General features: G+C 43.4%; 1 protein-coding gene across 4 annotated transcripts; it reads left to right on the forward strand.

The window, feature by feature from the left end:
* The first annotated feature begins 17,190 nt into the window (after nt 1–17,190).
* LOC133773629 (ankyrin repeat domain-containing protein 26-like) lies at nt 17,191–56,491 on the forward strand. 4 transcript variants are annotated; one of them, XR_009867945.1, is made up of 5 exons: nt 17,191–17,334; nt 41,127–41,256; nt 41,897–41,955; nt 52,959–53,088; nt 55,315–56,491. XR_009867945.1 is itself a non-coding variant. In XM_062211109.1 (5 exons), exons 2-5 carry the CDS (start codon nt 41,133–41,135, stop codon nt 53,047–53,049), a joined length of 375 nt encoding a protein of 124 aa, XP_062067093.1. In that variant the 5' UTR covers nt 17,192–17,334; nt 41,127–41,132; the 3' UTR covers nt 53,050–53,088. The 4 variants fall into 4 exon arrangements, 2 of the variants coding, with proteins under 2 accessions (XP_062067093.1, XP_062067092.1); XM_062211109.1 differs by lacking the exon at nt 55,315–56,491 and adding an exon at nt 51,479–51,591 and having other exon boundaries at nt 17,192–17,334; nt 41,127–41,244; XM_062211108.1 differs by lacking the exon at nt 55,315–56,491 and adding an exon at nt 51,479–51,591 and having other exon boundaries at nt 17,194–17,334.
* Nucleotides 56,492–72,089: the final 15,598 nt, after the last annotated feature.

Here is a 72,089-nt window from a genome sequence, read left to right on the forward strand (position 1 = left end):
GGAGAGGCCGAGGGGCGTGTCGGCTGGCGGCGTACTGCGGTGGAGCAATGGGCTGCGACGCGGGAAGACTGAGAGAGCGTGGCTGCGGGTCGTCTCAGTTGCGGGAAGGCGCCGTGGAGAGGGCGGTTGGTGAACCGGGACACCTGGATTGAACTCTAGGCCCCTGGCTTTGACCTGGCCCAGACTGAGCTATCGAAGGCTTTTCCAGCGTGAACCAGTGGATGGAAACTCGTTCACTCACTTGCCCTCTCTCTCTCTCTCTGTCAGCTTTTCAAACGAAATGGAAGTAAGTGCATATTTTAAAAAGCAGGGGTGATGAATGAAGTTGTTCTCAGTGAGCAGAGCCCAGATGTGAGGAAGGAACCTTCCCCTTGGGGACAGGAGGGCCTGGCAATGCTCCTCTCCAGGTGACATTTCCAAACGGCCACAGGCTTTCCTCTTCCCCTTTTTCTAAGAGAAATGTTTGTTGTGTTCTCTTCTCCTTGTATGGTTTCTTCCTTTATTATTTGAAAGGCAGAGCAATAAAGAGAAATCTCCCATCCACTGGTTCACTCCCCAAATGGCCACAAGTGCTGAAGCCAGGGGCCTGAACCCCAAGGGCGGCAGGAACTCAAGTTCCTGGGCCAACACCTGCTGCTTCCCCAGGTGCGTTTGTGGGGAACTGGAGTGGAAGTGGAGCAGCCAAGTCTCAGACGGGATGCAGGAGTGGCCAGCGGCAGCTTACCCCTCTGTGCCATGATGCCCATCCCTGTCCTGAGTGTCTTCTTCCTGCATCCCGCACTCTATGTCGGGCGCATGCAGGGACCCTAACCCGTCTATTAGCATAGGTCTCTGAGTTTACACGGAGACACTTTGAAACCTTGGTTTTCAACCCAGTGCTGTGATCTATTGAGTGAGGCTGGGGTCAAGTGTTGCGTCTGGGAAGCATGGGATAATTGGGGTCAGGGGACGACTATTGTCATCTGAATGACTAGCCTGGAATCCTCACCCCTGCTATATCCACACCACTTCCACAGCTGTTTCATGGAAGGCGTGCATTTCCTGTCTCCAGACTTTGGACATGGTCGTGTGACCTCCCTGGGCCAGTGGAAACCAATGGGACAGGCGATGGACCCACTCTGAGCCCCGTCGGTGGAGGCTGCACGGGCTTGAACTTGCCCTCTCGCCCATCTGCCCGGCGGGAGGAGGGCCAGAAGCAACATCGATCCTTCCGGGCTGGAGATGTTCAACCAGAAGCACGGGTCTTCCTGCTGCCCAGGCCTGAAACAGGGTCACGTGGCTGAGGCCAGCCTGCATCAGCCAGCCACAAGCAACATTGCGATCCACAAGAACCCGGCGCTGCTGTTTTCCGACACTGGGTTTCCAGGGGCTCGCTCATTCCCACTGCCACCTGTGAAGTGCCCCTTGCAATTGGCTCCTCACTTCCTAGCTGGGTCTCCCAAGTCCCTCCTCTCTTCTTGTTTTACTCCGTCTGCCTTTGTGCCATCTCTCGCCTGGCTAACCCCACACCCTGCGTACTGCACTCCCCTAGTGGTTCCTCCTCAGAGCAATTTTCCTGCCATGCAAAACTATCATCAGTTGTCAGTGTCAATCCGCTGTTGGAGGCTCACGGCTCCGGTTTCATCTACAGGGTCTCTCCCTTTGCAACATTTGACCGTGAAAGAGAGAGCAAGGTCTCTAGGTCGGAGCAATTGCCGGCACCCCTGATTGTTGTCCACTCGGTCTACTTCCTCCCAGGATTATATAAGAATCTTTGGTCCCTACAAGTACGTATGTAAGCACACAACCAAGTGTGATACATGAGGTGGCTTTAAACAGCAACAACTTTATGCCTGGAATATTTGGCTGGAAGCCCAAAATCAAGCTGTCGCCAGGACCAGGCTTTTCTGAGACTCTTGGTGGAATCCTGCCTCGCTCTTCCCAGCTTTGTCCTCAATGGCCTTCTCCTCTCCCCACAGGGACACCAGCCCTACTGGAGCAGGGTGCACTCTGAGGATACCATCTGCACTTGCTCCTGTCTGCAAAGACAAAGCAGTGTCCCCCACAGGAGCCGAGACTCAACGTATCTTTCTGGGAGACACCGTTGAGCTGCTGGCTTGCAGGATGATGTACGAAGTCCTTGGTGCAGCATGTACAGACCTGCTCAGTCTGTTCTCCAGCCGGGTCTCCACCCTGATCTCCATCATGCAACCCTTCTCCTTACTTGTCTTGGAAGGAGAGAGCCACTGCCTGTCTCGGTGGCTTTCCTGGTGCCTCCCTTTTCACACTGAAACCTTTCCTTCCGCCTGTCAGTTCAAAGCTGCCTGGAAGACGTATTCACCTCTTCCTGGACTAGCAAAGCAATCGGGTTTCTCTTAGTCCTTTGGAGAATGAGTTACAAATTCTCCTGTTCCTCCAAGTCCAGAAGAGAGCTCTGCATGCCTTAGCACAACCTCCTAACAGTATCCAGAATCTTCCATCAAGTCCCTTGTCTTCACAGTTCCAAGGACATAGAGCTGGACCAGGATGAGTTCCATCCAATTTCTTTGGGAGAAAATTTACCATGAACATGTCAAAGGTTTATTTTTGAAAAAGATTTATTTATTTACCTGAAAAGCAGTGACAGAGAAGAGAGAGAAATTGAGAAAGAGAGAGAGTCTTCTATCCACTGGTTCAATCCCCAAACAGCCACAACAGTCAGGGTTGAGCCAGGCCAAAACTAGGAGCCTGGGACTGCATCCAGGTCTCCCAGTGGGTGGCAGGGGCCCAAGGACTTGGGCCATCTTCCACTACTTTCCCAGGCACATTAGCAGAGTCTATTTCTGAATGATGCCGTTGTCAGCTGCTCAACCACATTTCAGAGTCCTGGGTCCTCTACTGTATACTCTGGGTTCTTTGTACTTGGAAAACATAAGGTCTGCCTTCCAGGGAGAGTCATCTAATTAAAGAAATTACACGGAGCGATTGCAGCATTTAGCTAAAACTTCCTGTTTACCCTGTGACGTGATCATGAGAAGATCCAAGGTAAAGGTAGTTAATGTCAGGTACCTCTGCAGTTCCTGACCTGTTTAATAAATTCCTGTTGCTAAGTATCTAAATCAGTTTTGAAAATTCCAGCAGGAAGCAGGCATTTGGCATAGCAGTTACGATGCTGTTTGGACCGCCTGCATCCCACCAGCAGAGCACCTGGGGTTGAAACCCAGCTCTGCTTCCAACCCAGCTTCCTGCTGATTTGCTTCGGGGGGGGGGGCAGCAGATGATGGCCCAAGTGCTTGGGGCCCTGCCACCCATGTGGGAGACCCAGATGGAGTTCCTGGTTCCTGGTTGCAGCCTGGTCCAGCCCCAGCTATTTGGGCATTTGGGAACTAAATCAGCTAATGGAAGATTACCTCTCTCTCTTTCTCTCTCTCTCTCTCTCTCTCTCTCTCTCTCTCTCTCTCTCTGCCTCTCAAATAAAATAAATGTAAATCTACAAATTAAAACAAAAGTTCCGGCTGGAAATTCTCAGAATCACTCTGGCCAAATGTCTAAACACTTGGCCCAAAGGGACAAGGGTGAGAGAGAATGCGCATGCGGGTCCTCTTTGCAAAGATTCCAGCAGGAAGAAGAGGTGACGCACCCACAAGCAGGTGTCAAGATCCGGAAGCCACTGTTGGCACTGGACCGAAGAAGAGCAAGGGTGAGTCCCAGGGCCAGAGCCGGGATTGGGCCCCTGACCGGAAGTGTGCAAAGGGCAGCCCCACCCTCTGGCGGCCCGAGAGGACATGATGGCCATAGGATGGCGATGGCCAGGGAGTAGAAACTTGGACCTCTCCCTCCCTCCTCCCACCGTCTGATCTCCTGCCAGTGCCTCCCAGGGTTAAACTCAAGCAAAACCAGAGGCAATGGAGCCCAGCACACAGCCCTCTGAAAGCTCAGCTCTGGGATAAAGAAGATGAAAAAAAAAAAAAAAAAAGAGGTGGAATCAGATCTGAGGGCCTTGCAGAGAAACCCAGGACACGTATTTTAATCCCAAAGCCTTGCTTCTCATTAGACGGTTGGGCTCAACAGCCCCGTCCCTGCCCCTGAAGATGAAATGAGCAAGGCAGCAAGGTTAGAGATTTACAGATTGTGAGAGCTGTAAGAGGCTTTGGGTGCTCCATCTCACTTTACAGCTGATGAGATCAAGGTCCTTGGAGATTGAATGACAGGCTTAAGATGGCCTTCAAGTTAATAACTGCACTGGAAGAGCCACATGCTTGTTGTCCTCTCCAGGGCCAGCTGCCCTCCAAATCTTTCTATAGCTTCTGGGAGTTTCTCCTAATAGATTTCTTCCACAGGCACCCCTGGGAGCACCTAGCCAAAGGTGACGTTTTTAGGAATTGTAGAGGAAAATTCTCAAAGACTCTCAAAAGACTTGAGCCACAGACTATATTCTAAAAGCACACATTATTTCCTACTGTGTGTGGCCAGACCAACTGGTCAGAAAAAATTGCTAGTGTTTCATTTTTTTTCACAATGAGAATGTGAAGCCTATGAATTCAAGAAGAAAATAATATGTCTTTCTCGTGATTTCTACAGTCAGTCTCTGAAGAAAGGAAGCATTTGCTTTCTCACTTGTCCCCAGTATATGTAACAATGACCCTGTTTTATTTGCTAAGAAACTGAGATACCTGATAACAAAAGAATAATTTATTCCAGAAGATTCTACAAGATTCCAGAAAACCATAGCATCTATAATTTTATGGCCATTCTTTTTTTTTTTTTTAATCTAACTTTACTGAGATGTTGGTAGGCTTCATGGTAGGTGCTAGGGATACAAAATTCAATGAAAACACAGATGTCTGTTTTCAAAGACTTCTGAGAACACAGTGTGAGGAAGTTCTGGGTACCGGGAATCACTGACTTGGCTGGCGGAGGTTTGATTCCAGTGATTTGATGGTGCAGCTCTGGGGAAGATGTGGCCATGGCCACCAGTGACACAACTCCGCCAAATCAAGCTTCCATCACCGTCCATGTGCCATAGACGAGCAAAGCCAACACACTGGCTTACCCACACAGTCAAAATGTGCACACCACGACTGGGGAGTTCATGAACTTCCACTGACAAATAAATCCTTGCTCCGAGCTCCCGGAAAAGACACAGGCGACTGGGCTCTGTGCTGGTTTGTTTGCTTTTCCTACACTCCCTCTAATTAGGTACAAGATAATGGTTCCAGAATCGGATTGCCTAACTACAGAATTTTATTTTGAGGGCATGGAACATAATCTCTTGTTATTTTCAGATCATACTGATAGGAAAATGAGTCAGGGTGTTGTCAGTCGGGCATCTAACTTTCTGGAACGCCCTGTTTTCCTGGATACTGCCAGGTCTTCATTGGCCAACTAAAACCAAACCCACATCTAGATAAGGCAGTAGCTCCTCCTTCATCCACTATCAGGAAGGGAGGTGCAGTACATGAATCCTTTCAGCAAACATTCATTGAGAACCTCTTATGTGCAGCCACCGTGCTAAGCACTAGTGGGGTCGTGAAAAAAACACAACAGCCCTTTCCATTCCAGAAAGGGTCCGAAGACCCAGAGCCTGAGTGCTCAGGTTGGATGAGTGCATGTAGCGAGACTACGTAGAAGGAGAGAGAAGCATCCAGCAGGATGTGGGTTTCCACCGAGATCCACTGCTTTCTCCAAGTGTGAGAAATTTCACATTGAGTTAAATCTTGAAATGTTAACCTGCAGTTAGGTTATTTTTGGGGCAAACAGAATTTCATGGTGGTAAAGAAAAAGAAACGGTTCTGAAACAGGGCTTTCCACTCCACCGTGTGTGGCCCTGTAAAAGACCCTTAACCAGTTTCCTTATCTGGAAAGTGAGGATGATAATAAAAGTGCTTGGCATATCCCAGTGGAAGTGGAACGTTTGTTCAGCTACCCAACAGTGGTGGGTGTGGTTGCTGCAGACCAAAGATCCAGAGAGTTCTCTGGGATGTTTTGTTCCCATCCAAGGTTAGCTCTGCATCCTTGGCTTTTGTCCAATTGCAAAGTCAAGGATCATTTTGTAATGTGATAGACTAAAGATTCCCCTTTGAAAAGCACATCTATTTCTGGGCTTCCTGACCCCCACAGCTCAAGTGAGAACCTGTTTTCAAATGAGGTTCTCTTATCACTGTGACCTTCTGAATATCATCTTTGGAACAGTTTGCTTGGTTGAGTTGTCACCGTAACTGTACTATTCTAATTACTTCTTGTTCTAGGTGATTGGCATTCTTTACCTAGCACCCAATAAATTACAGGAACATCATGACTTAAAAATAAAAATGGATAGCCCCGGAACATATTGGTGAAGGTAGAGACAGCTTTGAAATGTTATCCCTGTGGAAGCTGCCAAACGTTATACCACAGCAGGAACTGCTGAATACTCCACAAGAAAGCTCGATTTTCAAAAATATTCCTACGCAACTTCCCAAATACTATTTTTTTTTAAAAAAAAGCTACATTTTTTTTCTCCACAAATTTGGTTTTTCAGTGGTGTGCTCAGATTACATAGAGCTGGGTAGGTAATAGTTGATCATTTCAAGATGGTGCTAACTTTTTACATCAACTTGACAGACCAAAAACAACTTAATCGGAGTCGCCAGAGAAATTGATGCAATGCCTTCTTAATATATAAGGAATGGCAGCAAAGCCTTGCGCTATATAATGGACCCTGCTGACATGCATCACAGTTTGATAAGATACAGATGATTCCTGATGAATCCACTAATGAAAGCTTTGATAAGAGGAGTTTGAGAAAGGGTCAGTTTTATCATTGATATTTTGAAAACTTTGACCCTAGCATCCTTCACATCCTTTGAGGTCTAAAAATGACAAGTGTGACTCAGGTTACAGATCAGAGACTATTCCTGTGCCATTTAGATGTGTGTGCACGCACTTCTGCAAGCTACAGATCTCACATACATGTCCATATCTCATGAGTAAAGGGCTTAAAACATGTAATGATAACAGCACTGTCACATTCTGCAAAACAAACAGCAACCCCTTCGTGTTTTTAAAACTGTAAAGCGGTTATTTGTTTGTTTAATAAACAGAGAGGAAAAAAATGGGTAAGGGGGAAAGAACATGAGAGAGAGAGAAAGAGAGAGAGAGAGAGAGAGAGAGAGAGAGAGAGAGAGAGAGAGAAGGAGGGAGAGAGAGAGAGGGAGAGGGAGAAGGAGAGAGAAAGAGAGACATGAAAAGAGAGAGATTGGTTTCACTGGTTTACTCTCAAAATGCCTGCAACAGCCAGGACTGGACCGGGGTCAAAGCCGAAAGCCAGGAACTCAATCCAGGTCTCCTTTGTGGATGGCAGGGAAACAATTACTTGAGCCACTGTTTGCTGCCTCCCATGGTGCGTATTAGCAGGAAGCTAGAATCAGGAGCCAGGATTTGAACCCAGGCACTCTGAGATGGGACATGGCTGCCACAAACTCCAGCCCAAATGCCTGCCCCTAGAAACATTTATCACTGCTTTTTTGCAGGTTGGAAAGCAAACCGCGATGTCCACACGTCATACCTAAGTGCCTTGCAAACCTGTCCTCAGTTCTACCCGTCTTTTCTCCCATCTTTTTCTTTTCTTTTTTTTAAAATTTTTTGAGTGAGAGAGACAGTGAGAGAGAGACAGAGAGGAAGATCTTCCTTCTGTTGGTTCACTCCCACAGCCAGCACTGCACCAATCCGAAGCCAGGAGCAAGGTGCTTCCTCCTGGTCTCCCATGCGGGTGCATGGCCCAAGCACTTGGGCCATCCTCCACTGCTCTCCTGGGCCACAGCAGAGAGCTGGACTGGAAGAGGAGCAACCGGGACAGAATCCGGCGCCCTGACCAGGACCAGAACCCAGTGTGCCGGTGTCGCAGGTGGAGGATTAGCCAGGTGAGCCACGGCACCGGTGATCCCCAATCCTTTTCAAAGTGGTGCCACCTTTGATGAATTGGGTGAATTCCCCCTGCTCAGACAAGAAGGGAATGATGGGAGTTCGTATTCAACGTCTGGGCCTCATCTGGAATTTTCCTTCTGAAAACTGGTGCAACCCGAGCTGCTTTCAATTGCAGGTTCCAGGCCCCCAGTCCTGATGGTGCTGATTTGAGCTGAGTTTCAAGATTCGTTTTAGATGGGGTGATTCTCTTAAAGGGAGAGGCCACCATTCGTTACCTGAAGCAAAGACCCAGAATCTAGGACTTGCTCACAAAGCGCCATCCCACCGAACAGAGCAAGCGGGTGTCGCAAGCTAGGGTCCTGAGATGCACAGAGTTCAGAAATGGGGCAACTCTGGGACACGGCAGGGTAGGGGAACGGCTGATCTGCAGTTGCGAAAGCCTTTTTTTTTTTTTTTTTTTTTTTTTGATGGACGGAGGCTATTCCCATGAGTTGATTTTAGAAGTTTGGATACTGAAAGGAAGTTGTTATGGATGACTGGCAAGAGCTTGAAATCAATTTTGGAGGTGACTCGTTCACAGCTTGGGACTACGGCCAGAGAAGGATGTTTTCCTTTCTGGAATTCGGAGGGTATGTACCCTTTAGTCTCACTTTGTAGGTTTTGCTAAACCTGCTGCCTGGTGTTTTCACTGTTTATCACTGCTTTTTTGCAGGTTGGAAAGCAAACCACGATGTCCACACGTCATACCTAAGTGCCTTGCAAACCTGTCCTCAGTTCTACCCGTCTTTTCTCCCATCTTTTTCTTTTCTTTTTTTTTTTTAATTTTTTGAGTGAGAGAGACAGTGAGAGAGAGACAGAGAGAAAGATCTTCCTTCTGTTGGTTCACTTCCCTAATGGTCACCACGGCCAGCACTGAACCAATCTGAAGCCAGGAGCAAGGTGCTTCCTCCTGGTCTCCCATGCGGAGACCTTTATGTACATAAAGGCCCTTTATGTACATAAATATGCAAACACTGTAGAGAAAGCGTAATGAAGGGAACAGCCTACTGAATCCCCCTGTACCTCCCACGTGGATCCACCAATGCATCTCTCCCAAATGGTGGGGCAGCTCTAAAGGGAGTCCCAGCTACTCTGTCATTCTCTTAATATTTATGTATGTGCCTCTCACCGATAAGGACTGAAAACACACAATTATAACACCGTTGTCACACTCCACTGAATTAACAATAGTTCTTTTTTAAGAAATGTATTTGAAAGACAGAGTTACAGAGAGAAAGAGAGAGAGAGAGAGAGAGAGAGAGAGACAGAGAAAAGAGAGAGAGAGAGAGATCCTTCATTTGCTGGTTCACTCCCCCAAAGTTACAACAGCTAGGGTGGGCCAGGCCAAAACCAGGAGTCTGAAAGATGCTTTGGGTGTGGCAGAGGCCAAGAACGTGGGCTATCTTCCCTGAGGGAGATGGATTGGAAGTGGAGCTGCCGGGACTGGCGCTTACATGGGGATGCTGGCTTCATAGGTGGCAGCTTAAACCTCTGTGCCACAACACCAGCCCTACCAATAATGCTTTAACAATCAGTCCTACTCAACTTTTCCTGGTTTCTAAAACAAAATATTTGTTCATAGATGTATTGTTCAAATGAGAATCCAAATAAAAATATCCATTATATGCAATGTTACATCTCATTAGTCATTTTAAATCTTTAAAAGTCTCTCCTTTTGTTTTCATACCAATTATTTGTGGAAGAAGTTGGATCAGTTGTCCAATAGGGGTTTCCTTTATCCTCATGGTATTCATGACCATGCTGTTGTATCTTCTAGAATTTTGCAAACTGGTAATTAGATTTAAAGACTTGATATGCCCAGGGTCAAAGCCTTAGGAAACTTAGTCCATAAGTGATGCTTGGCACATTCTAACACACTGCATTACTGGGCTCTCCCAAGTTCAGTGGTGTCAAGATGCGTCAGTGAGTTCTGGTTTCAGCTCATCCACCGGTAATGAAATCTGTCCACTGATTTTTCAACTGAGAGTTTTAGCTGTCGTTGCTGATTGTTGGTTAGATGCCTTATTTCACTAGAGCTGAACTCCAGCTTGGGATGACGGCACGACGAGCAGCCTCTGAACAGCCCCAAATGCTTATTCCTATTTCTTTCAACATCCTTACCACATTCAGTTTTAAAAATCTGTCACAGTTGATTCAAGTCCTCTATCGATGGACATTGGATATTTTCAGTCCTTGTGTACTGTAAATTTTATACCACAATGTATATAAAGGCCATTTCATATTTCATGAGCATAACTTCCAGACAAATGTCCAGAAATGAGTTGTCGGATCAAGTGGCAAGTGCATGATTTTGATGGATATTACCAATTTCTCTCTGTAAGGGTACAAGCAATTGTAGAGAGCATTTCCCTATTCTTGCCACTGGAATATACTGTCAGGCTTTTGGAATTTTGCCAATCAGAGGTAAAAAATGCTATCTGTGTGTATTATAAATTCTGATTCTTCTTATTATGGGCAAGACTGTGCATCTTTTGCATTTTTAACAGAAATTTTCATTTATTTTTTAGTGAACCATCTGTCTTTACCTTTTGTCACTTCTCTGTTGGGTTTTTGACTTCCTTCTCATCAATTGTTAGCAACTCTTTATGTATAGGGATGCCGCCCATCTCTGTAGCATAAGTTGCGGGCACTTTTTCTAGTTGGTCTTTGGCTTTTTTACTGTACTTCTTGCTCTTGTTCTGTTTGCCTCTTGGCACACACTGTTTTGCTTTAATTTGAATGTGGTGAACCTTATTTATCTTTTGCTTATTGTGCGTGGCCTGGAGCAAAGTTAGGAACATTTCCTTCCCTGAAGGATTATAAAGGAATTCACTCTGATTTATTCCACAACTCAAATGGCTTTTTGTATTTAGACCTGTGAGTCACGTGGAATTTTTCCTCGTGTATGGTGTGAGGAAAAGATCTTGGTTTTATATTTTCCTGTATGGCTACCTAGTTGTTTATATACTAAAAGGCCCTTCCTTTTCTCTCACTGCTTTGAGATTCTATCTTTATCATATACCATGTGTCCATATGCCCATTTATCTATTCCTAGATTTTCTATCTGGTTCCATGTGCCTATTCATGCATTACAAGCAACTGGACATATTTTAATATCTTAATATCATATGTTTTCCACGTATGTATCCTCCTTCTAAATGGGCTTCATCAAATTGTGTATAAACTAACCTGGGGCGAATTCATACTGCTAGATTGACATCAGCCACATCTTGCCATACAAGGACATGGTGTGCGTCATTTCATTCAATGTCACTTGTGTAGCTCATAAGAGTATTTTATATAGTTTTCCACGTATGATTTGTAGATTTTCCACTCAGATAACCATTTTGTACTTTTGCTACCTCGGTGTGTTTCTTTCAGTTGTGTGTGTGTGTGTGTGTAATTTTGACTTCAGGAAATGATTTTAGTATCCTGCTTTCCTCTAAAGTCTTTAGTCAACTTCTCATTGATTCTTTTGGGTTTTCCAGATACATAATCATATCATTTGAAAATGGGAATAATTTTACCTCTTCCTGTCCAATCCTTATTCTCCTAATTGCTTTCTCTTGTCCGATTGTTTTAGAAAATTCCTCCAGTACAGGGTTGAATGGAGGGAGTAGCCACTCTTGTCTTCTCCCTGGCTTAGGGCAAAAGCCCCAAATGTTTCCCCCACTAAGATAGATGCAGGCTTTGGGATGATGTATGTGTGTGTTATCATGCTCATTAAGGTCCCTTCATCCCTGTGTTTTATCCTGGATGGTGGGTCCATTTTGCCCTGTGTGTCGGTTGAATGTTATTGAATGGAGATAATCACACACCCGTTCTTCCTCGCTCCGTCCTCAGGATGAATTACGCTAATTCACACTAAGATTTTAGAATCTGCCAGAGAGAGTCACCACTGCCTGTAAATTTTGTCCTTCTCAGGCAGACAGAGAAAGTCAGAGGGAGGAGGCATTTTTTGAGCTGTTCGGCATCAGTAACCACTGCGATTCTCTGCTGAGTTTCTGGCTTATTTCCTAGATATGTAAGCAAAGAGAAAATTGTCTGGCTCAGTGTAACTCCATTTTTATGACTCTTTGTAAAACACCGTCTCCCCTGCTGCCTCCACACACCCCTTGGCACAAGCACAATCAGACTCCACTTTTGAAAAGCAACATCTTGCAATCCATGTGTCTTAGGAGAGCTGTAACCAGTTAAGTCAGGGCTGCAGAGTATCTGTTAAGCCACATTTCTCACTGCCTGGCCTAGACCCGGAATGCACGAGCGGGTCCAAATTCAAGGCAGACGTGTGTCAGCTGGAAACACAATCCAATTCCAGAAGTGAGAGATCAGCTCTATTAACCAAGCCACCCACTGGCCCGGGAAGATGACAGGAATCAAAACCAGACCTTCCCCGTGTTGTGCAATTGATTCCTGTCAGTAGGGAAGACTTCACTCCAACAAAACCCAAACTCATCATGATTTGCCCACTCCTGAATGCCACAGTCAAGGCGAACTGAGTCCTATAAGAAGTCTCAAGTTGCTTTTCAGGTGAGAAAATCAAAATACAAGGCCAACAGTTGTGATGTAGAGAGGATTTCATTTCTTCAAGGTCGGAGGGGAGAGCCTGTGCGAGAATTCCAGGAGAAGGAAACATTCTCCCCATGTGGAGACGCCATCCCCAGTTGCTCACTGAGAAAACCTGCTGGGCGGGTCCCACTGGGAGTAAGCCCCTGCCTTTGTCACCACAGGGTCAGCAATGGAGACTCTCAGGCCAGACACAGGCTAGCTGCCTCCTGGCTGGCACTAATACATGTTCAGAGGCTGGGAAACGGGCAGTCCGCTTTGCACACACCCACGAGCACCCACATGCACATGTCGTTCTAAGGCATGAAGGAACGGGTGCTCCATCAACCCTAGCCATACGCTTGTCCTTGTGCAAACAGCAGCCATTCCCTTTAAGTGCCTCTTGCTATATTTAGGCATGAGAAAGCTCCTAAGATATTTAGGTTTAACCATCCTTGTACCCAACACTACAGTGCTGTGGAGGGAGACTATGGAAGAAAAAATGTTTAAAGTTTTGTGATGTTCCATGGCTCTAATGAGATTCCCCAGGCTGGAAGTCTTCACAGTCAGCATCTAACCTCCATCAGCCAATCCCATGTCCACCATCGTCACCAGTACTTCCTTATGTTCATCAGACTTCAGCATCGGCACGAATGTCACCACTGCCAACACTATCTCCACCAAACTTCCATCATCTGCATCTACCACATCCTGCAATATCTCCACATTCTCTACCACTATCTCCACCATCTCCACCACTGCCTATACCATCTCCATCACTATCTACACCATCTTTACCACTGCCTACACCATCTCCACCACTGCCTACACCATCTTCATCACTAACTACATCATCTCTATCACTGCCTACACCACCTTCACCACTGCCTAAACCATCTCCATCACTACCTACACCATCTTCACCACTAACTACATCATCTCCATCACTGCCTATACCATCTCCACCACTACCTACACCATCCCCATCACTACCTACACCATCTCCACCACTACCTAGCCCATTTTTCACCACTAACTACATCATCTCCATCACTATCTACACCATCTTCACCACTGCCTAAACCATCTCCATCACTACCTACACCATCTCTACCACTAACTACACTAACCATCTCCACCACTAACTACATCATCTTCATCACTACCTACAGCATCTCCACCACTGCCTACACCATCTCCATCACTACCTCCACCACCTCCACCACTGCCTACACCATCCCCATCACTACCTACATCATCTCCATCACTACCTCACCATCTCCACCACTGCCTACACCATCTCCATCACTACCTACACCATCTCCACCACTAACTACATCATCTTCATCACTACCTACAGCATCTCCATCACTGCCTACACCATCTCCATCACTCTCTACACCACCTCCATCACTACCTACACCATCTCCATCACTACCTCCACCACTGCCTACACTATCTCCATCACTACCTACACCATCTCCACCACCGCCTACAACTGCTGTCCTTGGAGGCTGTCGGTCTGCCCTTGAAGCCTCCAGCCCTTGAACACTGTCTGCTGACTGTGATCCATGTGGTTTCTCCTCATTGTCTTAGGCATGATTGCTTTTCTGCCTTCAGACATGGGAATTTCTACCTCACACTCCTTGTTGGGTTGGAGCTCGAGGGATCAGGAGAGAAATGCCAGCACCAAAAGATGTCCCTCCCCTCTACCTCATAAGGGGCCTCTGTGGTGCTGTGGTGATTTGACGGGAGGTAAACCACAGCAAGGCTGCTGCCTGTGGACAGACGATGGTTCTAGTCTCCTGACGTCACACTGGCATGTCCATGCATCTGACTGATTAGCATGCGCTCTCCCCTTCCCACCCCACCCCCACCAGTCTCCTCCTTGTTTACTTTTCAAGGAGGCCACAGGCCAGGAGCAGGACCAGGCAGGGTTATGTCCATTCACTAGAGAAACGGATCACGGCTCAGACACTGAACTTCAGCAGAGTCTCCAAAGAACCCCATCCAAATGATCTTGCCTCTGGCAATGCCTCCATCTCTAGCATTAACATAATCCCTGATTTGAAACATCTCCACCAATGTAAAGCCCATTTCAAACACAGACCAGATGGGAAGTTTCTCAAAGCCTGGCCAGCACGAATCTCAGGTTCAATCATGGATCATAAACTTCACCCTCCAAGGGATCAGCCAAGGATGTGATGGAGCTGAGGATCCTCCCCTGCCTGCATCCCTGCTCTCGGGTCCTGGTACTATTTGTGCACATCGGCTTTCTTCTCCATGATCAGCTGTGGCTACAGGAGCACAAGCGAGGACTGTGGCAGGATAGGTTTGCAGGCTCCCCTGGGGATCTTATTCTGGCAGAGCTGGGTGCTGGGTTGTACCTGTGTAGAGGGAAGTTTTGAGAGCAGGGGTCCTGCAGAGACAAGGACAAAAGAGGGCGCCCACTTGTCTTCAGTTCTGTGCCATTCATTAGCTGTGCAGCTCTCTGCAGGTTGCTTGACTTCTGTGTGCCTCAGTTTTCTTGCCTATTAAATGGGGATAATACTAGTACTTAGAAGTGGTTTGAAAATGAATATTAAGAGAGTTTATATAAACAAAATAGCTGCGATGGTGCTTGGTCAACGGTAACTAAAGCAGCACTTCAATTTTGGATCATGGGGGAAAGAAGGAAACTTTTGAGGGGCACATTTATAACTCCTTAACATTTCATTTTTCAATCATCCTTGGCACAGGTGGGGAGATATGAATGATACTAAGTCCTTAGACCATATTCTAGAAGGCAGGGGCCTGGGAGAACTCAGGAAGGGAAACACTGAATAAAGGAGACGTAGAGATGTTGGGAAGCTTACATTAGAGCTCCTTGTCATACACATAAATCTGGGCCAGAGATGCATTGGAGGTTAGGGACCCCAGGGTCTTCTGGGTCACTTCTATCCAATCAGCAGTTGGCCAGAGGCTCTAGACTTTCTATTTTGTTAGCTACCATACTCCAAGTGCTCTAAGCAGCGCCTGGTGTGGTACACAGCAGACGGCCACAGAGGTCAAGGGCAGGTGGCAGCCAGCAGGAAGCTGGGGAGTGTGGGGGCGAGAAGGGGATGGGGAAGGGTTGATGGACATGGTAGATGGAAATAATAAGTTCTGGTGTCCTATTAGCGAATAGAGTGACTGTACATCACAACAGTGCAGTGTAGACACACAGTTGGTTTTTTTTTTTAAAGATTTGTTTATTTATTTGAAAGGCAGAGTTACAGAGAGGCAGAGGCAGAGAGAGAGTGAAAGAGAGAGAGTGAGAGAGAGAGAGGTCTTCCATCCGCTGATTCACTCTCCAAATGACTGCGATGGCCAGAGCTGGGCCAGACTGAAGCCAGGAGCCAGGAGCTTCTTCCAGGTCTCCCACCCAGATGCAGGGGCCCAAGGACTTGGGCCATCTTCAGCTGCTTTCCCAGGCCATAGAAGAGAGCTGGATCAGAAGTAGAGCAGCCAGGACTCGAACCAGTGACCATATGGGATGCCGGCACTGCAGGAGGTGGCTTTACTTGTTGTACCACAGTGCCAGCCCCTACATATAGCTTTTTTTCAAGCAGAGGAAATTTATTAAAGAAAATTGGCTACTCCAGTGGCCAGAGAATTGAACTATCAAACATGGTGGTACTAATACGAAGCATCTCATATGGGTGCTGATTTCAGTCCCAGCTGTTCCACTTCTGATCAACCTGGGAAAGCAGCCACCTGCAGGGAACCACGGAGGAAGCTCCTGGCTCCTGGCTTTGGCCTGGCCCAGTACTGGCTGTGCACCCATCTGGGGAGTGAACCTGTGGATGGAAGATCTCTCCATCTCTCTGTCTCATGCTCTCTGTACCTCTGTCTTCCAAAATAAATAAATAAATCTGTTGAAAAAAAGAAAGCTGGAAGAGAAGATTTTGAATGCATTCACCATAAAGAAGCAGTAAAGGAAACAGCTGTGTTTACCTGGACTCGAACACTGCACAGCGTGCACCCCCACATGGTACCCTACAAACACGTAAAACTTCTACTATCTGTTAAACTTAAGAAAATAAATGAATAAACATGAATAGAACGCCTGGGCTTTTGACAATTTCCCTTCCCCGCCCTTTGACTGACGTCCCTCCAAAGATGGCCATATGGAGTGCATTCTGGGAGGAAAAGGAGTGGAGCCACCGTGAGCCCCTGCCTCTTCCTAACCCCCAGCCTTGGGCAAAACCAGCCGCCGCTCTATCCTGGACTCAGCCGTCACCCCCTAACACCCCCCCCCCTCCATTTCAAATAAATAAACAAACATTTTAAAACGCCCCTACTGGTCCCCCGCCTTTTAAGTGTTCTGTAGGCCCTTGGTGAGCTCTGTCTGCATTTCCCACTCCCTGACCTCCCAAGCTTCCCCTTGGCTCCTGCAGAGCTCCGGGCTGCATTTAACCCTTGGGAGGCCCCCCTGTGGTCCCATCCCTCCCTCCACACTAGCTCCTATTGTCTGAAATAACGCCCCCTCCACCAGGAGACTCGCTATCCTGTTCACCTCCTGGATGAGTCTCCTGTGGCAGTCTCTCCCAGGCCCTTGCACTTTCTCCATTCCTGCCACATGGTGATTGACAGATGCAGCGCAGTCATCTTTGATTAGCTGGGGAGCTTGGTTCCAGGACCCCCCCACTCCCAACAGACACCCGAAAATCGCATTCGATGCTGCCCCGCCCACGACGTTTCACGCGACCTGACGTTGCGTCAGCGGCATAACGGCATAACGGTTGTGTGGAACGTGGTGGGCGGGCGGCTCAGTTGATCGGCGGGCAGCGGCGAGGAAGGATGCGGCGGCGGCGGTAGCGACTCTTCTTCCAGGCCGAGAAGTCGGCGGTCAGCGAGGAAGCAGAGGTAGGTGGGGCGGTGTTGGTGTCGGCCTGGGCAGCGGCAGTGAAGGAGGCGGCGGTAGCGAGGGTGAGGGGTGGCGCGGATAGAGGCGGAGGTGGGGCTCCGTGTCAGGAATCCAGGGCGGGGAAGGGCGGCTCTGCCCCGGCCTCACTGAAGCCTGGCGCTTCTTAGGAGGGAAGCCTCAGTGTTCGCTGGCGGCAGTAACAGCTGAGAACCAGGAGAACCAGGAAGCAGTGGGTGTCAGCATGGGCGTCCCGTGGGGACAGTTTAGGAACAGTTTTAAAAGGAAATTAAGAATTTACAACGTGTTTTAATTTCATTTCCTTCATATATTTATTTCCCTGCAAATATTTCCTTCATACATTTATTTCTCTGCAAATAATCTTCATCTTTTTCATGTGTACACACATCTTATGTAAATGCTTTGGTACTATGTGAAGTTTTGTGATGTTATATGTAGTTTTTTTTAACATATCCTGTTTATAGTTAATACATTTCAATATTTGTTATTTATTGAATGTACCTTATTTTCTTGGTTCTATATTGAGTTTTTGCAGTTTGGCAAATGGGTAAGTGGTGATGTGGGGAACAAATTAATGTGCATTGGTTTTCTTTGTATTTCTTTTCTTTTAATTAGTGTTTAGCAGACTCAGTGTGCTTTGTAGACACAACTGTAAGAACACAATGGTATTGCCTTTCTCCTTTCCACTGTGTTTCCTTCTTCTTTTTCTTTCTGTCTTTGGTTTAGATTTTGAGCCAATTTTCAAATTACAGTGCAGTAAAAAGGTTTAATACTTTACTAGATAAGTTAAACGAGTAAAAAACAAAATTATACCAGTTTAGTGAGACTATAGACAATGACTGTAAACAGTAATTGAATAGAAAAATGATTGTTTCATCCCTATGTGTTAAATCTCTAAGTAATTACAGATCATTAAAATTGTGGTAGGATAACATTCTTAACCATCGGTTTCACAAAGGCATAAAACAAAGTTTTACAAACTGTATTTGCAGCAATACTGATACACACAAACGTTTCTTTCTGTTTGATTCCCTGAGATTCCTCCCAGCGGTGTCTGAGTGTTTTCCCCCACATCCTTTGCAGCATTTGTTACTCTGTTGTTTGGATTTTAGCCATTCTAATAGGGGTGAGGAGATATCTCATTGTGGTTTTGATTTGCATTTCCCTGAAGCCTGGAGATGTTGAGCATTTTGCCATATGTTCGTTTGCCACTTGTATTTCTTCTTTCTGAGAAATGTCTATTGAAGTCCTTTTCCATTCCTGAACTGGATTGATTTTGTTGTTGTTGACTTTTTTAAGTTGCATATATATTTGGGATATTATTCCTTTGCAGATACATGGTTTGCAACTATTTTTCCCATTCTGCTGGATGTCTCTCCACTTGAATTGTCACGTCCTTTGTTTCTGAGTTTGATGTAGTCCTATTTCCTTACTTTTGCTTTTGTTGCCTGTGCTTCGGGGTTCCCATCTAAGAAGTTGTTCCTACAGCAGTGTCTTTGAATGTTTCCCCTATGTTTTCTTCTTTTCTTTTTTTTTTTCTTTCTTTCTTTTTTTTTTTTTTTGATAGGCAGAGTGGACAGTGAGAGAGAGAGAGAGAGAGAGAGAGAGACAGAGAGAAAGGTCTTCTTTGCTGTTGGTTCACCCTCCAATGGCCGCCGCGGCCGGTGCACTGTGGCTGGCGCACTGCGCTGATCCGAAGCCAGGAGCCAGGTGCTTCTCCTGGTCTCCCATGGGGTGCAGGGCCCAAACTCTTGGGCCATCCTCCACTGCACTCCCTGGCCACAGCAGAGAGCTGGCCTGAAAGAGGGACAACCAGGACAGAATCCGGCGCCCGGACCGGGACTAGAACCTGGTGTGCCGGCACTGCAGGCGGAGGATTAGCCTTTTGAACTGCGGGGCCGGCCCTCCCCTACGTTTTCTTCCAGCAACCTCATAATGTCATAATGTCAGGTCTTAAATTGGGTCTTGGATGTATCTTCAGTTGATTTTTGTATGTGAAGAGAGATACGGATCTACTTTTGTTATTCTATGTATATGCATCCAGTTTTGCCAGCGCCATTTTGAAAATATCATCCTTAACTCTACAGTGTGGTCTGAGCACTTTTGTCAGAAGTCAACTGGCTGTCAGTATGTGGATTAAGTTCTGGGCTCTCTCTTCTGTTCCACTGAGCTACACGTTGGATTTTATGCCATTACTAAGCAGTTTGAATTACTATAACTTTGTAGAATGCTTTGAAATCGAGTATTATGATTCATCCGGTTGGGTTTTCTTGTTCCAGTTCGCTCCAACTATTTGTGGCCTTTTGTGATTCCATATGAATTTTATTTAAAGATTTTATTTATTTGAGAGTTAGAGTTACAGATAGTGAGAGGGAGAGACTGAGAGAAAGGTCTTCCCTTTCCCTGGTTCACTCCCCAAATGGCCGTGATGTGTTATTGTTGCTATACCATATTCAGCCATGTTGGATCTGTTGTATATTTTCTTGGAAATGAGATTACTTTTTCAAAGTGAATGAGTATTTGTATACTTTTAGTATTAATGCCTATATGTAACTTACAGTTCCCTTTGTCTATACCTTAGTGCTTGACAGTGAAAAATGGGAGAGAAATACAGAGGATATACAAACAGCATTTGTAAAAAAAAAAAATCTGACTTACCATTAGCTGTTCTTCATTTTTTTATCCACCTTGTGTTCTTGTTGTCTAGAATTGTCATGACCCCTTGTAGCATTTTAATAAATAGGTAAATTGAAAAAAAGTGACATTGTCACGCGTAGGGAAAATACAGGTTTTCTTTAACAGTGCTTCTTAGTATTCAATGTGTATATTGAACAAACGGGGGTCTTGTTAAAATGCATATTCTGCTTAGCACTTCGGGGCTGGGGCCCAAAGATCTGCCTTTGAACAGGATCCCAAGTGATGGCCATGCTGATGGCTTTACTTGAATAATTTTGTCCTAGAGCAGCATTTTACAGTGAAAATATGAATTAGTGCAAACTGTGTGTTCACTTCTAGTATCCTCATTTGAAAATGATGTGAAATCAACTTCAGTGGTTTTTTAGCCTAACATACCCAAAGTACTATCATTTCAACATTTAATTGATATGCTGAAAACTATTAAGGGGTTTCTTTGCTTTTTTTTGGACCAAAGTGTTTAAAATCCAATGCATATGTTGCATTTACGGCCCATTTCAGCTTGGACTCGTCACATGTAGTGTGTCCAGCATGTCACCCATGATTGGTAGTGGCCACTGGCTGGGACAGTACAGTTCTGGAGTGTACTATCTATATTCGCCACTCCCTTGTAGTTCTATAAAGAAAGTTTGATGTGCCTGATTTCTGCTGTACTCTATTTATGCAAAGCAAGGTCGGGATTGATGGGACCTTGAGCTATGGAATGCAGCTCATTTTAATTTTATTCTTTGTACGTGCACATTCACTATAGAAGACTTAGACAATACAGGGGATGGAGGAAAAATAAAATCACATCAAATCCGGTTATTGAGCCAGTTGCTACTTTCCACAGGAGGAAGTTTTTATGCCATAAAGTACTAGGGTTGTATAAAACATTTACAGATCACTTTATAAAACATGTTTTATACACCTGTATTTAGTATTTACATAGTGGATCAGCAGAAAGTTGATGTTGACAGTGTTAGTCTGAGAGGACTGACCAGGCGTACTTTTAGTGTTCAGGGAATAGTAATACTACCTTTACCTTTAACTAATATATGAAATAGTCTTTTAGTTAGGTTTAAGTTCGAGTACCTGTACTTTGATGACACTGGGCACACTCCTGAGTTTTTGTATATATTTTCTTGTGAGTGTTACAAATTTGACTGAAATCCTGTATATGTAATACTTTTAAAGCAGTTAATTAAATGCTTGGTCATTAATGTCATAAATTATTAGATTTACTCTTAGTCAACTGGATGTACAGTGTCAAGGAACAGTCCTTTGTCATTACTTGGGACACTGGCATCCAATATTGGAATGCCTGTTTTGCAAGTTCTGGTTCCACTCCCATATCCTGAGTGAGATTGGATCACTGCCACATATGTGGTATACCAGGCTTGAATTCCTATCTTAGTTTTCTTCACCATCATCTCCCTAGACCCACAAACAGTGTGTTCTTCATATACATAAAGTAGTCAAGTTAATATCCTGGGGCCAAGTCATCTAATGCCCAGCAGTAGAACTAATGCTTGGCAGCAGAGACGATTCTACCTGCTGTTAGCAAGACATTCAGTGTGGGTATATTTGACATAGGTAGGTAGTGATGGAACAAGGATGGAAGCCTCAGCCATTTTAGGTATCTGTTATCCTTACCTTCTTTCAAGGGACCAATTTAGTCTCACAACATGGTATTCTCCACCTCACCCCCTGCATTCTGCCCCATGTTTGGAAACTAGGGGGGGCAAACTTGAAAAACTTGTATGGAGAAGCTCATCTCTGTTTACTGCCCCCCCCCCCCACACCCCTAGTGCACCTAAGATATAAGAAGGCCCAGCCCACTGGGGTCTGGGCACTCTGCTGTGTATTTGTGTGTGTGTGTGCACGCACACGCTTGTGTGCTAGCTGTTGGTCACCCATCTCTGCGGATTTATTTTCTTTGGATAAGCTTTGTCTGGCTGTGAGTTCGTATTCTGTCTTTTCTCTAATCTGCACCCTTTTGCTTATATTTGGTGCCCCATGTGAGAAGTAGAGGGAGGGGCTGGCATCTTGGCCCAGTCTGCCACTCTTGTATTCTCTGGGTGAGAGCTGTGACCCCCCACCCTTCATCTGGACAAATTCTTCCCCTTTTTAGTGTCTCCACCCGCCCCTAAACTTCTCTTTCCTACAATCTCCTTTTTCCCTTCTGACCTGGAAGGCCCTATTCCAGACATTTTCTCACTCAACGCTTGCACTTCTCATTTTGAGCGAATTCACAGCCAGAGCCTTTGCCTGATCTCATCATCACATGCCCACATCGGACCTAGTTCTCAGCCCATCAGATTGGCAAGAGAGGTCACTCTCACCGCATGCCTGCTGGGGCGATGCTCCTGACCAGTTCATCCCCCCTTGTAGGGCCTGAGTGTTTAGTTGGCTTCTATCGCTGTCTCCTCTTAGAGGACTCAGGACTTAAGTTCTCGGTTGAGGTGATTCTTTCCCAGGGAAGCCCTGCTTCTTCCCTCAGACCATAGTTTGTTTAATCCATGGGCTCCAAATTTCAACTCCCTTCTGGCCTGCCTCTGAACAGACTTGCACAGGCTGGGCCTGAAGGGGGAGACAAAACCAAAGCGATTATTCCACCTCAGCATGAATTTGGTGTTTTTTTTGTCTCAAAATTCTCCAAGATTTTAATAACTTCACACAGAGAAAAGGCATATGGTTAGAAGCCCCTATTCCAAGCCTTTTTCCTCCACTGGGGTCAACTTTCCTCACTCTGATTTCTCATGGAGGAAGAAGGCCTGGAGCCGCCCCTTAAATCGTCAGCCTCCCCACCCCTCCTTTCTCCCGCACCTGATAAGCTGGCCTCTCAGGAACACAGGCCTTTGCTCACTCCATTCCCCCTCTTTCTCTAGCGCCTCCTTTTCCCTCTCCACTGGCAACAGGAAAGTTACCACCCTTCCAGCCTCTTCTCCTCTGAATTCTCTTTCTCCTGCTCTTCCTGAGGGAACTAAAACTCTCTGTAAGCTCTCCGCCCCTCCCTCATGTCATCCTCTCTGAGATCCTGGCCAGGAGTGTGACCTTCCTCCCTGCCCACCCCAGGGTCCTCCCAAGCGTCCATCTGGTGATTCCTGTCTCACCGACCCCCCTTCATTAAGCCTCCTCTGACATCAGCTTTTCTTATTCCAAGCCCACAAACCAGAGAAACACTTGGAATCTCCCCTCGCACCCTCGACTTTCCCTTCCACTGTTCTCTTGGGGATGCTGCAGCCTCTGGACCATGACCCTCTCCTTACCCTTGTCCCCTGTCTGGCTCTTCCCCACTCCTGACACTGGCAGCCAAAACTGCCTCTTTCCTCTCTTCCTGACCTCTCCCCTCCAGTCTCCTCTGCCAGTCCAGTCCCTCCCCCTGGATGTAGATAGTGTACGCGGCTCACTAGGCTAATCCTCTACCTTGCGGCACCGGCACACCGGGTCCTAGTCCCGGTCGGGGCGCCGGATTCTATCCCGGTTGCCCCTCTTCTAGGCCAGCTCTTTGCTGTGGCCAGGGAGTGCAGTGGAGGATGGCCCAAGTGCTTGGGCCCTGCACCCGCATGGGAGACCAGGATAAGCACCTGGCTCCTGCCATCAGATCAGCGTGGTGCGCCGGTCGCAGCGTGCTGGCCGCAGCGGCCATTGGAGGGTGAACCAACGGCAAAGGAAGACCTTTCTCTCTGTCTCTCTCTCTCACTGTCCACTCTGCCTGTTAAAAAAAAATTGAAAGGACTCTGCCTGCTGCTCAGATGCAATGAAGCCTGACTTCAGCACCACCACCCACACTCCCACTCTGCCCTCTGTCCCACAAGCTCAGCCCCTGCTCTCTTTACAGTCCCCCCCCTTTCTGTCCTAACTAAAATAGTCTTCTCTACCTGTCACTTCCCCCCTACATTGAACCCGAAAATGCTAAAACGTAATGTAATGGAGCTGCATCTCACACTGCTCCTCTCACATCCAAGTTCTCTTTTGCACAAAGACAGAACCTATGCTCCAGCCATCTCTAATAATGTATTTTGCAAAGCTGTCAAAAAAAAAAAAAAAACCACAAAAAACAAAAAAACTGAGGAGCAGGGGTAAGTTCTGAGCAACTTTGTTCCGAAGAATGCTCCAGGCCTAGTTGTCTTCCATCTTTTCCCTTCCCTTTTCTAGAGGCAGACAAAACTCTCTGCTACTAACAAACTGTTTTGTTGTTCTCTCCTGTACTGTGTCATATGTGTGCATGTATTGTATGTCTTCATGGGAAAATTTATTAACAGCTCTCTGTTTTGTTTGGGTTACGCTTGTGTTAGATATTTGAGAAGTATTTCCAACTCTATGCACTGTTTTCTTTCTTTCTTTCTTTTTTTTTTTTTTTTTTGGACAGGTAGAGTGGACAGTGATAGAGACAGAGAGAAAGGTCTTCTTTTACTGTTGGTTCACCCTCCAATGGCTGCTGCGGCCAGCGCACCCCGCTGATCCGAAGCCAGAAGCCAGGTGCTTCTCCTGGTCTCCCATGCGGGTGCAGGGCCCAAGGACTTGGGCCATCCTCTACTGCACTCCCAGGTCACAGCTATATTTGCACTCTTAAAACTGGTTGAAGGCATTGGACCTTTCGGTAAATGTTTTCATAAGTTATTTGACAGCTAAAATTGTTTGCTAAGTTGTCACTGGATTTTACGTTATTGACAGTAAGCAATCTGGAAAGCCTGACTTGTTCCCTCATTTCTCTAGTCTTTTCAAGATGGGAAACTGATTGTATTCTGCAGAACTCCCCATCAGGGTGTACAGTTTGATCTTTAGACCTTGTATTAGACAGTTTGGATAGGGTAGTCTTACTGTTTTGATCTTACATAGAAGAACCTAGCTCTCCTCATTGGCATCATCTTCCCTCATAGGAAGAATACTGTCATAACATGCCTGTGACTGTAGACTTCTAGCTCAGGCCACCAAAGATTAGGGATGGGGTTGAGCACCCCCTTGGCTGACATTCCTAAAGGCTTCTTCTGTGTTCTACTTCAACAGAGACCAGGAGAAAGAGGAGCGAGTGAGGCAGCAGGAGCAATGTAAGGATAGGTGGCAGGCCAATTAATGGCCGCTTTACACCATGATCTGCCATCAAGGAGACCCAACAAGGCCAGTCCATCCCTGAATGGCATGTGTTTAGGAAATGAGGAGTCAGGGCATTGGGCGGGTAGCTGTCATGAAGAGCCCCGTCGGCTCTGACAAGAGCCAGGCACTGGAAACGGAACTGCCCTCGGGGTTGAAGGACTCCTGGGTAAGAACCGCAGACCCAATTGGCCCCAGGCTAAGAAGCATTTCCCTCTGCCCAACTCCCAGAGTAACCACCACCTTCAGGAGAACAGCCTAGGGTCAGTACCAATCAAGGCAGATGCCAACTATTCGATACTAACTTCCTATTCAGGCCAGCCCTCCTCCCCGGCCAGCAAGGTGGTGGAAGTCAGCGGGGTGTCTTCCCCAGGGAGGTTCACACCTCCCTTACTGTGTCTCATCCAGGGCTCCATGTGAAGAGAGACACAGGTCTGGACCTCACAGATTCCTTGGCCATGCCTGAAAACACACCTGATTATTACTGAACCCCTTCTGTCAGTTTCCGTTTGCGTCTCAAGGGGAAAACTCCCTCCTTTCTTAGATCCTGTAACAATGACTCTGTCCTGTGGTTTACACCCTGTGTATCTAATCTGCTTGTTAGACACCCTACACAAAACGGAGCAGTCAGGCATAAACCTGTCTTCCCATGAACTGGACAGGACTCTTGCTTTCCTATATCCCCCATTGTCCTCATTTCGGCATCGTTCCCACCGTGGGCAATGTTTCTGATTTGTCTTTTTATCCTCGTAATCATTTGCTGCCATTCCTAGCATGTACAACTAACACGTTTCAAAACCCCTTACAGGAGGGTTTGACTGCAGGAGCCACACAAGGCTGCTTGCTCTCTCCTTCTCCAATCAATCCGATCCAGTGTATAGATACCCTGCCCCACGTCTATGCCCCATATCAGCAGGAAGTAGCCAGAAGGAAACCTGCACCCCACCTCTGTATCTGTACTCAAAATCAGGATTGATGGAACAAGGACAGATGCCTCACCCATTTTAAAAAAGTTCTGGTTGCTCATGCCTTCTTTCAAGAGACCAGTTTCGTCTCACACCTGTTGTTCTTCCCTCCACAGCCTACATTCTTCCCCAGGTTTGGAAGCCAGGAGGCCAAACTTGAAGAAGTTGTATAGAGACACTGATCTCCACCCACTGCCACCCACGCCCACCCTGAGCCCACCTAAGATATAAAAAGGCCCTTCCTACTGGGGTCTGGGCCCTCTGCCACGTGTTCAGTCTGTGCTTGCTGGCAGTTTGTCCACCTCTGGGAGTTTCTTTTTTGTGGCTAAATTCAGTCTGTCTGTGAGTTTTTTTATTCTGACTGCTGTTGATCTGCACTCTTTTCCCTACATTTGGTGCCCTGTGTGAGGAGGCACTGCTCTGCTCCTCTTTTCCTTACAGTTAGCACGAGACTTTCTGTTCAGTCTTTACTTCAAAGTTTGTATGACAATATGTCAGAAACAACCTGACACTTGGCAGCTTCTGCAAGGTTCTGGCCTGTTCTGTATTCTGTGTGTGTGTGTGTGTGTGTGTGGCTGAAGTCAAAAAGTAGACTAATACTAGTAAAATTATGTTTCTCTGGTGTGTTTTGGATAGGATGCAAAGTGATGAAAAAAATTTTTGCACTTAATGGTTGACTTTTGAAAACTGGTTTTTTGCTTTTATTTATTTAAAAGACATAAAGGCACAGTACAGATAGTGACAGAGTGATGGGGGTCTGGGATCTTCCATCCACTGGTTCACTCCCTAAATGATTGCCATTGCCTGGGCTCGCCAGAGCAAAAGCTATGAGCCTGGAACTCCATTGAGGTCTTCCGTGTTGGTGGGAGGGCTCGACTATTGAGACATCTGCCGCCTTGCTGGGCGCATTAGCTGAAGGCTGGATCAACAGTGGAACAGCTGGAACTTGAACCAGTGCCCTTCTGGGATGCTGGCATCACAGGCTGTGGTTAATCTGCTGTGCCTCAGTGCTAGCCCAAGTGAGGAGCAGTTTTGCAGACAGTTTCCAGGTTCATAGAAGTATCTACCTGTTGATTGTGGAGAGGTGCGTTCTGGTTTGGGATGGCTAGGGAAGTAGGAATGTAGAGTGAGATAAGTTGAAGGGAGTAGGGTTCTCTGTGACCGTCTGCCTTCTCTAGGTTTTGTGCTGGTTTCTGTTCCTGCTGTTTCTTGCTCCTTGGAATTAATCATGAGACACTGATGATAAAGGCTACTAAGTGTTCATTCACGAAATTTCCCTTTTTAAAACTCTAGGATTCATGATTTAGGTTTTGCATGGTTTGTAAATACAAAGTATATGAATTAACTTAATATTTTAGCCCTCCAAATGTCCCATTTAATTTGATCTGGACTAGTTTTATATATGCCAACATATAAATTTTTGAGCTTTGATATTTTGTTCATACTGCATAGATGCTCATAAAGAGTTGTTTCTGTTCTAAGTGTAAACCCAGCAGCAAGCTTGTAATAAAGGCTCAACACATTTCTACAGAAGTGAAGATTTTTTAAAAAGTTTTAATACTAGGAGGCTTTTGCATTTAAATATTCTTTCAATCATGGCTAAAAGAATTACTGGTTAGTTTCACTTGAAAGCATTCAATTTTTTTAAAAAAATATTTGTTTGAGAGGCAGAGTTACACAGAGAGAATGAGATCTTCCATCACTGGTTCACTGGTTCACTCCCCAAATGGCCACAAAGGCTGGGGCTGGGCCAGGCTGAAGCCAGGAGTCAGGAACTGCATTCAAGTCTCCCATGAGGCTGGCGGGGACCCAGGCACTGGGCCATCTTCCACTGCTTTTCCAGGCAAATTATCAGAGAGCTGGATAGGAAGTGGAGAAGCTGAGACTCCAGATGGCAGCTTAGCTCACTGCACCACAATTTGGGCCCCTCTTAAAAAAAAAAAAAAACAAAAAAAACCAAACCAAACAAAAAACAATTATTTATTTGAAAGACAGAGTTGCAGAGAGACAGAGGCAGCAGTGGAGTGGGGTGGGGTGGGTGGGTGCAGGTCTTCCGTCCGCTGGTTCACTTTCCACATGGCTGTGCCGATCTGAAGCCAGGAGCCAGGACCTTCTTCAGGGTCTCCCACATGGATGCAGTGGCCCAAGCACTTGAGCCATCTGCTGCTGCTTTCCCACCTTATAACAGAGAACTGGGAGTGGCAGTGGAGCAGCTGGGACTCGAACCAAGGCCCAAATGGGATGCTGGCACTGCAGGCGGCAGCTTTACCCGCTATGCCACAGCACCAGCCCCTCTCTTATTTTGATTTCTTAAAACAATGAATTTCAGGGGCCGGTGTTGTGGCACAGCGACTTGAGCATGAGCTGTGGCCTGCGGCACCAGCGTCCCCAAAGAGCACAGGTTCAAGTCCTGGCTGCTCCCGCTCTGATCCAGCTCCCTGCTAACATGCCTGGGAAAGCAGCAGAAGATGGCTCAAGTACTTGGGTCCCTGCCACCTTCACAGGAGACCCAGAAGTAGTTCTGGGCTCCTGGCTTTGGCCTGGCCCAGCCCCAGTCATTGTGGCTCTTTGGGGAATGAACCAGAAGACGGGAGATCTCTTTGTCTCTGTCTCTTCCTCTCTGTGTAACTCTATCAGATTAGTAAAAAAAAAAAAAAAAAAGTTTAAAAAATTAATTTGGGCTAGTATTTGGCATAGCAGGTTAAGTTGCAGGCTGCAATGCCAGCATCCCATAACGGGCTGCAGTTCAGATCCCAGTGCTCCACTTGGGATCCAACTCCCTGCTGCTGGCCTGGGAAAAGCAGTGCAAGATGGCCCAATGCTTGCACCCTTGTACTCACGTGGGAGACTTGAATGAAACTCCTGGCTCCTGTGGGCCTTGCAGCCTTCTGGGGAGTGAACCTGGAAGATCCTCCCCCCCCCCCCAAACTCTGCCTTTTTAACAAATAAATCTTTGAAAGATAAATTAATTTAAAAAATGAATTGCGATTTAGCTGGGATATGATCTACAATCCCGTGGCCAATGTGGATTGCCCTGAACAGAGCGCAGTAACGTTCTCCTGGTCACTCAGGGAGACAACAGCACAAAGCTCTTGAGCGTTTAGACTGTTTTCCTTCACACCGGGCAGTCTGAATCACTTTGAAAAGGGGAAGGGGTTGGGTTCCCTGAGAGAGCTGAAGTGCTCAGGGAGAAGTCCCAGGACGCTTCTTGGCAGCAGATGTGTGGACCAGGGGAGGGGGCCAGCCAGATGCTCCTGGAAGAGTCACGACTGAGGAGCATGGATAGACTTTCTTGACCCGTATTTTCATTTTATTCCTGGAGAGGGCAAGGCTGAGGCACAAGGGACAGTTGCCTCGGGTGCGGAATTTAGGGGCTCACAAAACAGAAGCTTGGAGAATCAGATAAATACTTTAGTGTACTATTGTTTAAAATCAGAATTGGTGCAAAAAATCCAAACAGAATCTTAAGATGTCCTGTGCTATCTATGAACTACATGGAATCTGCTCTCTATATTAAAGAGAAAAGAGGTCATGGGTGCCCTGGCCTCCTTAATGTGACAGTGAGGCCCAGTGACGCTGAGTGCGTGGAGTGCAAATCCTGGTTTTCCCTTACCACCTGTAACCCTGGACTGGTGCATGACTCAGTTTTCTCATCTGAAATAGGGGTCCCACACCAGTGTCTCTCTCAGAGGGTGGCTCTAAGGCTTAAACGAGTCAGTGTCTGAGGTGCATCGGCAGTGTTTGGCACAACCTCAAACCGCAGCTCATATTTTCTACGTACAAAGGGATTTCCCAGAAGTTTGTAGAAGGGGCAGACATGGAGGTTAAGACACTGCTTGGGATGCCTGCATCTCCTCCCAGAGTGCCCGTGTTAGAATCCAGCTTCTGGTTAAGACACACCCGGGTAGGTAGCAGGTGACGACTCCAGTAACTGTGTCTCTGTCTCTCATATGAGACACCCACATTGAGTTCTAGCTTCTGGTTTTGGCCTAGGCCTGTCCTGGCCATTGAGAACATTTGAGGAGTGAGTCAGTGGTTGAGAGATTGTGTGCGTGTTGCTCTCCCTCTCTGTCCCTCTGATTTTCAGATAAATAAAATAGACTGTTTTGAAGATTTTGTAAGTATTTGAAAGGCAGAGTTAGAGAGAGAGAGATCTTTTATCCACTGGTTAACTCTGCAAATGGTAGCAACAGTGACAGAGGTGGGCAGATCAGAAGCCAGAGCCAGGAGCCAGGAGCCAGGAGCCAGGAGCCAGGAATTTTTCTGGGTCTTACATGTGGTTGCAGGGGCCCAAGGACTTGGGCCATCCTGCACTGCTTTCCCAGGCACATTAGCTGGGAGCTGGATCAGAATTGGAGCAGGTAGAACTTGAATCGGTGCCTATGTGGGGATGCTGGCCCTATAGGTAGTGGCTTTACCTGCTATGCCACAGTGCTGGCCCCAATAAAATAGATTAAAAAAAATCCAATGCAGGATCCAATCCTGAATTTGTAGCAATCCTGCTTGCCTCTCTCTTCTAGCTCTAATACCAGCCCTGGAAACTTTGTTTACAAAAACCAGCAGTTAGCAGCTGACTCGTGGTCCCTAATCTGATTTTTGAAAGCAGAGTGCCTTACAGTACGTTTTGTGTTACTGATCCTGATTCTTGAGACATTTTATCACCTCCTTAAGTATTGCCACCAGGACACTGCCTGACATTCCTGGTCCTGATTGAGGCCCTGCTAGGGTGTAGAGGATCCAGATATCACGTGGGGTTAAATGCGGCCTTAAATGATCTGGGAAGTGAGCAGCTTGCACTTCAGAATCCAACCTCTAGAACCCCAGGTGACATGGAGTACCCTCAGCCTGACCACAATTTGGAGTAGCCTTTCACTGGTGCAGAAATTCTAGAGGTCAGAATTTATTTATATTTATTTGAAAGTCAGAGTTACACAGAGAGAAGAGAGGCAGAGAGAGAGAGAGAGGGAGAGGTCTTCCATCCTCTGGTTCACTCCCCAGTTGGCTGCATCAGCCAGAACTGCACTGATTCAAAGCCAGGAGCCAGGAGCTGCTTCTACCAGGAGCTTCACCCACATGGGTGCAGAGGCCCAAGGACTTTCTTCTGCTTTCCCAGGCCATAGCAGAGAGCTGGATCGGAAGTAGAGTGGCCAGGACTCGAGCTGCTGGCACTGCAGGCGGTTGCTTTTCCCTCTACGCCACAGTGCTGGCCCCCAGAATTCAGGATTTAGCATGACATTTATCCCACTGATTTTCTGGTAGGCCTGCTTCTTTTGGGGTAGATTCTGTGAAGTGCATGCTACCTACTACCTCCCCGTTGAGCCCAGCTGCAGCAGCCAAAGAATGTACTCCTCCCAGTTGTGATGGAGATAATGGGTTTCCCTCCAAGTCTACGCTTCCCTTTGCTTGTTCTTTCCCACTTTCTAGAAAACACTTGCTAGTATGAGAAAACAGGCAATACCAGTCTTCCTGCCTTTCCCAATATGCAGTCTGCTCAGCTTTTCCACATAGCACTCTCTATGGCCTGCAGTCAATAAAAAAATAAGTGTTGTAGATTAAAAAAGAAACTCTTTGTGTTTACATTTCTAAGATTCAGGAAAATAATCTGAAAATAGTGATCTCCAAGAAAAATGTCAGGCTTAAAATAAATGCCACCTGGGGCCAGCGCTGTGGCACAGCGTAGTTAAAGCCTTGGCCTAAAGTGCAGGCATCCTATATAGGTGCTGGTTCTAGTCCCGGCTGCTCCTCTTCTGATCCAGCTCTATGCTATGGCCTGGGAAAGCAGTGGAAGATGGCCCAACTCCTTGGGCCCCTGCACCCATGTGGGAGACCTGGAAGAAGCTCCTGTCTCCTGGCTCAGATTGGCGCAGCTCCGGCTGTTGTGGCCATCAGGGGAGTGAACCAGTGGATGGGAGATCTCTTTCTCTCTCTCTCTCTCTCTGCCTGTCCTTCTCTCTATGTGTCACTCTTTCAAATAAATAAATAAATCTTTTAAAAAAAATCAAGGCATGGATTTCAAAATGGTTTGCAGGACCTGGAGTGTGGCACAGTGAGCTTGGGTGCTGCTTGCGATACCGTTATCCCACATGAGTGCCAATTTGAGTGCTGGCTTCTCTGCTTCCAATCCAGCTCCCTGCTAATGTGTCTTGGAAGGCAGTAGAGAATGGCCCAAGTCCTTAGTTCCCTGCCACCTTCATGGGAAAACCAAGATGGAGCTCCTGGCTTTGGCCTGGCCCAGCCCTGGCCACTGTGGCCATTTGGGGATTGAACCAGCAGATGAAATTCATTCTCTCTCTCTCTCTCTCTCTCTCTCTCTCTCTCTCTCACTGTCTCCTATGCACACATGCTCTCACTATTGCTGTGTCACTCTCTCTTTCAAATACATAAAGAAATCTTCAAAAACAAATTTTGCAAAAACATAATCTTTTAATTCCATTTTCCAAGAACTTTTTGAAGCACCCTATTGTTAAACACATACAGAACAATTACTAAAATAAGTCCAAAAAAGTTCAAAGAACTGAAATAATACAAATCCAGTTTCTGACCACAAATCAATTAAAGCAAAAATCAGTAACAAATAAAATTTTAGGTCCTTATTTGGATATTTTAAAACATTCTAAATATTCAATTACTAATTATGAAACAAAACAAATATTGAATGAAATTAGAAAATATTTTAAAATTATAGCATGACATAATCTTAGAAATATTTAAATGTGAATATTAATAAAAGGAAAGAAGACTGTGTATTTATGAAAAGCAGTATTTCAAAGAATTAGAGAATGATAAAAATTAACAAAACCAAATGCACAGTAGGGAAAATTGATAAGGCCAAAAGCTGTACATGCAAAAAGACTAATAAACAACAAACTCTAATAAAATTAAGCCGAGAGAAGAAGAGAGGGTAAAAATTACCAAGGTCAGCACCAAATTAAAAGCATCAGTGCGGGAACTACAGACATAAACTATTATAAGTGATTATTTCACAACAAATTCAAAACTTTGGATGGAATGGATTGAGTCTTAGAAAAACAAAATCACCAAAACCGACTCAGGCATAGAATGGCTGTTCTCCAGAGTGTTTACAATAAGTGAGCCAGCTGCCAAAACTGTCAGAAGGACAGTTTCCAGTCCCAGCAAGCCTAACAGGTAAGCTAACAAACTTCTCCACAAAAGAAAGATCCCTTCCTCCCCAGCATACGGTGAGAGGTTAGCATGACTCTGCAAAAATGTAGGCACGAGAAAGGGACATAAAGGCTAAAGATCCCTCCTGGACACGGATTGCAAAATCCTAAACAAAGGATGAGCAAACCGGACCCTGCGCTCTACGAAAAGAATAGTACACTACAACTACCACCAAATGGCAAAGTGCATGTTGGTTTAACGTTCCAACATCAACACAATTTGCTAAAGGTCAGGGGACTAAGAGGAAGCCATTCAGATGACCCCTGGAAGAGTCAAATGCACTTGATAAAATTTAAAGTCGAAAGGCAAGTCACTAAAAAGGGGAAAAAAAAAAAGGAAAGGAAAAGGGGGAAGAAAAGCAGCCACCATACCAGGAAGCGTCCTTGATCTAATAATGAGCATGCAGGGGGGAAAGAATAAAAAGAACCAAAAGGAAAAGAAGTAATGTTGGAACAATGTCTTTGCCATCTGGAACGCACCCAAGGCTGCTCAGTCCCTCCTCTCGCACTCAACCTTTTGATGAAGGCTGCAAGCCACAGGGAAGCGCCAGCCTGCAGCCTAGGACATGGTAGAACAACTGGGCATTCACACGGGAAAACATTAACTTGGGAGAACCCTGGCCCACTTCTCACACAGCATCAATTGAGAGCACTGGAAAAGGCAAAAGCAAGTTAAGGGAACAGTTGGGAACAAACAGCCGAAGTCTTCAATCACACAGCAAAATGGTGTTGGAGGACTTGAGTGCCGCTGGGCACATGAGCAAGCAGCACAGCAGGGTGGGGGCGCTCTGAGAACAAGCGCTGGCCGGTGGCCGCCCAGGGGAACCTAATTACAGATGGGTTGCTTTCAAGATAAATTTGATCTGGGTTTAGTGGGAAGGTAATTACACAGCGGGCTTAGTTACAGAGTTGCTTAGCCCTGTATATGTTTAAATTACTGTCGGCCATCAAGTGGAAAAAGATTTCTCAAGTTCACGGTGGCAGCCCACCGTGTAGACTGCGCTGGCTGGGACGGGGAGAGGCAGGAGGGCCCCGGTCTGTGCTGCAGGAGCCAGGAGGGCGCGCTGGAGCCAGCAGTGAGTTTCTGCTCCGAACCTGTAGGCCGGGGACTCCCGATTCTCAGCTCGACCTGGTCAAAAAGCTAACGCTCTTCCCGCGGGGATAGATGCAAAGCCACACAGTGAGCATTTTTCTTTTTACTGGGAACCAGGCAAAGGGAAATTTTCCAGAATTTCAGTGCAAAGATGTGTGCTGTTCTCTTTCAATTGGCCAGTAATCTTTAAAAAAAATAAGTGATTAGTACAATAAGAGCTGCACTGCCTTTCTTTTCTCTTAAAATAACATGTAAGAGGGGCCGGCGCTGTGGCGTAGTGGGTAAAGTCACTGCCTGCAATGCCAGCATCCCATATGGGTGCTGGTTCAAGTCCCGGCTGTTCCACTTCCAATCCAGCTCTCGGCTGTGGCCTGGGAAAGCAGTGGAAGATGACCCAAGTCCTTTGGCCCCTGCACCTGTGTGGGAGACCAGGAGGAAGCTCCTGGCTCCAGATCAGTGAAACAGGTGATGGCTCAAGTACTTGGTCCCTGCCACCCACATGGGAGATGCACATGGAGTTCCTAGCTCTCAGCTTCAGCTTGGGCCAACCCTGGTTGTTGGGGGCATTTGGAGAACAAACCAGCAAATGGAAGATTCTCTGCTCGCTTACTCCCTTTCAAATAAATAAAAATAAATTAAAATTGTAAAAGTAAATGTTCATTTTAAACCTAAAATAAAAAGGTGGCATAATTCCATTTATTTATAAGGCTCAACAACAAGCAAAGTCTGAGTATACTGCCCAGGAATGCTTACAAAATCATTACTAACGTATGCTGTGAGGTAGGAATCTTATTTAAAAAAAATTATGCTATTTATTTGAAAGGCAGTGGGACAGAGAAAGAGAGAGAGACAGAAACACACAGAGAGACCCTCCATCCGTTGGCTCACTCCCCAAATGGCCACAATGGCTGGGGCGGGGCCAGGCTGCCATCAGGACCCCAGGTCTCCCACGTGGGTGGCAGGGACCCAAGGACTTAGACCATCTTCCACTGCCTTTCCACGTGGAAGTGGAGCAGCTGGATCTTGAACCGAAGCTCCAACATGGGATTCTGGCATTGCAGGAGGAGGCTTCACCCACTGTGCCACCACACAGGCCCCACAATCTGCTCTTCTTTTTTCTTTCCTCCTTGTTTTTATTTATTATTTATTTTACTGTCCACTTCTAAGGAGGCAGAGGAGATTGTAGCTGTAAAGGAAAACACAGTTGCTTTCAACATGTCCGACTTCCTCGCCTAGGTGGTGGGTCACGTGGGCGTGGGTCTTACACCCACTTTTAAAACTGCACTTATAATAAAAGTTTTACATGCGTTTCTGCACATATATTATGTTTCACATTATATGCTGTTTGCAAAAATCCTTCTTAATGAAATTAGAAAAGCAAAACTCACAGAGGTTTTATGCAGGAAAGGAATGCGCAGCCCCGTACTGTGCAGGAATAAAAACAAGATCCACTCCCTCGCTGAGAAGGGTTGTTTCCTATGTGTTCACGAGAATGGTCTTAGGATCCTTAAAAAGTTTGTAAAAAGCAGCAGCAGTAAATTTATCGTAACGCCAAGAATCGAAACCCACGTGCAGTGTTGCACACTACGCCTCTGTCAGGAACTTTCTGAAGATCCCGGGGACACTGAGACCAGGACTGACATTGAGTACGCGGGCGGTGGGCCGTGCCAGCTGGAGTCTGCAGAGAAGCGAGGAGGGGAGTCTGCACTGACTACATCTGTGTGCTAACAGCTGAGAGCTGGAGGCAGCAGTGAGAATTCCTACTGAGCTCCGTGCTGCAGCCAGCGACTGCACCCAGAAACACCGGCGGCTGTGCACACGTGTGTGCTTACACACAGATTGGTACATTCACATACACATCTCTGCTCTGTCGGCGGAGGGACAGACAAGAGACAGCAGCTCCAGCGCCCCGATCCTGGCTTCCAGGCTCACACTGTTAACAGAGACCAGGGCTCTGCAGGGACATGGCTGATTCCAGCACCTGGGCAGGGAAAACTGATGATGAGCCCGGGGCGTCCCTAGCGCCACTGTGAGGACACCGAGAGTCACACAAATGAGGCCACATGACGGGGGAGGGGAGGAGAGGACCGAGGCCACATGACGGGGGAGGGGAGGAGAAGACCGAAGCACTCACAGCCAAGGCTGGGACAAGCTGAGCGTCAGAATACATAAAGGCGTTGTTGGATTGAACCACACGGGGCAGACTCAGTATCCCGTGAGTCTCCAGTGACAGGAACCCACGAGGGAGGAGAAGGACAGAACTTCCAAATAATTTCTGGAGCTGCTTCACTCTTTACCTGTGCAGTGTGGGCTGCATGTAGAGACTTCCTCCCAAAGACTACAGTGCGAACATGGACAGCGGTGTCAGGCCAGATGACAGCACGGTACTCCCCGAAACACACAGCCCCAGTATCCTTGTGAGAAAAACATCTGAATTCCAACAGACGGGAATTTTTTTTAAATTTTTATTTAATGAATATAAATTTACCAAGTACAGCTTATGGATTACAATGGCTCCCCCCCCCCCCATAACTTCCCTCCCACCCACAACCCTCCCCTTTCCCGCTCCCTCTCCCCTTCCATTCACATCAAGATTCATTTTCAATTCTCTTTATATACAGAAGATCAGTTTAGTATATACTAAGTAAAGATTTCAACAGTTTGCCCCCACATAGCAACACAAAGTGAAAAAATACTGTTGGAGTACTAGTTATAGCATTAAATAACAGTGTACAGCACATTAAAGACAGAGATCCTACATGATATTTTAAAAAAATTAATTAATTTTCTATGCAATTTCCAATTTAACACCAGGTTTTTTTTTTCATTTCCAATTATCTTTATGTACCAAAGATCGATTCAGTATATACTAAGTAAAGATTTCATCAGTTTGCATCCACACAGAAACACAAAGTGTAAAAATACTGTTTTAGTACTAGTTAAAGCATCACTTCACATTAGACAACACATTAAGGACAGATCCCACATGAGATGTAAGTACACAGTGACTCCTGTTGTTGACTTAACAATTTGACACTCTTGTTTATGGCGTCAGTAATTCCCTAGGCTCTAGTCATGAGTTGCGAAGGCTATGGAAGCCTTTAGGGTTCGCTGACTTTGATCTTATTCTGATAGGGTCATAGTCAAAGTGGAAGTTCTCTCCTCCCTTCAGAGAAAGGTACCTCCTTCTTTGATGGCCCCGTTCTTTCCACTGGGATCTCACTCCCAGAGATCTTTCATTTAGGTCTCGGTCTCTCTCTCTCTCTCTCTCTCTCTCTTTCTCTTTTTTCCAGAGTGTCTTGGCTTTCCATGCCTAAAATACTCTCATGGGCTCTTGAGCCAGATCCTAATGCCTTAAGGGCTGATTCTGAGGCCAGAGTGCTATTTAGGACATCTGCCGTTCTATGAGTCTGCTGTGTATCCACAGACGGGAATCTTATGATGAGGTTCCTTGACTAATGCATGCCCCCAAAATCAGGGCCAAGTCTGAGAAACCCAGCAGAGCCCAGAGGAGCTTAATGTGACATAGCAACTGAACGTGACAGGATATCCCAGAGAAGATTCTGGAACAAAATGGATGCTCTGGGAAACCGAGGGCATCTGAACAAAGCATAGGTTTTAGTCGATAAGGACGTATTGATCTTTGGTCACCGATGGAAAAACCAAAACCAAGGCACTAATAAAGGAAGAGACTGGGTGTGGGGCATATTGGAACTCTGTACAGTCTTCGTGACTTTTCTGTAATTATACAATTGTCCTGAAAGATTCTCTCGTAAATGTTTGTAGGAAAAGATCAACATCAGCACAGCCGAGAAAGAGAACCCAAAACATGCATGATGCTGGTGGATGGCAGAGGGGATATTGCAAATCTGTGTGGCAAAGATGGATTATTGCCTAAGTGACCCTGCGAGAACTGGTGGTCCCCGTGGGGAAAAAATTCAAATTAGACCACTGCCCCTCTCTCTCCACATACACACTGCCACTGGATTACAATTCCGAATGTGCAAAACCAAATTTGTAAAATTATCAGAACTCCTTAAGAGAAAAATCTTCACGATCTTGGGGTAGGACAGGCCTTCTTAAACAAAAGAAAGAAACAGTCGTGACCCCTACAGAAAACAGTGATTTGACCACATGAAAGTTCTCAACGTCCATAAAATTAATGACAGCGTTTAAAGAAAACAGAAGGGTAACTACTGGGTCACTCAAAACTTTGGTGCTCAACCTACCAGGGCCCAAGGGATTCACGCGCAGAACACTAACAAAGGAATTCCAGCAACAAATTAGAAAACGCTAAACCAGTGTCATCATGGAAAAAGGATGTAGGCAGGTAACTCAGAGAGGAGCGGCCATCAGACACGAGGGGCAGGTTCTGGGGCAGCGGCGGCAGCGCCCACACATTTCACACTCGAAGGGCTATGTGTTTTCCCACTGGACTGGCAAAAATGATACAGGCTGAGAGTCTTGAGCGCTAGCAGCCGTGTTGGGGGAAGGGGGCGGGAAGAATCTTGAACGCGCTGTCCGTAAATCATTCATTAGTTTAGCCACTCTGGAGAGCGATTTGACAGCCTCATTAACTGCACATGCATCTTCCCTCCACAGGTATTTACAGAAGGGAGGAAATGAGGGATTCGTGAACAGGGCAATGGTTCATTAGTCTGGGAGTCTATGCACAACGCTGCGTAGGTACACAGATGTATACGGGGCTAACTACGCACAGAAACGCACACTCACTGTTATATATACCACGGAAATACCCCTCCAGGACACACGCTTATTCTAGAGAGTGAGAGTGGGATCCATAAGCTCTAATAAAAGTCAGTGCTTAAAAGGCAAAGAAAACAAAAAGGACTCAAAACTGTTCCTGTGCATCCTTCTGTGTTTAATGCAGGGAAAACTCTGGAAGGGTACTTATCAAACAGAAAGAAAGAATGAGGTCGGGCAGAGGCGAATGTTCCTCTGCGGGAATCGTGTAATTAAATTTTTTTTTCCTTTAGCAAAAGGAGTCAAAGGGACAGAGGGAGAAGCGGGCAGAGTTTTACACTGGAAGCGTTTTGCCCACTGAGAGGAAGCTGGGTTCCTGCACAGGGGTCGGTAATGGAACCCTGGAGTTTTTGGAGTTTTTCCTATTGCATGCTGGTGTCCTGCTCAGCATCTGAGCCACTGGGGCAGGGGCCTACTGAGTACTGGGGGTGGCTCTTCTTTGTCATCTGTGTGCACACACTCTCTGATTTCCTTGTTTTCATCAAACAATTAGTAATGCATTATGTTGTAACTATTGCCCTGCTACTTTAGTAGTCTTCTACAGTTCATTCTACATGAATATTTAGTGTGACAATTGTAGCATAATTCAAAACACATAAATAGGACCTGGGTAATATAAAGAAGTAAATTTGCTCCATAAATTACATTTATCAACAACAACAAAAAAGAAAATTGTTTTAGAATGTACCACCAGACGTCTGATTCCATTATATCTATAGATGTCTTGTCATGCTGATGAGATTTTTAGATACCAAAATTGATGTGTTATTTCCACAACTTGCAAGTTGAAAACCTAATACCTGTGTTTCAGTGCATTCTTAACATCTTTGGAATAGCAGCTGACATACGCAAGTAGTAACATTTAGAGCAAGGTATAACAACATGAGAAGTAGTAAATTTGTGGGAGGACAACAACTTTGGTGGTGTTTTCATAAATAGAGATAATTAGAATTTGATGAATCTGGAGTGTCCTTTTGGTAAATATGTAAATAGTAACATAAGTTAAAATGTGTTTTCTTACTGTGACAACAAGAGAGTGAGGTAGCCATGTTCAGAGCTCTTCAGTTTAAGCTACAGTATAGTGGTATCACTGACTTTATTTAAGTCATAGCACATATTAGTATGTTGCACTGTCACTTTTAGCTGCAGTGCCTTGGAAAAATGATATAGCCTTTTTGCATGCCATATACTACATTCCTGCAAAATATGCTAATGTTTAATGCCCACATAGGTATAATGAGCATCTGTGGTAGCAAATGGGAAAAAAAAAAGAGTAAACCCTAAAATACACATACAAGTTAAAGCAGAGAGATCACAATAGCATTCAGTGACTTTGTTTAGGATATATGTGTTTTTTAAGCTGAGAGGCTTCTTTTGAGACAGGTCTGTTGAAGTGCTGTGCCCATTTCTGAACTAGATTTGTTGTTTGTTCATATATTCTTGATGATACTTCTTATCTGGGAAAGAGTGGGATACCCATGTAATACAGGTTTCCCATTCCTCATTTCTGAAGTTACATAAAGGTGAGGTTTTGAGACTATCTTAACATTCGCTTCAGCCAACTCTCTTGCCTTTAGAACCTAAGAAAAAAGAATCAGGAGCTAAACTCCTGGCCCAGTGGTGAAGAAGTCAGATGAGCTATCTACGTCACACCTCGGATGGCTTTCTGTCCTTATTTTGTACCCAATTCTAACTCTCGCCAGAAATTAAGCAATCTTTCCTGACCTTCCAAGACTGAATTGAGGATTCTCTTTTCTGCCTTTTCTTCAACTATATTGACTTCAGTGGCAGAAATAGTGGTTTAGACTTTTCTGTTCTATTTTCCCATGTCTACCTCTAAGTGAACATGGGGTAGAATCTGCTGTTTGTTTATATGCTCAACTTTGCAAGGACTGTGCTTAAGACATGGCAGACAAAGTAAATACTGTCTCACTGAACGAGTGAGTGAGGTGTTGAGAACTTGGGTGTATTTGTTGAAGTAGTATTTTATCTTCCTGTAGGAAAGCATGTCAACTGGAGCAAGTAAGAAGCATGAAAAAGATATTGCCATCACTCAAGTTGCTCCACAACAGCCAGTTAATAAATATGGGTTAAACGCTGATCACGGATTGGACAACGGTAACAAACGTAGTGAGTGCACATTCATCAAAATTTAATATTTAAATATAATAGGCCGGCGCCGCGGCTCACTAGATTAATTCTCGGCCTGCGGCACAGGCACTCTGGGTTTTAGTCTCGGTTGGGGCACCAGTTCTGTCCCGGTTGCTCCTCTTCCAGTCCAGCTCTCTGCTGTGGCCCAGGAGAGCAGTGGAGGATGGCCCAAGTGCGTGGGCCATGCACCCGCATGGGAGACCAGGAGGAAGTATCTGGCTCCTGGCTTTGGATCGGTGCAGTGTGCTGGCCATAGCAGCCATTTGGGGGGGTGAACCAATGGAATGAAGACCTTCCTCTCTGTCTCTCTCTCACTGTCTAACTCTGCCTGTCCAAAAAAAAAAAAAAAAAAAAAATTACAATGAACAGAAATCAGTAGCTCTGAATTTGATATCCATTTATTTTGAGGGTTTTCCTTTGCTTTTTTTTTTTTTTTTAATATGACCAACTTCTTCCTGAAACAGCTTCAACCCTCTGAAATTCACCCTTACTATTCCTTTTATTTCACTGAAATATTTATTTCATTGCAATATTCATGAGTGGAGAGAGACATTTCTTTATATAAATTGTTCCCTTCTGTATAAATGTTCTCACTAGTTGATCTGTTACTCGTTTGTAGATAAGGAGTCTACCTCCAAAAGAAATCTTGAAGACACCAAATCAGAAAGGAATTCTAAGGTACTGTCTCTTCTTGTGATTTGGAATTACCTGATTTCAGTGATGTTAAAACAAAATTGGTGTTTGACTGAAGAAACAAAGTTACTTGAGAGGCAGACACTTACATAAGACAGACTGTAAGACATAGAATTTATTATTCTGCTGTTACAATCTGGGAAAGAACAGGATATTCATAGTAGGGCAGCTAGTTTTGCAATCATTTAATATTATCATCTGTTTTGAAGAAGCTGTAAAGACGAATAGACTTCACAATTACAATGATAACTATGGTATCCATATCTTCTAGAGTCTCTCTCTATCTTTTTAGTGTTTTATTAGGCTCCATAGAGCTCATGGAATTCTAAGAGTATAATGCTATGCCTTTGTCCTCCATCCCTCTCCTTCTGTGCCTCCCACCCTGCTTCCTCTCACTTTACCCCCTCTCTCCTTCGCTTTGACTTTATGTCCTTGATCTACATTCCATTCCATGGCTCCTGTAAATACTTGGTTCAACAAATAAAAAGAAAAAAAAAAGGCCTAGTATAGCAGGAATATAGGCAAGGCCAAAGACAATAATGAAATGGAAAAAGGACTATTTCACTTATCTGCAATAAATTGCAAAGAAATCACAGATCACTGAAAGTATAGTAGCATAATATTCTTAACCATGAGCTTGACAAAGGTATAAAACAAAGCTTGTCAAGACGACATTTGCAGCAGTTTCAAAACACACATTTCTGTGTTTTTTGCTGGTTTTTTTTTTTTTGTCTTCATTTTTCAACTTCAGCTGCCTCTTTTAAGGGAAAACATGAGATATTTGTTTTTCTGTGTCCAGCTTCTTTTCCTCCACATCATGCCCTCCAGTTGCATTCATTTTGCTGCAAATGGCAGAATTTCATTCTTTCAAATGACTGAATACTATTACATTGCATACCTGAGCCGCATTTTCTGTATCCATTCATCTTTAGAAGGGCGCTTTGATTCCCTCTTTTGATGTTGTGAACTGTACTGTGCAGCTATTAACATGGTGGTGCACATATCTCCTTGATACAGTACATTCTTATCTTTTAGGTGTATGAGCAGAAGTGGGATTTCTGGGTCCTATGGCATTTCTATTTCTAGTTCTTAAAGAAATCTCCATAATTTTGTCCACAGTGGCTGGACTAATTTTCATTTCCTCCAACAGTGTACAAGTGTTCACTTACTCCACATCTTTGCCGGTTCTTGTTCTCTCTCTCTTGAATTTTATTCACCTTGAGAGGGAGGGGGATGATATCTCATTAATGCATTGATTGCGTTTACCTGGTTTCTTGTTGGGACAACAGGGTAGCGAGGTAGCTATGTTCAGAGCTCTTCGGTTTAAGCAGTATAGTGGTATCACTAACTTTATTTAAGTCATAGCACATATTAGTATGTTGCACTGTCACTTTTAGCTACAGTGCCTTGGAAAAACGATATAGCCTTTTTGCATGTCGTATACCACATTCCTGCAAAATATGCTAATGTTTAATGCCCACATAGGTGTCATGAGCATCTGTGATAGCAGATGTAAAAAAAAAAAAAAAAGTAAACCCTAAAATACACATACAAGTTTAAAGCAATGTGTTCACAATAGCATTCAGGACTTCATTTAGGGTGTATATGCTTTTTAAGCTGAAAGGCAATACGTTTTGGGCTCCCGGAACTCCATTCAGGTCTCACACAACTGCATTGTCTTCTGCTGCTTTCCCATGAGTATTAACAAGGAGCTTAATGGGCAACAGAGCAGTGAAAGCTCAAACCAGTACCCAGATAGATATAGGATGTCATCATTATAGGTAGTGTCTTTTTTTTTTTATAAGAAATTTTCTTTATGAACCAGTGAGTACATCCGGCTGTAATCTCTTTGAGCCTTTCTTCATCCAGCTGGGGTGTAGGAGACGGGTAATAGTACAGTTGGATGTTTAATACTATATTCAAGTGCTTGGAGAAATTTGGTTGAATATTTCTATAATCTTGACATAAAGGTGGAATCTGAGAACATCAAAGCCAGAAATGATGAAGTAAGGGATTTATAGATTTAAAATCCAACGTGGGAAAATGTTTATAACATATGCAACACAGGGAGGTAAAGTGCTTGATTTGAAGGAACTATCACAAACAAATATGGTGGGGATATACATTGGATTTTAAAATGAATGGATAGGAAAATCTGTTAAGCATACTAGTAATCAGAGAGTTTGTAATTGAAATGGCATTACATAAGATTGAACGTAAATTTAAAACTGGTAAGTGTTAATAAAGGGATGAAAATCTAGGTATACTCATATCAAAAAGCATCTGTTGGAAGTGGCTAACATAAATAATACTGAAACTACTGAGTGCTGAACAGGATGTGCAGCAGTTAGAATTCTCAGACATTTCTGGTGCATATGAAGAATGAAACAGCCGATCTGGCTAACAGCTGGATGCTTTTTGTAAGTTAAACCTGCTGTCACCCTATGGACCAGCAATTCCACTCTGAGTGTTTACCTGGAGAATGAAAACCTATATTAACACACACATACACACACATAAACGCAAGTGTGAATGTTTATAGCAGGTGCAGTCATAACTGAAAAAAACTTGGAAAAATATCCTTCATAAGTGAAGGGATAAACAAACTATAGTACATCTAAATAATGAAATATCACTTAGCCAAAAAGAAATGAACTACTGATACATGCAACAGTGTGTATGGATCCCAAGAGCACTGTGCTGAGTGAAGTAAGGTGGTCTCAGAGATTTCATTCGATACAATTCTATTTTATGTATTGTATCTGAAGACAAAATTATGAGGAGAGAGAATTAAACTGTGGTTTTCAGATGTAGCTTGTGTAGTGAGTGGGGAAAAAAGGGATAGCATAAGGTTGTGTTTGTTTTCCTGTGCTATAAGGCTATTCTGTTTCTTGATTTGGGTGATGGTAACACCCAAATCTAAAAATGTGTTAAGATTCAGAGAGCTGAATAAGGAAAAAAAAACTTTATTCATACCTTTGTGTAACCAATGATTAAGAATGTTACACTACTCTAGTTTTAATGATTGTGATTATTTTAAAATTTACTGTAATGAGTAAAATGGTCATTTTTCCATTTAATTACTGTTTATAGCCATTATCTATACTCCCACAAAACTGGAGTCTTTGTCTTTTACTTGTTACATTTCTTAATTGATGAAGTATTAAGCCTTTTTACTGCAATGTAAATTTAAAGTGTTGTTTCAAAAAGCTGAAAAAAAAAGAAAGGAAGGGAAAGGAAGTAGGGTGGGAGGAAGTGAGGGGGAGGGAAGGATGGAGGAAGGGAACATCATTTTATTCTTAGAATTGTATCTACAAAGCACATTGAATCTGTTAAAAAACTAATTAAACATTAAAATAATGTTTTAAAGACTGTAAAAAAATCATAAAAAGTGAGAATCATAAGCCCAGTGCCCAGAGATGGTCTCTGTTGATAAGTCTGGTGTACTTTCTTCTAGAACTCTTTAAATGTGTGTGTGTGTATTTAAAAACAATAGATGATATTTAAGGACTATTTTTCCAGGTACACAAATACATATTTTTATCATTATTTTAAGTGGTAAGAGTCCACTGTGCTGTATATCTCTGTACCATAACTTAAAAGCAAATCTTTACAGATACATATTTAGTTTGTATCTCTTTTTTATACTCACAAAAATGCCACCAGGGGCCGGCGCCGTGGCTCAACAGGCTAATCCTCCGCCTTGCGGCGCCGGCACACCGGGTTCTAGTCCCGGTCAGGGAGCCGGATCCTGTCCCGGTTGCCCCTCTTCCAGGCCAACTCTCTGCTGTGGCCAGGGAGTGCAGTGGAGGATGGCCCAAGTGCTTGGGCCCTGCACCCCATGGGAGACCAGGAGAAGCACCTGGCTCCTGCCATCGGAACAGCGCGGTGCGCCGGCCGCAGTGCGCTACTGTGGCGGCCATTGGAGGGTGAACCAACGGCAAAAGGAAGACCTTTCTCTCTGTCTCTCTCTCTCTCTATCCACTCTGCCTGTCAAAAAAAAAAAAAATGCCACCAGGATCATCTTTGTGCTGTCACATGTGCCCAAGACTCCTTAGCATATATTTTTTTTTTGACAGGCAGAGTGGACAGTGAGAGAGAGAGACAGAGAGAAAGGTCTTCCTTTTTGCTGTTGGTTCATCCTCCAATGGCCGCTGCGGCCGGCGCATCTTGCTGATCCAAAGCCAGGAGCCAGTGCTTCTCCTGGTCTCCCATGGGGTGCAGGGCCCAAAGACTTGGGCCATCCTCCACTGCACTCCCGGGCCACAGCAGAGAGCTGGCCTGGAAGAGGGGCAACTGGGATAGAATCTGGTGCCCCAACCGGGACTAGAACCTGGTGTGCCGGCGACGCAAGGCAGAGGATTAGCCTGTTAAGCCACGGCGCCGGCCATCCTTAGCATAATTTTTTTTTTTTTTTTGACAGGCAGAGTGGACAGTGAGAGAGAGAGAGACAGAGAGAAAGGTCTTCCTTTGCCATTGGTTCACCCTTCAATGGCCGCCGCGGCTGGCGCACTGCGGCCGGCGCACCACGCTGATCCGATGGCAGGAGCCAGGTGCTTCTCCTGGTCTCCCATGGGGTGTAGGGCCCAAGCACTTGGGCCATCCTCCACTGCACTCCCTGGCCACAGCAGAGAGTTGGCCTGGAAGAGGGGCAACTGGGACAGGATCGGTGCCCCGACCGGGACTAGAACCCGGTGTGCCGGCGCCGCAAGGCGGAGGATTAGCCTATTGAGCCACAGCGCCGGCCCCTTAGCATAATTTTTAAGATTTATTTATTTACTTGAAAGGCAGAGATACACAGAGGCAGAGGCTTAGAGAGAGAGAGACAGAGACAGAGACAGAGAGACAGAGAGAAATCTTCCATCTGCTGGCTCACTTCCCAGATGGTCACAGTGGCTGGAGCTGTGCCAGTCTGAAGCCAGGAGGGATTTGAAGCCAATCAGGAAGCCAGCCTCCTCTGGGCCTACCACATGGGTACAGGGGCCCAAGGGCTTGGGCTATATTCTACTGCCTTCCCAGACCATAGCAGAGAACTGGTCCAGTAGCAAAGCGGCCAGGACTTCCACAAGGGGATGCCAGCACTTCAGGTGGCTGCTTTATCCATTATGCCACAGTACAGGCCCCAGTATATTTCTGCAAAATGGGATTTGCTAAGTAAAAGAACAGACAAACTTTACATTGTGACACATACAGCTGAATTGTCCTCCAAAATATTTGACAGCAATGTGTCCTCCCATGAACAGGACATGAGACTGCCTATGGTATTTTCTACTATAATTAGCATAGAGCAAAATTTATTGTTTTCTTTCAGTATTTAGATGTATAGTTAGTGTCTTAACCTTATTATTCCTTAGTTTACTCTTAACATTTGGGCATGAGCAGGATCTACAAAGTAGGACTACCATTATAATCATTTTTATATAGGGAGGAAAAAGTGAAACTAAATACCCTGCATATTTTAAAACCTGGATCAATAGCTGCTCTCATTCACATCTTCTTAAGGCTTTCTTAATCGTTTTGAAGATTTTTCTTAGTTGAGAATGAATGTCATTCACTCCTACTAATCCAAGCATTTGCTTACTCTCATCTAAAAATTATAGGAAGGAAATATTTTCTGTCTATCTTTCATTTGACTATGCCTAGTCATCTTTAGAGATTTTAAATGAACAATTTGGACTGTGCCATTTTACAACTTAGACATTGAAAATACCGTATCTGCATTTCAATGCATTATTGTTCTCTTTGGAATGTCAGCTATCCATCTGCAAGAATTGACGTTTAAGGTAAAGCATTGGAAAAATAATAAATTTGTGGGAGGATAACTGTTAAGTGTTGTTTTAATAAATAGAAACAAGTTTTAAAAATTAAATGGATTGGGGCTGGTAGAGTGGTATAGCCGGTGAAGCCACCACCTACGAGAATATTTCATGTCCTGGCTGCTTATATCCTGGGAAAGCAGTGGAAGATGGCTCAAGAGTTTAGGCCCCTGCCACCCACATGGGAGACCCAGATGAAGTTCCTGGCTTCAGCTTGTTCCAGCACTGTCTGTTGTGGCCATCTGGTCATCTGAATAAATGGATAAAAAAATCTTTTTCTGCCTGTCCCTCTCTCTCTGTAACTCTGACTTTGAAAAGAAATAAATCAGTCTTTTTAAAATGAATCGAGTATCCTTATTGTAGATATGGTATGTATAAAGTCAGTTTTTTTTTCTGTGATGACAACTGGGGAATGAGTAATGCAAGTTCAGCATAGAGGAATAGACAAATTCATTGAATTTATGACATGCTAGTATGCTGTTCTGTCACTTTTAGCTATGGAGTATTGAGAAAATGACACAGGCTTTTTGTGTGTTACTCACCACAGTCATGGAACCAATACTAATATAGAGCCCCTAGGTATGTGTAATGAATAAATATAACAACAAATGAGAAAAAGATTGGAAACTAGAATATATATACAAGTTTAAGGCAAGAGGATCACAAAGGCAGTCAATGATTCAGAATGTACATTTTTTTTTTAATCTGAAAGACATCATTCACTCCTCAAATGCCCACAGCGGTCAGGCTTTGCCCAGACTGAAATCAGGAGACTGGAGCTCCATCCACATCTCAGTCATGCGTGGTGGGGCCCAGTAGTGTAGCTATCCTCTGTTCTCTCAGGTGGTTTAAACGAGGCAGATTGGAAGTAGAACAGCTAGGACATGAATTGATGCCCAGACATGAGATGCCAGCATGGAAGGCAGCAGCTGGCCTCACCAGCCCTGTTTTCACACGTAACATCTCGGCATGAATAAGGCCTGCAAAGTGGCACCATTATCATAATCATTTATATGCCACATATGTATGCTGTTCTCTTTCATAACTTCTTAAGATTTTCTACATCTTTTTGAAGATTTTTCTTAGGAAAGAAAAATACTGAATTCAGGCATTTGTTTAATCTCATCTAAAATTATACGTAGGAAGATTTCCTAGCTATTTGATTATGTGGCTCACCCTTTTAGCCTATTATTAAAATTTAAAGGAACAATATTTAGGGAGTAAGCTCTTTGCTAGTGGTTAGGAAGTCAGATGGGTTGGCCACACTCACATCAGAGTGCCTGAATCCTGTCCTGGCTCTGCTCCTCATTCCAACTTTCTGCGGCTGTAAGGCGTTGTATGCAGTGGGCTGTGGCTATAGTAACTGGCTCCTTGCCGCCCACATGAGAGACCTGCATTAATTTCCTGGCCCCCAGATCTGTCATTGTTCCCATACCTGGACTTCACAGATAAAAATACATCATAATTCTTTAATCAGATGGGCATTACTCTTCTAGCAATTAAAAGCTTTGTAATTATTCTAAAAAGAACTCATTGCAGAATCTTTAAGTGGTGTCAGAGAACTAATTATTAAAACTTAAAAAAATGCATGTTTATTATATTATTCTGGAAGTAAATATTCTTGTCATACTAATAGGTGTTAAATTTTATATCTGTGAAATAATATTGCTATGTATGATTGAAAATTGGACCTTGTGGTTTTTTTCTTTAATTTTTATTTTCCAAATTTCTGAACTCTCTGAATATTTTAATTAGCATACCAGTTTAGTGGTATTATTTCTTCTTATGTCTTTTTAAAAACCTTGAGAGATGAGACAGAAGGAAGGAAGAACACAGACAAATACATAGAATTCATGAGGTTGTTCACTCCCCAATGTCTGCAATGTCTGCAGCAGGTCCAAGGCAAAGCCAGGTTCTTCTAGTCAGAAACTCAATCCATGTCTCCTTGATGGGTGGCAGGTACCCAACTTCTGTAGCCATCCCTGCATGACCCTGAGTGAACATGAACAGGATACTGGCATCAGGATCCTGATCTAAGTCTGGAAACCCAAAACTTTTTCTGCACATGTCCTACCTAGCTTCTATGGCTCAGACACTGGGGAAAATGCCAGTGAAGGTCATAATGTGACATTTTTTTCTCCTCTCTGTGCATGTCTACTATTATTTTCTTAAATTATTTCCTTATAGTATTGACATATAAGTAGTAGTGCATGATGGTATGTATAAGAATTACCCTATTGCATTAGTGCACTTTTTAAAAAAAAAATTATAAGTGCTTATTTGAGTGGTACAGTTACAAGCAGAGAGAGGGTGAGACAGAGAATGGTCTCCCATCTCTTGGTTCACTTTCCAATTGGCTGCAATTGCTGGAGCTGGTCTGATTTAAGTCTAGGAGCCAAGAGCTGCTTAGTGGATCTCCCATATGAATACAGGGGCCCAAGTACTTTGGTCACATTCTACTGCTTTCCCAGGCCGTAGCAGAGAGCTGGATTGGAAGAGGAGCATCTGAGAGTAGAACCTGCACCCATAGGTGCCACAGCTGGATGCTCAGCACCGCCCTCCCCACCCGCCCAACTAGTGTACTTCTGCAAATCTGTATGACTTATTTAATGCAGCACGGTAAAGTGCAAAAAGAAAAAATAAGGCCTGGATTACACAGGAATCACTTTCAGTTCTGAAATTAACTAAAAACCAAACATTCATCCCATCTGAGTGTGTGTGAAGCATCTGATTCTGTGTGGTGACTCCGTGCCTCTTGCCCCCACCGCGCTCCTCCTCTCAGAAAGGAATCCACTGCAACACCTATGGATAACTTATCTTCCTAATGTGAGTTAGAGCAAAACAGTTTTTACTACACTCTTTCATAATTTGGAATTTGGAAAGATAGTACTTGGTACTCCAAAGTATTCTTAAAATTGGATTGTCAGGTATTGATCTGCAAGGAACATTTTAGGATAATGAGAAACGTGGAACATGGAAATGTGAGGCTTTGAAAACCATTTTGATTTAGCTGTGTTTTGATAAACATAAGACATTTTGAATGTAAAGTACTGAATAACTTCATGGTAGCAATATTCGTAACCACATAAGTATTATTATTAAGTATTATTAATAAGTATTAATAATAATTATTAAGTATTATAAATAAGTATTATTATTGTTTTTAAAATCTGTATTTGTTTTTCATTTTTACTAGAAAGACAGAAAGAGAGGGACAAGGTGAGAATGAGAGAGGGGGTGAAAAGGAGATCTTTCATTTATGGGTCCACTACTGAAATACCTACAGTAGCCGAGAGCTGGGAGCCCGGAATTCAATCCAGTTCTACCATGTAGGTGTAGGATCCAAGCACTTGAGACATCATTTGTTGTTTCTCTGAGTGTTCATTAGCAGGAATCTAGATTAGAATCCAAGTAGGCTAGACTCCATGCAGACACTCTGATTTGGGTTGCAGAAATCTCTAGTAGCATCATAGCCACCGTACTTCTATCTTTAATGAATGAATTTTGATAATTTAAAATCCTCAAAAGACAGTGTTGAAAGTGTAAGTCAACCTGAACTCTTTTTTGGGAAGTCATTATTTTGAAATCTGATTATCATCAGATTTTATAGACTATTACTCATGAACTCACGGGGAATAATACTTTTAGAAAGAAGCCTACATTTTAAAAAATAATTTTCACATTTTCTTAAGTCTGAAGATGAAAAGCAACACATAAAGTCGCTTGCTGAGTTAAAACGAGCTCTACAGGACAAACTGGATGAAAAGATGAAGAAAAATGGTGATTTAGGAGACAAGATAACTCAGTAAGATTTTAGTATTTCAGATTATATCAATTATTCTTTAATTAACTTATCTATAATTAGACTATATTAAAGACTAAATACACATTTTTTCTTATGTTTACATAATTGAACTGTACCCTGCAAAAGTTTACTTCTGAAACTCACAGAACCATCTGAAACCTTTTATTTTTTTTTTTTTTGATTCCCAAAATATAACATTTTCTCATTCATGATTTCATAAACAGTAATAACAATGCCCTGGCACATAAGGTCAACTGAATTCTTCTTAATGTATCTTCAGCTTCTTTTTCTGGAGATATATTTGCTGTTTTTATAATATTTCCATTTTTGATAATGATCTTCTCTTAAACATCCAAATATTCAAATATTTATATCAGCATCATTCTTTCATAAAATTAAAATGTACATTTTATTTATTTTTAGCTATAAAATATTTCATGAGATGTGCTAATTTTCTTTGTGTATCCCTCCACACGTATATACTGTATGCATTTAACTGTTTTAAATATATACGTGTACCTATTGCATGTATACACACATATATGTATAGTTATATTTGATACATAAAAATGTATGACCAGAAGAAGTAAATGAGTAATTGTATTTCTACCACATGATTAAGAAAAATAGACTGTTCCTCAGCAAGTTGCCAACATAATTGCTTTTCTCTTTACTTTCTCTACATTTAAGTTTCTATGCTGCTTCTGATCTGTATTTTTCTCTCATTGCCTTTCTTCCTTAACGTGTTTTTTTTTTTTTTGCATCCCTTTTACTTTGTTAATATTGTGCTAGCAAAGATCTCTACTACTCTTAAAGCAATCTTTAAATCTTTGCACTCTGTCTCTCTGCTGATTTCCTTTCTTCTGTAGCTCTCTCTAATTTTCTGCCTCAACTAAAACTTCAAAGATGTTTCTTCCTTGTCTCTTTTTCTACTTCAGATGGTGATTTGATGACTTTTTTCTGCACTCCTTTCTTACTGCTGACTATGGTCATTGAATGCCAAGATAAATTTTTCTGCCTCTTTAAAACATTCATATATAAATATGCTTTTCTTCACCCTACATACTGATCTCTATGTTATAGCTAATATTTAGTCATACATTAAGGTTTGATATTAATATATTAAAATAGATATCAATAGTATAGTTAGAAAATTAATTATACTTGCCCTGTATGTCACAAGAATTTACTTCATATTATTTACTTAAGATGATAGTTATTTAGAAAGTTGTCCAGAAATGTTATATTGAAATAAAATAAACTGTAGATTGTAACTTTCTTTCCTTTAGATAATAGAATATGTGTTTAATCAACTATTAAATGTTAATATTTGAAAGTTGAGTTACTCATTCTGTATATTCCTATAGACCTCAGAAAACCTTTTTTGAAATAAGAAACATATTTCATGCTTATGACATTGGAGTGGTGACTACCATTGGAGACTTTAAAGCCAGTTGATTATAAATGGATATTCAGAGTCATATGCCACAGCAAAAGGTAATGCATTATCATTTAGGGGTCCAAATCACCTAATATGTGTGACATAAATCTCTCCATTCAAAGAGCAGTGAAATAAATATTTTGCTTTAATCTTATAGACTTGATTCCAATAAAAATCTTGGTTTTTAAGATTTCTCCTGTAAAAATGGCACGCTCTTGATTCTCTTGTGTCTTAGATACTGGTCCATGATATAAAGTCAAGCAGTACATCATTACATGCTTCAAAATTGCTAGTACCAAATCAGTTTCTTGAAGGCTGGGTACTAGAATCATTTGAACATTTTTTCACTAACCCATAGGTTTGTTGACACTGCCCATTGGCTATACTGTCAATTTGGGAAGCCAGCTAAATACCCAGTCTGGAACACCTAGCTGCTGTTTGTTGCCTGTGCATTTTCACAATGTGAAGGATGGCTTCCAAGAGCCAGGAGCCTGAAATAGAAGTCATGTGGCATTACTTTTACTACATACTATTCAATTGAAACATGTCACTTAGGTTCATGTCTGTTCTACCTTGCTTTGGGCAGTGGTGGTAGTGGGGTCAAGGTTAAATTATTATAAATAGAAAATGGCACAGATACTGAGTGACTGTTTGTAGGTAAGAAATTTTGATTCAGCTTCCACTTGGATTTTTCTGGGGAAGCTAGCCCTTAGATTCCAACCACCTCATATAAGGCAGCCCATGCAACAAGGAAAATCATCACATAGGCTTCCAAATGACAGCCCAGCTAAAAGCTGCAATGATTTTGTGTTCCTCACACTCATTCTTTTCAATACCACCCATAAGTCTAACTCTTTTAGCATAAGACTCAGATTTGAAGCAATTGTCCTTTGATATACACTCTGGGCTCTTTGTTCTATTATTTTCATTAAATGACCATGTTTGTAAGCAACTAGTTTCTCAGCCATCTTCCTCCCTCTTTAACTTCTAAGGTCCAAAAATATCTTCTCAAATTTACCAGTTTCTGTGTCTTTTTTTCTTATTTTTTAAAATTTTCATGTAATACATAGATACAATTCTTTTCTTAAAGATTTACTTATTTATTTTATAGGCAGATTTTGAGAGAGAGAGAGAGAGTGAGAGTGTCAGTCTTCCATCTGCTAGTTCAGTCCCCAAATGTCTGCTATGGCTGGACCTGGGCTCTTCTGCAGCCAGGAGCCAGGAGCATCTCCCAGGTCTCCCATGAGGGCACAGGGACCCAAGTACTAGGGCCATCTTTCACTGCTTTCCCAACCACCAGCAGAGAGAAGTATTGGAAGTGTAGCAGCCCGGACTCGAATTGTGAACAGAGGCTTAACCTATGCCACAGTGCCAGCACTCCATAGGTACAAGTCTAAGAACATAACCATACTTCCTTCCCACCCCACTTTCCCTTAATCCCCTCCTTCTTATTATTAATTTTTTTTACATAGCCATGGTTTTAACCTACTCTATTACCATACACTTAATTCTCCACTAACCATAATATTCAACAAGTAAAAAAAAAAAAACTGGCTTATTTCATCTAGCATAATGGTTTCTAGTTGCATCCGTTTTGTGGCAAAATGCAGAATTTCATTCTGTTTATGGCTGAGTGGTATTCCATAGTGTGATATGCCACATTTTCTGTTGCTTTTAACACATGGTATAAATGCTTTCTTTTGTGACAGTTCTTAAAAGCTTTTGAGTATTCTACGAAGTTCATTGGGGTTCATGACATTACCCTAGCTATGTTCACAAATATTATATTGTTCAATATTTATGGAGTGCTTTAGAGAAGGGGGAGAGAGAAGGAGACAGAGAAAGAAAGAGAAACACGCTCCCATTCACCAATTCAGTTCCCAAATACTACAGCCACCAGATCTGACCAGGTCTGGGTTGAAGTCAAAGCTTGAGGGCTAGGAACCCAGGTGAAGATGAAATACGTAATACGTCTGCTCTGGCCCAGGAGGGCGGTGGAGGATGGCCTACGTGCTTCTGCCTCTGCACCCACATGGGAGACTGGGAAGAAGCACCTGGCTCCTGGCTTTGGATTGGCGCAGCTGTGGTCATTACGGCCATCTGGGAGTGAACTGATGGAAAGCCTTTCTGTCTCTTCCTCTCACTGTAACTCTACCTCTCAAATAAAAATATTTAAAACATTAAAAATAAAAGTTGTTTAAAAATAGCTCAATATACTGTTACTGTTAAAGAAGATTTTCTCCAGCATTGATTACTCACTGTTTTTTTTTTTTTTTTTCCAGAAAGAATCGTGGAGGCCGGTGCCGTGGCTCACTAGGCTAATCCTCCGCCTTGTGGCACTGGCACACCAGTTCTAGTCCTGGTTGGGGCACCAGATTCTGTCCGGGTTGCCCCTCTTTCAGGCCAGCTCTCTGCTGTGGCCCGGGAGTGCAGTGGAGGATGGCCCAAGTACTTGGGCCCTGCACCCCATGGGAGACCAGGAGAAGCACCTGGCTCCTGCCATTGGATCAGTGTGGTGCGCCGGCCATGGCGGCCATTGGAGGGTGAACCAATGGCAAAAAGGAAGACCTTTCTGTGTCTCTCTCTTTCACTGTCCACTGTCAAAAAAAAAAAAAAAAAAAAAAAAAAAGAAAGAAAAAAAGAAAAAAAATGTGTGCTCAATGTCATTTTGTGACACAGATGTCATTTTGTGAGTGTGCTCAATGTCATTTTGTGACACAGATGTCATTTTGTGGCTCAAAAACCATTTTGTTTTTTTTGTCTCATTGTCTAAGACCAAATCCATCTAATGCTTTTCCCGTTTAAACCAAAATGAAAAAAATTTGAATAAAGAACATATTTTGTTATGCTTAAAATTACCAAGAATTTTTTATTCCTCTGTCATGGCCACAACTTCTGTACCACACTGGTTGCATCTCTAAATCCGGAGCTGCGTCACTTAGGTCTGTGTGTGCATCTGTGTACTTAAAGTAAAACTGGAAAGCATTAGTTGCAGTACAGCTGTGTTCTAGTATGTCTCCATATGAATTTCAGCATCATTTTTTCCAGATCTGAGAAGAATGTCTTTGGTATTTTGATTGGTATCACATTGAATCTATAAATTGCTTTTGGGAGAATGGACAGTTTGATGATGTTGATTCTTCCAATCCATGAGCATGGAAGATTTTTCCATTTTTTGATATCCTCTTCTATTTCTTTCTTTACGATTTTGTAACTCTCATCATAGAGATCTTTAAGTTCCTTGATTAGGTTTATTCCAAGGTATTTGATTGTTTTTGTAGCTATTGTGAATGGGATTGATCTTAGCAGTTCTTTCTCAGCCATGGCATTGCCTGTGTATACAAAGGCTGTTGATTTTTGTGCATTGATCTTATATCCTGCTACTTTACCAAACTCTTCTATGAGTTCCAATAGTCTCTTAGTAGAGTTCTTTGGGTCCGCTAAATAAAGAATCGTATCATCTGCAAAGAGGGATAGTTTGAGTTCTTCCTTCCCAATTTGTATCCCTTTAATTTCTTTTTCTTGCCTAATAACTCTGGCTAAAACTTCTAGAATTATATTGAATAGTAGTGGTGAGAATGGGCATCCCTGTCTGGTACCAGATCTCAGTGGAAATGCTTCCAACTTTTCCCCATTTGATAGGATGCTGGCCGTGGGTTTTTCTTAAATTGCTTTGATTGTATTGAGGAAGGTTCCTTCTATACCCAATTTGCTTAGAGTTTTCATCAAGAAAAGGTGTTGAATTTTATCAAATGCTTTCTCTGCATCTATTGAGAGAATCATATGGTTTTTCTTCTGCAGTCTGTTAATGTGGTGTATCACATTGATTGATTTGCGAACATTGAACCATCCCTGCATACCAGGGATAAATCCCACTTGGTCTGGGTAGATGATCTTTCTGATGTTTTGTTGCATTCTATTGGAGAGAATTTTATTGAGGATTTTTGCGTCTATGTTCATCAGGGATATTGGTCGGTAATTTTCCTGTTGTTAATTTAACAATTAACATTCTTATGTATGATGTCAGTGATCACCTGAGGCTCTTGACATGAGCTGCCTAGGCTCTGAAAGGCTTTTGAATCCACAAACTCCATCATTATTTAGACAAGGCCATGAGGAAAGTGAAAGTTCTCTCCTCCCTTCAAAGAAAAGTACATCCTTTCTTAATGACCACTTCTTTACACTGGGGTCTCACCCAGAGGTCCTTCACATAGGGACATTTTCCCACTAGTGTCCAGGCTTTCCATGCCTGAAGTGCTCTTGTGGAATTTTCAGCCAGACCAGAATGCCTTATGGGCTGACTCTGATGTCACTGAGTGCTACTTAGAGCAGTTGTCATTCTATGAGTCTGCAGCATGGGCTGCTTCCTTTTAAATTGTATTATTACTAAACACTTAATCCTATCTATATGATTTTAACACTTAAAATGTTATTTTTAACTACTCAGCGTATGGGGATTTGGGATCCAGGGGAAGCTTTCAAACTGTAACCTTAGAAGGAAGTCTGTGGGAATGTGTGCAGAATGATGCAGCTTTACAGTTTCTTTGTAGGACTTGAGAAGATGAAAACAGGCACAATTTTCACAAGGCTTAATTTTTCTTTAAGCACGTGTCTTGGACACATTGCTTTAGTTATAATTTTGACAATTCAGAATATCCATTGTATACCAAATGGGGCCCATTACTTTATCAAGCCCACTTAAAGGGCCCCACATTTCCTTTTTCTTTTCTTTTTAAACCCAGTGTAGAGCTTAAAACACTGGCTGGTTTGGGAAACACCATTCCAGAAGGCCAAAGAGACAACCTCCTGTCCCAAGATGAACTCTCAGAAGGTCCACCATGCTGGATACCAAACCTCACATGGCCAAAGAACCAGTGTAGAGTCAAAACAAGAAATTAAAATAATAAAACAACAAGTCAGTGCTAATGCTGAACCAGTGTAGAGCCAAAACAAGAAATTAAAATAATAAACTGTTGTTGAGGCCAAAATAATAAGCTACATTTAAAAAATAGTTTTCAACTAATCAGGCATGTAACATGTGGCCAGCCATGGGGCCACTATCTTGGGGTAGAGTCTGTTGCCCAACTGTTGGTAAGGGTGGAAGTCCCCATAGGTGTGTTACCAACTTGTTGACATCATGTCTGACATGAGGGTTACCCTCTTGGCAACCACATGTTTCTTATGGAGTATACCATCTTGGGATGGAAGTCCCACCCTCCATGGCAGGAAGTGGAGCCTCTGTCATGTTTAAACTTCCACCTTCCTGAGCTACTAAGTTACCAGGCAAGGGAACCAGCCCCCCCACTTCCCAAAATTACCAATTGAAACCATGTCTGAATTGAAAATCAAAGAACCTGAGGCATAGCAATTGTCAGGTAACTATAAATCCATTCCATGAAAGAGTATTGTTTTAATCTCCGTAAATCCTTAAGAACATGTTACAAGCAGCTTAGAAACTTGTATATTTTGACAAACTTTCACAAACTGTTCCTCTGCTAAAATCTCTCTCCCAGCTTTCTGCCTGAATTCCATTAATGCTAACATTCTCCCAAAGCTATAGAAATAAACAGCAAAATAAGCAAAAAACCCAATCCTTATATTTTTATAGCCTCTTCTAAAAAGCAGTAGCACTAAGAGAAAGCTTAAGCTGAAGCAAAAACCCCACATATTTGCTCAATGTAGGGGCTGGGGAGGGGGGGAGAGGCATTTCCTGAGGGACTAAACCACATGTTCACTAATAAAGCACATTTCTGAGCGAATCTGTAAATGCTGAAGGAAGAGGGTTGGGTGCATAAAGATTTTAAGAACTAAAAAGCAACATGAAGTCCCTTACCATGTTGCTGGTCTTTAAATAGATTAAACAAACATTAATAAATCCCTTAGTGGCCACCATTTATGTTATCAGGGAGCTTATGTTGAAATAAATATTTCAGGTTCTTATCTCAAGCTTGGAAAAGCATTCTAAACTTAGACATAAATGACACAGGCAACCTGGTAAGGTTCAGAATTTATTTGGGAAAGTGAGAGAAATACACTGGAATGTGAGGACTTTATTTAAGGGAGGGCAGGTCAGAAAGATGAACCAAGAGTTCCATACCATCTTTCCCCTCAGAGCCAGTGAGGGAGGGCACGTGGCCAGGTGATCAGCCATGTCAGGCAGTGGGAAAGCAGGCACAAGCAGCAGCAAAATGGCCTCAGCCCCAGAGGCTCAAGGGAGAGCAGGGGTGGCCCTAGGCCCTCCATGCCTCTTATTCACTTCCAAAAGGCAGTTTTTATGTAGTCTGATGGCAGGTGGGTGGACACAGGTGGGATCAGTTGGGGTAAAGGGGCCATGGGCTCCAGCTCATGAATTTAACCAATCTAATCTTATCTTCATACCCCTATCAGCTGCACTTTGAGTGAAAGGCATAGCTGGCACCTGCATGTGGGAGGGCAGGCAGCAGGAGGTGCCAGCTCTGAGCCTGTTTAAGGGGCCTGCAGGGCCTTCCATCATTGGCCCTGGAACCAGGGCAGCTGGAGGATCTCAGGTAGTCTCATCATGGGCAGGTGGATGTCACATCCAGCATCCCAGCAATTCCCCAAAAAGTCCACAGAGGAGAGCCAGTCTCAGACTGATGGGATTGGGCCTCAAGGTTAAGGTCATTTGGATCTTCTTAGTGATTGCAGACACTGGCACCAGCTTTTCCCACTTGCTCACCGGGATGCTTCTTTCAACTCCTCCAGCATCAGGTGTTACATCCTCAGAGAGCCTGTCTGGCCACCTTGTCCAAAGTCCTTCTCCTTCCACCCCACTCCTTTCTATCATGTTATTCTGCTAATGCAGAGAACTTGGTGTCACCTCAAGTAAATAATTATTTGTTGCTTTGTCTGTCTCCTAGGTGGAAGCAGTTATGTGTGTCAGAGCATATCTGTTCTGTTTTCAGCAGTGTCCCTAACACCTGCTGCATGTGGGCGCTTATTATATCAGGATAGAATAAAGAATGATGTCCCCAGAAATGGAGAATCCCATTACAAAATCAAAGTTCTACTGTTAGCAGAGAATGCGTGGACACAGGGTCAGGAGTGGAAATGAAAGACATAGAGCCTGGCAGAGTGGACTTCAGACACTCAACACACACTTACACCCCCCCCCCCACATTTGCACACAAGATATGTCTGTACATGTGTATAGACACACATCTACATTCATGCATGCAAACATGTACACACACACATACACACTCTTCTGGCTCTTTGCCTATGACCCAAGTGACCCTGCCAACCAGAGTCCACTTGGGATGGGCTTTCAGTTGGGGTCCTGTTGTCAATGCCCTATCTGGGCTCAGGGTCCTTAGTGCACCTTCTTGCTGTGCCCACTGCCTCCTGGAAGCACTCTTGAATGTTCTGTGTACTTCCAGTTGCTTCACAAAAGACACCTCATGGGACTACCGTGAGTGACAGGGAGCAATGAGTCCCACCACCTTGAAGTCCCTCAGCAATGGTAGCTACTGCTTCTGCTTTCTGAAATCTACACAAAGCTTCCTGAGGTGCTGCGCACACAGACACAGATGGCTTCTCCCTCTCTGCAGGGTGCTCATCAGGAAAGATTGTCCCCTGCTACAACCAGGAGAGCTTTTCAGTAGAACTGAATGGGAGACACTAAAAAATATTCTCTTGAACGTATTCCAAGACAGGAGCCCTTGGGGTAGCCTCATCACAGCTGAATTGCATTGCCAACTCTGAAACTGTCTGACGTACTTTAAAGGTAAAAAATGATTTAAAGATGAAAGAGGATTCAAGCACATTTTTAATTACCAAGACACTCTTCTGCAAAGTGATGACTTAGAAGGGATAATGAAGGGAGCTGGGTCTGGAATGAGGTGAGGCTCCTGAAGACCCTCCTACTCAGAGACGGTGGCAGGAAGCACACTGCTGGGTGACTGCCCCATGGCATCGGGGGAGCTGGGTGCTCTTGTCCATGGAGAGGTCACACAGGGCCCAGTGCTCCAGTTCCTAGGCACCAACTTCGTAAAAGCATTCCTCTCCCTCCAGCCACCCATTAACCTTTCTACATCTGCTAATGATTAATGCCTTTAGCTTTGGGCTGGGATGACAATTCTCAGAGAGGATATGGTGTCCATGTCTGGGTGGAATGTGAGAATTCTGCAGATGCAGCTGGCTGGCCTCTGTCAATTTGGGTGTGGATAATCGGTTTCCCCCTGCCATCAGTGACTTTTATTGCCATCATAATTATGTATCTATTTGGCTAGCACCTGTTCTGCTAGTGGAGCGGTGGGAACCTGTAATAATAATGTCAAGTTCACCAGACCTAGACAGTGTGGATTTCATTGATGATATCATGATTCAGTGTTTGGGAAGCAAAAGTTTCTTTGGGCAGGATACAAATTCTCAGGGTTTACACGGAGTTCCTTTATCCGTGGTGTGGCTCCCTCAGGTTAGACTTCTATTCACATAGGTGGAAAGTCAGTCATGGGATCCAACCCAACATACAAGTGTACTTCAAAAATTTCATGGAAAATGGAACTAAAAAATAAGTATACTTCGGTGGAAAAATACTTGATTTTTAGATATTTTTATTTATTTATTGGAAAGTCAGATTTATGGAGTGAGAGAGATCTTTGGTCTGTTGGTTCACTCCCTAGATGGCCCCAACAGACAAGGCTGGTCCAGGCTGAAACCAGGAACCAGGAACTTCATTGGGTTCTCTCACCTGGGTGGCAGGGGCTCAAACACTTGGGCCATCTTCCACTGCTTTTCCGAGGACATTATCAGGGAGCTGGATCAGAAGTGTAGCAGCCAGGACATGAACTGGTGCCCATATGGGAAGCCAGTGTTGCAGGTAGCACTTTTACTTACTATATCACAAGGGGGTCTTGCAAAAAAAAATGTTTCAAAAGTATGTATTTTTTTTTCTCATCACACACATTTTCATGAACTTTTTGAAGATCGTTCATGGGCATGGGTTTTGAAAACCTTTTGCAGCTACATAAATTTATCTTTTAATTCCATTTTCCATGAGATGTGTGAAGTACCCTCTTATTTTGTTTTTAATCCTTCTAGACCAGTGATGCAAGACAGAAGTAGAAGGCAGCAAGCAAAGAGAATAAACTCTTTCAAATGGAATAACCTGGCAAAGTTGTGGTAGCCTATTTTAAAATCTAAATTGCTCCAAAGAAGACTTTAGTTGTGTATATTTTTGTATTAATTTTATATGAATGCAGCTTTTGAGAGCCAAGGGGATTTCAAAATGTTTATGGAAAATGGAATTAAAACATGTTTATTTTGGTGCAAAATTTTTTGAAATCTATAGATATATGGGGTTTTTAAAAATTTCATGAAAAAAATGCATGTAATGGAAGAACTTTGTATGGATTTCCAAAGGTTTTTTGCATCAAAATTAAAGTTACAATTTAATTCCATTTTTCTAAAAACATGAATTTTTGGAACACCCTTGTATTTCAAGTTCTTGGGTGAATCTTTTAGGGTATGAGTTCATGAAGTTTCATGTTGTGTCTAAAATCATTTTCTAAAGTTATGAGAAGTTTGGATCCATAGGAGGGAATGAGCCTAGTCTCAGAGGTCCTGTGGGATGTCGAATCCAAGGAAGGCAGATGGCAGTCAGGGAGTTTTCTTTGAATGAATAGGAAGCATACATATTGACAGCTGAAGTCACTGCCTATCCCAGATGTGCACTGATTACCAGATGAAAAGATCAAGCAAAATAGTTGGTTCTGCTTACTTGATGAATATTTCTGTTCCATCTACATAAAAACCCACAGGCATAGACATCATCAGCATCATTCTACAGGTGCTCCAAGCTGCATTAAGTGTCAAAGTCCATATTCCTGATATCAGATTATGTGGTGCCATAAAATATCACCATGTACTTATTAATAAATTCCCAACATTAATAAGTCTGTGTGGGGCCAGCACTGTGGCGCAGTGGGTTAATGCCCTGGCCTGGGGTGCTGGCATCCCATGTGGGCGCTGGTTCAAGACCTGGCTGCTTCACTTCCCATCTGGCTCTCTGCTGTGGTCTGGGAAAGCAGTAGAGGGTCCTTGGGCCCCTGCACCTGTGTGAGAGACTCAGAAGAGGCTCCTGTCTTTGGATTGCTGCAGCTCCAGCTGTTGCAGCCAATTGGAGAGTGAACCATCAGATGGAGGACCTTTCTCTCTGCCTCTCCTTCCCTTTGTGTAACTCTCCCTTTCAAATAAATAAATTTTTTAAAAAATAAGCCTGTGTTGGTTCTTGCCTAATACTCAGAGAAGAATTCTGAATACCAGCATAAATGAATTAGGCAGCATGATATGTTTTTAGACTTTTATTCAGTGGGAGAAATACATAGGAGAGTGAGGGCCCTATCTAAAAGAGAGAGGAATCTGGGTCCATGCTGAGTATCAGGAGCCTGCCACATGGCAGAGCATGTAGGCATTGGGCAGATGGCTCAAATGCCATATGCCCTGGAGGCACAGGGGCAGCACGAGCCGCAATGGTAAAAGGCCAATAAGAATGGAAAAGGGGGGCATATTTCAAGATGGCGGAATAGGAAGGGAGCACACTGATAGTCCAGGAAGAGACAGTTTAATAAAAGTGGAGATACTGCAGGTTCAAGGAAGAGTAGGGGAAGAAACAGCAGAGGAAACTCTTCCGGAACTAGTGATTCAGAGTGGACCTGCGTGGAGAGCGTGGGAGCCCAAGTTCGGGACACCAGTGGCAGAATCAACACACCAGCGCTGGAACGCGAGGTGAGCCAAACTTCAATAGCCTGACACACTGGCAGGGAAGCAAAAAGAGGAGACTAGAGGGAACGAGGCTTGAAACTCCGTGGGGAAAAGTTCACCAGGCTAACTAGAAGAGAGAGAGAGAGAGAGAAAAAAAAAAGTGACTGATACGGACATGAGTTTCTTTCTCTCCGCTCACCTCTCAAAGGCTAGTAAGACAAAGAGCAGGCACCATTTTGGACATACGTCATAAGTAGGGCGACCTCAGGTCTGCACCGGCCCTGAGCCTAGAAGAAAAACCTGACTCGGGGTGTGTGTGTGTGTGTGTGTGTGAAATAACAGGAGATTAGAATCTAACTTGGCAACCCAGTGGGAGACTGCAGGAGAATTTGAGCCCACGCTGAGGGCAGCACAGATTCTCTGTGTGGTCCTTGGGAAAGAGCTTCCGATCTCTGGCTCCTGTGGGTATATCATTCGCCAGCTAACTGCCTCCAATTCCGTTCAGCTGTGTGGAATTACTTCCCTTTTGAATCAAAAAAAAAAAAAAAAAAAAAAGAAAGAAAGAAAGAAAGAAAGAGATTTACCACGCCTAACCTGGGAGTGTCACCTTTGGCACACCCTCAACCCTGAGGAACCAAACAGAGCTCTCAGGCCACACTCATCTCAAGCCTCTTAGGCTCTATCAAAAGCCTTAATATAGAGTCATAGTATAACAAGAAAAAACACCACAGTGAAGAAACCAAATATCTCCAACATGCCAAACAACAAACGCAAAAACCGAGGTAACAAGAACAAGGAAGACACTATGACGCCCCCAAATGAAAAAGACACCCCAATTCAAGATTATGAAGATGATGAGATAGAAGAAATTCAAAGAAGCAGATCACAAAAAATTGATAAGAACATTAAGAAGTTCTCAAAAACAAATTCTTGAACTACAGAAATCCTTAATGGACAAGATAGAAAATCTCTCTCGTGAAAATGAAATATTAAGGAGGAATCAAAGTGAAATGAAACAACTAGTAGAACAAGAAACTGTGATAGTGACGAGAAATCATAATGAAGAATTCAATATATCAAATGACAAACACATTAGAGAGCCTTAAAAACAGAATGGGTGAAGCAGAAGAGAGAATATCAGACTTAGAAGACAGAGAACAGGAAAGGAAACAAGCAAACCAAAGAAAAGAAGAGGAAATTAAAAATCTAAAAAATATTGTCGGGAATCTACAGGATACTATTAAAAACCCCAACATTCGGGTTCTAGGAGTTCCTGAAGGCATGGAGAGGGAGAAAGGATTAGAAGGCATTTTCAGTGACATACTAGCAGAAAATTTGCCAGGTTTGGAGAAGGACAGAGACATCTTAGTACAGGAAGCTTATAGAACCCCTAATAAACATGACCAAAAGAGATCCTCACCACGACATGTTGTAATCAAACCCACTACAGTGAAACATAAAGAAAATATTCTAAAATGTGCAAGAGAGAAATGTCAGATTACTCTCAGAGGATCTCCAATCAGACTCACAGCAGACTTCTCATCAGAAACCCTACAAGCTAGAAGGGAATGGCGAGACATAGCCCAGGTACTAATAGAGAAAAACTGCCAACCCAGAATATTATAACCTGCAAAGCTCTCATTTGTGAATGAAGGTGAAATAAGGACTTTTCATAGCAAACAGAAGTTGAAAGAATTTGTTGCCACTCGTCCTGCCCTGCAAAAGATGCTTAAAGATGTGTTACATACAGAAACACAGAAAGATGGTCATCAATATGAAAGAAGGTAAAAGAAGGAAACCTGACAGCAAAAGATTACAGGAAACTCAATTTCTCTTTGCATAGAATTAAAATCTGATTCTTTGTTAAAGCAATGTGTTAAAGTAATCTATTATGTTCTCTTGATGTCTGTTAAATTCTAATTGTTCAAAAACAGCTGAATTTTTATTAAGAGCTATGGGTTATTTAAATATGTGCTTATTTTCAAAGATTTGAATAATCACCTTGTAACAATGATCAAATTTGGTCTATGTTATGCCATGATTTTAAGGAATCTTATTTCAACCAGATATTTTGGATTTTGAGCCTTCGTGGCATTCTTGACAGGCATTAAAAAAATCAAAGTTCCAAACAATCTGGACTCTAAAATTTCCAGTAAATCTTGGACTTTGGTTTTTCCAGTTTGGGCCCAACTGAAAAAAATCGAAGGACCTATGTCTCTCATCTTATAGAGACACCAACTAGTCAGGCTATTTGGATTATATTAGAAGTACTGTCAAGATGTGATGTGGTACCAGACTTTAAGTTTCTATAATGGAAAATGCTATTAATACAAATGTTTGAGAATTAAAAAGTCTAATGATTGTGTGTTACTAGACATGATAGTTATCTTAATGAGAAAGCCCCAGAGGCCTAAAGGGTTAAATACTTGTAAAATCCTACAGGTGCTTTCAAATATACTGTGAAGTAAGCTAGTGCATCTTGTTGCTTGATGAGTTTATAATTTTAAACATGGCAACTTAAAATCTTTTGTCATCCACAGTTATATATGATTTGCTGCTCATAAAACTAAAGCATTGTTGGTTCTGTTTAGCTGTCCTCCTATAGGTTCCTATGGACTTTTTCCAGCCACTTCTATTGTATTCAGTACTTTGGGATGGTTCTGTAAACAGATGAAGCCAATAATGTATTAACAGTACCAACTGATAGAAAGTATGGTTAACTGAGGTTACTAAAAACAAAAAGCAATTCAAATCAATTGGCAATCTACAAAAAGAGTTAAAGATTTTAAAAGCTATTATTAAAATTGCTATATTGGTCTATTATGTTATGTTATATGTGTGTACATATTGTATGTCCACATGGGAAAATTTTATTAAGAGTTTTATTTTAATTGGCTTATAGATAAGATTGTCCATAAATTTAAGCTGCTAAAATTAATCAAACATACATTTCAATTCGTTTGACCTGAATCTCTGCATCATATGTTTTACACTTGTTGGTAGAAAGAAACTAAAAACATTTTATATGGTTGTGCTTAAGTTTACTGGTTAAACAAACTACACCATGTTAGATATTTAAGAGGTGTTTTCAAATAAATGATTCTTAAAACTTATAGAAGGCATTGGACTTTCTGGTAAATGTTTTCTTAAGTTGTTATCTAATGGTTGAAACTGTTTGCTAAGTATTCATGTAATATTGCTATTGTCAGCATGTGATCTAGGACTTGCTCCCTCATTTTTCTATTCTAAGCCCAACTTGTTCTTTCATTTCTCTATTCTCCTCAAGGTAGGAAACTAATTCTATTATGAAGGAATCTGTAGGAAGCACAATTTAATCTTTAGACCTTATAAAAGAGATGGCTAACATTTTTCTGTAATAGCATAGCCAAAATAAGAGCTTAAATAATAATCTCATAGCTAGATTTACTTCGCCACCAGCGAAGTAAACAGTAAGTAGAAAAAACCTCCCTTTCAGACCAAAGGGAAAGAAAGTCACCGAAGATTAGAGATGGGAAACGGGCACTCCCTTGACTTGCATCCTCTGGTCTGCTTTAACACAAACCAGGAGGAAAAGAAAGCTAGGCATCAGAAGCAATGGGTGGCAGGCCTATTAATGGCTGATCTGTACAGTGATCTGCCCTCAAGGAGACCCAACAGGCCAGTCCACTGCAGTGGCTTTCAATGTGGTAAGCCTGGGCTTCAGCAGAAGTCAGCTTGTGAAGAGCCCTGGCAGCTCTGCCAAGAGTTGGATCACTGGAAATGGACCTGCCCTGGAGTCGAAGGATGCCCAGGTCAGAGCCACAGATCTTATTGGCTCTAAGCTGAAAAGCCCTTCACTCAGCCCAGCTTCCAAAGTGACCACTGCAGCTGAGGAGACGGCCAAGTAGGGTCAGCAAGATTGCAGGCAGAACTGTAAATTTCTTGTTAGAGATGCCACCTGCCTTTACCTGGCCAGCTCTCCTCCCAGGCCAGCTAAATAATGAAAGTCAACAGAGTGCCTTCCCCTAGGAGGTTCACACCTCCCTTATATGATATGATATTAAGCCAATGTTGCAAATTTAAAACTAGAATTCAACAGTAGACAGACAAAAGTATTTGAATTTATATGGCTAATTCCTTGTATTTTTAAAAATATTTTATTTATTTATTTGAGAGGTAGAGTTACAGACAGTGAAATGTAGAGTCAGAAAGGTCTTCCATCCACTGATTCATTCCCCAATTGGCCACAATGGCTGGAGCTGTGCTGATTCGACGTCAGGAGCCAGGAGCTTCTTCCAGGTCTCCCACTCAGGTACAGGGCCCAAGGACTTGGGCCATCTTCAGCTGCTTTCCCAGCCATAGCAGAGAGCTGGATCAGAAGAGGAGCAGCCAGGACTAGAACCAGTGCCCATATAGGATGATATGGGATGACGGTGCTACAGGTGGAGGATTAACCCACTGTGTCACAGGGCCAGCTCCTAATTCATTATATTTTAAAAAGTTTTAATAACTGACAGGCAGAGATCTTCCTTGGCCTGTAACTTGTCAAAGGGGAAGTTGAAATGCTAATTTTCCCAAAGTTAAACTCCTGAAGTTTTATTGAGGGTCAATATTTGAGAAAATGCTCAATATTTATTGCTTTGATTCTTTGTGTGCACTAAATAAGAAGAATATATATAGTGTAAAATCAATAAATATATTTCTAGAATAATAATGAAGTGATTTCTGTGAAATTATCATTAAACTTAATAGTTCCATTTTTTGTAAAATCATAAAATCTGTCATATTCAAGAGCATACCTTTATAGTACATATCTCTAATCACATATAACATTTTCAAATCATAATCCTTTACTTGGAATTAACATATAGAACACACAGAATAAAAAATTCAATCCCATTTCTCTCCTTTGGCTGCATCTTTCAACAATGCAAAGTGATATTCATTGCTTTCTTACATCAAATTCTCAAGGAAGAAGGAAAGCAAAAATAATAGGGAGAGGGAGATTGGGAGGGAAGAAGGGACATGATCATATTCTTAGAAATGTATATATAAGCATATTCAATCTCTTATCTTTGTATTAATAGTACATTAAAATAAAAAAGCTGAAGTATCTGAAAACACATTTTCAAGCAAAATATAATTTATTTTGTTTTTGAAAATAGACACATTCAGATGCTATTCAATACTAAAAAAATGTCAGGGGGTATGGATTACTGTTAGAAATTTAACATCCCTTTTAGTAATTCTTTCATTGTTTGCTCACTGCCCATCAGATATGACATAGTATATTAGGTTAGGAAATGGAAAGAATGCTGTTGATAAGACAGTTCCATGTCCATAGAGTTCCCTGCATAATTTACATATATCTATATTTTAGTAACTACAGAAAACACAATGTGCTAAAAATGAATACTTATTAGAATATAATAGAGAATAGGAATTATTCGGTTTGCCACAACCTTTGTCTCTGCATTTTGTTCCTACTTCATTTTTCATTTTCCCCTAATACCATTAAAAACTGTAACAATCATAACATATGTACCAATTTTGAGTACATTCAATTTTGCATTATATTAATTTCTTCCTTTATCCTAATTATTACATTTATTAATATTACAAGTTAAAAGTCCCACAGGTGTATATTCTTTGCTACCCTCAAATATACTATTTTTGTCAGATTCTAAAATCTTGCAGCCCAAAAGAATAAAAATCTCTTCTTTAGTGCAAATTCTCTCCTGTTATTGTTTTTTAGTATACATCCCCATTTCTTGATTTTAAATGTGCCTTTAAGACTTCATTAGCTGGGTTGAGAGGACCATATTTTAGAAAATCACAATGAAATGTTTCTATTAAAATATTTGGCCTGCTTTTTTCAATACAAATGTCATAATTGGTTTTTTAAAAAATGCAGTAAAAAGAAAGGGAGAAATTCCAAACTCTTAAAGAAATTAAGTTGAAACGATTTACTGTAGAATTCCATATGGAGGTGATAATTAATTCTATTTAGGACCAGAGAATTGATTGAAAATCCTTCACTCTTATAAGAATTGAGGAGGTTTGGAACAAATGAAGTAAAGTACTTCATGTTTTGCTAAGGTTGAATTAACCACATTGGTGATCAGCACAGTGCATGGTGAATAGACTAATATCCTTTTATACATTCATCCTCAGAAAATAAATTGAGGCAACATTTTTACCAAGGTCATCAGTACTTACAAATCAGCAGTAATATATCAAACATTTCTGTTCAGGCCATCTGGATCCTTCATGTCATCTGGAGGCAATGTGAATTCAAACATCTGTTAGAGAAATAGAAAAAGTTTATTCTTTTCATATTTTCATTTGTCAGTCTGAAAAAATCACAGTAAGTTATATCAAATAGTGCAAAGAAAATACTTAAAATATATGAAAAGTTTCCAAACATTTTGAGATAGCAAACAAAAGATTCAAGGCAGCTTGCAATGCCAGCTCCCATAGTTCGAGTCCTAGATGCTCTGCTTCTGATCCAGCTCCCTGGTAATGCACCTGGGAGGCAGCCCAAGTATGTGAGTCCCTGCCTCCCATGTGGGAGACCCAGATGGAGTTTCTGACTTCTGACTTTGGCTGTGGCTGTTGCAGGAATTTGGGGAGTGAACCAGTAGATGGAAGATCCATCTCTCTCCCTCCCTCTCTCTCTCTCTGCCTTTCAAATAAATAAAAATCTTAAACAAGTTTTCATGACCCCTATGTCTGTGTGACAGAGCTTCCCATATCCTTGACCTAATCCCAGGTTCTTTTTCTTTTTAAGATTTATTAGTTTGAGATGCAGAGTTACAGACAGAGAGAAGGAGAGAGAGAGACCAAGAGAGAGGTCTTCCATCCACTGGTTCACTCCCCAAATGGCTGTAGCAGCCAGAGCTGTGCCAATCTGAAGCCAGGGGCTAGGAGCTTCTTCTGGGTCTGCCACGCAAGTGCAAGGCCCAAGCACTTGGGCAACCTTCCACTGCTTCTCCCAGGCCATTAGCAGGAAGCTGGGTCTGAAGTGGAGCAGCCAGGACTTGAACCAGTGCTCATATGGGATGCCAGCACCACAGGGAGAGGCTTAACCTACCATGCCACAGTGCTGGCCCCCCTAATCCCAGATTCTATGGAGAGAAAATACAGTTGGCTCAGCTGCCCCCCACCCCATCACCCATGATGAGGGATGGGGTGAAGGGGGGGCATGGCTGCCAGGCTCTGTCCCCACCAGGGGGCAGGGATTCCCTGGAGAAGAGGCAAGGGCACTTTACCAGACAGGCACACTCTGTGCCCCGACTTTTCAGTCTCCATTGAATAGGACTTCATATCCTGCTCTGTGGAAGCCTTCACCGCTTTTTACAGTCAAATCAAGACCCAGGCACCGAGGCCAAAGGTCGTGGTGGTGACCGGCAATCTGTCTCCTCCACTCAGCGCCCAGACCACTGCCCTTGTCCCTGCTGGTTTCAGCTTGGCGTTGCCCTACGGCTCTTCCCTGGGCTTGCCTTGTCCCTATCTGAAGTGCACCTCTTGACCTCAACTCATTGCAGAGAGCAAATGCACTTGCCACGTTGGGGAGTGCCAGTGAGCAGCCCACTGTCCCTGGCTCAGAGGAGACCAGAGAGTAGGGCGAGCGGGAGGGAAGCAGGCACGGGAGCTCTGCGCCCCGTTCTGGTGAACTTGGACAAATGCTTCACTTTCCTGGTGGCGCTCAGGCCATAAAGATCCTTTGGTCAGTTTAGGCCGCACGCTGTGTTTAAGGTCATTGGTTCATACTCAAAGGTCACGACTGTGATCAGCGCTTCAAGCAGCATAGGCCTTACCCTGGCTTTGCAGCCAGGCTTCTGGTGCAAACATTCCCTGGGCCATAAAGAGGAAAGGGCTCCTCCTCTCCCCCACCCCTCAGATGTCCTCCAAGCTCCTGTGCAATGAGAGGGGAAAAGACTCTAGGGACAGCATGTTCATGCCGCCTGGAGCTGTGGCCAGGACAGTTTGCCCCCTGAGCCTGGCCAGTGACTACAGCTTGCACGTCCCTGCTCCTGGGGGAATGTCTGATGTCCCTAGAGACCTGCACTTGGAACATCTGAGTGTCCCTGTCAGGATCTGGGCCAGGTCTTGCAGCTTCTGGTGCTGTTGCTTCATGCAGATTGCTCTGTTGGTGGAGAGGTGAGGCGTGGCCCCGGGCCCTCTCCCTGTGTTCCTCTGGGGCAGGATTTCAACAGTTGCAGCCAGTGCTACTAACCAGTGGGTCTTCTCTGGTCTCAGGGAATATCCAGCCACACTCTACCCCATCTGCAGAGGCACAGATGATTCCATGTCTTAGATATTCACTTTCGCCACCCTCCCGCCCACTGCTGCT

Source organism: Lepus europaeus, chromosome 14 (genome assembly GCF_033115175.1).
Source record: "Lepus europaeus isolate LE1 chromosome 14, mLepTim1.pri, whole genome shotgun sequence".
NCBI classification, from domain to species: Eukaryota; Metazoa; Chordata; class Mammalia; order Lagomorpha; family Leporidae; genus Lepus; species Lepus europaeus.

Coding starts and splice junctions, on each gene's coding strand:
- LOC133773629 (XM_062211108.1), top strand. CDS start 41,133: ATGTCAACTGGAGCAAGTAAGAAGCATGAAAAAGATATTGCCATCACT. Junction 41,257..41,896: donor GGACAACGGTAACAAACGTA/GTGAGTGCACAT, acceptor ACTCGTTTGTAG/ATAAGGAGTCTACCTCCAAA. Junction 41,956..51,478: donor AATCAGAAAGGAATTCTAAG/GTACTGTCTCTT, acceptor CATTTTCTTAAG/TCTGAAGATGAAAAGCAACA.